We start from the raw sequence: 72,089 nt of genomic DNA on the forward strand, positions 1-72,089 counted from the left end.
CCGAACCATGTCTAACAAAGTTCGATTTCTCCTTTCAGATACCCCATTCAACTGTGGAGTATATGGAGGAGTCCACTGGGAGACTATACTATTTTTTTTAGATAAGCTAGAAACTCTCCATTCAAGTATTCACCACCTCGATCTGATCGAAGAGTTATAATACTATGTTTGGTTTGTTTCTCCACTTCATACTTATATTCTTTGAACTTTTCAAAGGCCTCAGACTTGTGTTTCATCAAATACACATATCTGAATCTAGATCGATCATCTATGAAAGCAATGAAGTATGAAAATCCACCCATGGCTTGCGTAGACATTGGTCCACATACATCTGTGTGTACCAATCCTAGCATATCTGCAGCCCTCTCTCCTGTCCACTAAATGGAGATTTGGTCATTTTACCCAATAGACAAGACTCGCATGTAGGATATGATTCAAAATCAAAGGGGTCAAGTTTTTTCCTTCTGCAATGTCCGCAGTCTATTTTCACTAATATGACCAAGTCCGCAGTGCCACAAGAAAGTGAGATTTTCATCATCCCTTTTTCTTTTATTAGTATGTTCAATTTAATTTCAAAACACTATATGAATCGGGTCTTTATTCATAAGTGTCTCCCACTAGTTTATCTAATTTTTTCAACCCCCTAAGTGAAAATTAAGCATTCATAATGCTAGTGGGAATAGGGATCCTACATTCCATCACACAACCTCGGCTGTAGCACGAAACGTCATGTGATGTTCAATAGGCAGACAACTCTTGTCAATTACATCTTATGTTATTCCCTAATAAAACTTTAGCCTCTTGAATAATTTAGTCACGGTTGTAGCACGACAAACTCAGTATTCTAAGTCAAGTCTAACCCAACATTTCGTACAATTGAATCAGTCTCCAACGGCCCACAGCTGTAGCACATAACGACCTTTAGATTCTAATTCAATGTACACATCTCTATGTAATAGACAAGTATTTCATTATTTTGAAATCAAAGCCCTCGGCTGTAGCACGAAACGACAATGATTTAAAAATAAGAACCACTTTCTACCATGTTAGAAGGCTATGACCGACACAAGCCCGTTGTGTCATTGGCCAATTACTACTTGAAATTATTTAATTTTAGAGGGATTATATTATGTTACAATCATAATCATATTATAAAGAGATTCTTCCTTTTAAATTAAATATTTCAAATCAATAATCGATAATCAGATGATTCCCAGATCGGGGGGAGCATTGTCAAGATGCGTCACTTAATACCCCTTTTTTACAGATAGAAATCTGTTTTTGACAGAATCATCATTTCTCTCAATATTGAAAATTCATATTTAATTACGTGTTTCATAAACACAAGAATCTCATGATTGTATTCATAATATTATTGTTAAGGCAATAAATGATTCCTATTCTAGATTTTCTAGAGCACGCCTTATATTGATTTAAGTTCACCTAAATCTATCATCGCATGGTAAACATAGGCATATATCTCATATATAAAATTAAATAAACAAGTAAATGTAAAGTGCAATAAAGTAAATGTGTTTGGTTATGGCCTCATCCTATGTGATCTTTATCAAGCTCATGATAAAGATCAAGGTCAATCTAATATGGTGATGGAAATAAATACAACTACTTTTTACATAAGTCTTCTTCTTTGTTTAGACTTCTTGTATGCCTCGTCTTCTTCTTTGTATCACCTCCATTGGATAGCTTTCTTGATTCTTCAATTACATTACATAGATTGAAAGTAAAACTAATTTAATGAACTTACAAGAATAACTCAAGTTACATTCGAGATTTATGATTACAAAGATTGAAGACATGCAAGTCGTATTTAAAACCAAAACCAAAACCAAAACCATTACACTAAGGTCGAAAGGCCATAACCATCCACCATGCTCATACAACACATAAAAGCATGTTAAAACACATAATCTGATCTTAACATATCATATTATCCATGGTCTAATCATAAAAAGAAAATATGACAAAAATCAGAAAAATTAGAATCAAATCAGAAAAACAAGAATCACTGTTTACGGGCAGTAAACGACGTCAAACGCCTTACAGACGAGTCGTTGATAGATTTAGCTATCAAATTTATTCAGACGCTTGTTTACCTATGGAATAGGGTATTCGTTTGCATAAATCGGACACCAGACCCAGATTTCAGCAAATCTGCAGCAGCTAATTCAGAATCCGTATCTAATATGATTCTCATAATTAGAACAAACATAAATCATGTATATATCAGTATATATACATATTACATAATCATCTTATGAATGATTATACAACTCACATGAATATCATATATTCAAAACCATACATATATAAGCATATTATATCAACATCAAATCATGGCGAATCACGTACATGCTCATATATCGAAAATAGTTAAACACATAAACGAATTAAAAACTTTTCGCAAGTAGCTCTGATGCCATTGAAGGGTTTTTAGCATATAATCGCAACGAAAACGTAAATTTAAATCTTAAAAAACCGAAATCTTCTGCAGGATCCATGCGAAAAATAATATTTAATTCGTAGATCAGTATTTTACCTTAAGAAGCTTTACGTTAATGGAAAGATGGAGGTCTTAAATGGCGATCCAAAAATGATGAACGGAGATATTTAGCAGCTGCTCCTCAAGTGTGAGGCAATCCACCGATATCCACCAAGAAAACGATGTAATGAAGGAGGAGGAGATGGAGAGAATTAGGGTTTTGTAAATCTTTTTGGTTGAGGCAAAAATAGGGTCTATAATAGTATATTTATACGCAAAATTTTCAGCTGAAATTTTTTCCATAAAATATTATTATTATTAACCATTTATTATTCTCACTAATAATTAAAACACCTTTTAATTATTAATCCTTTTTCTAAACACTTTAGAAATAATTCTCTCACTTGATTTAATTTCCAAAAATTAAATTATTAATTAATAATATTAAGAACTTTTTCTTAATTAATTTATAATCAATTAAATCTCATTTAATCAATTATTAAATTTGCCAATTAATTATTTATTTCATAAATAAATAATTATCAGCCATTATTAATTAATTTCTCCACCATTAAATCATTCTCTTTTATGGTGTGACCCTGTAGGTTCAATATTAAGCCGGTAGTAGAAATAAATAATAATAAAACTATTTTATCATTATTTATATAAATTCTCTAATTCATTAAATATGATTAATTAATTAATCATATTTATTCTACATCGTGAGGGATACTTCTCAACATATCGCGACTATCCGGATAATACGAATTCACTGCTTAGAATACCAAGAACCTATTCAGTGAGTAGTTACCGTACAATTAATTCCTTCTACCCTGCAATGTCACGATTAAATACAAGGCATGCAACTTGTGTCAAGCCTATCTTATTTAATCACTTGCTTTCCCATTCACTATGCTTAGTTCTATTTAATGTAAATTAGAAACTCCTTTCTAATTTCTTTCACCCTGGCCAGAGATTCCTGAACTAACATAAGTGGATCAGCATTGAACATTCTCTTCCTACACTAGAAGGGGTAGATCCTTTATTGATCATACACTAACTTCGTGTACAAATTCCTACACCCAGTAGAGCCCTTATTATTGTCCCTGGAGACTAAGAACTAAACCAAAGTATAGTTCAGTGTACACAAGATGACTATGATGACCTCAAGTCTAAGGATACTTGTACAACTATCACTATGTGAACATCTGCTGACACGTGAGTGAACTCCATCAGTTGTTCAGCTGTGTGAGTCATGTTCAGTGAATTTATTCTATAATAAGCACCTACATACTAACTATAGTGTCACCACACAAATGTCTATGAGAACAGACATCCTTCATAATGAAGCAAGCATAGTATGTACCGATCTTTTCGGATTACTAATTTTCTTCTGGTAAGCATTTTGTTCAGTACATGTTTCATTCTCAGCTAGAAGAAATAAGGGAGAGGTTTGAGTGACATCCTTGAACCTGAGGACAATCCTCAAGTTCCCATGTAAATTGAGGAAATTATTTCATGTCAGCTTGTCCTTCTTAAGGACTATTACATAGAAAAATTATTTGTGTTATTTGTCATTTGATATATACAATTTTAAAGTGCATAAAAATGACTTAGTCTACAGATGATCATTAAATTATGTTCAAGTGATTATTTATATATATATATTCATAATATATATCTCCCACTATTTTTATCAAATCAATAGCCCTAACTATTAATTCGGAAAGAATATCTTCTATATCCTTTCTAGTGAGCCAAGATCCATATTTCACCATGCGTTAGGTCAGCTTTGGCTTTTCTCCTAAAATATGATTATTTAGGTAGACAACATTTGTCAATTATATCAACTATATAACTTTTGGATAGCTTGGTGGAACAACATTTGTTCATATTTATCTAATAAATCTCGCCAAACTCTATGCCTCTAAGTTCACAATCCTATTATGGTAACTTAGTTAAGTCAAACCCAATAATCAAAAGTATCAATATACTTCAACACATCTCCCACGATAGATGGGAGTACTTCGCTTTGACGAACCCACTCCTTATCGAACTAGGGTTAACACATTAGACTTATTGGAAGGCATCCGATCAACTTAATATTAACTTTAGGGTTTTGTTAATTTTAAAACGATCATGATCCCATCATAAAGAGATTCTCAATTTTTCCTTGAATAAAATACTTCAAATCAATATTCGTCAATGGTTTGATTTCCAGGTAGTGAGGGTGTCACAACGGTCTCGCTTAAAACCAACAACCTTACAAGTTCAAAGAACTCGCTTTTGACAAAATCGCCCCATGTCAGAAATAAAGAAAATTTGTATTTTATTCCGTGTTTCATAAACACGAGAATCTCATAATCGTTTGTTATTTTAAAATCTTGAGTCGTTACAGATTTTATCTTGTTTAGCAAGCATGACATGAGTGTCGTATCTAATACATACATCCTTAATCTAATTAAGCATTCATTTTTATAAACTACTTTATACATACATTCATCATATGCGCATATATATGTAAAGTGTATTAAATAAACGTGGTTGGTTATGCCTTTATCCTATGTGATCTTCATCAAGCTAATGACAAAGATCTAGGTCAATTTAAGGTGAAAAATAAATACATTCTAACTATTATATGTCTTCTTTCTTGTATTGCTTCCTTGGATGGCCTCCATGTGGGATTACCACTGATCTTCAAATCTTCATGTCTTCATGTACATTACAAGAATAAAATACAAAAACTAATCTAATGAAGTTACAAGAAGAACTCGAGTTACATTCGAGATTTAAAAATTACAAGATTAAACGACATGCAAGCCGTATTTAAAAAACCAAAACCATTAACCTAAGGTCATAAGCCATAACCATTTACCATGCTCAATTAACAAAAAAGAACATGTTAAAATACATAATCTGATCTTAACTTATCATACCAATCATGATCTAATCGTAAAAACCAAATATTGGAAAAATCAGAAAATTCAAAATTAATTGAGCATCCAATTCGGAATCGTTACGTTCAGACGCTCGATTCCATATGAAATAGCGTATTCGTTAGCCAAAATCAGACACCAGACACAGATTTCAGCAAATCCGCTGCATCCGATTCAGAATCGTATCAAATACGATTCTTATAATAAGAACAAACACAAAATATGTATATATCAGTATATATACAAATTATATAATCATCATATGATTATACAACTCTCATGAATATCATATATTCAAAACATATATATACATACGTATATATAAACATAACAACATGTAAAACATACAAAATCGCATACATAACAGTCATGGAATATTGTATACATGTTATCATCATAAAACCAGTAAACACATAAATGAATAACACTTTTCACAAGTAGCTCTGATGTCATTGTTGGGTTTCGAGCATATAAACGCAACGGAAACAGTAATTAAAAATGTGAAAAATCAGAATTTTTGAAACCCACCGCAGGATCCATGTGAAATAGATATTTAATTTGTAGATTATATTGTTTATCTTAAGAAGCTTTACAAATTGGTTGACTAATGGAGATCCAAATCTTGTTCAATCACCACGCATCCCGCTCTCGTGATCTACGCTATATCGGTATCCACATGAATGTTTGAACGCAAGGATTGAATGTATACTAGCACAAACTCGTTTCTTCTTGCTCTCTCCATCTTCTCTCTTGGTGGTTAGGGTTTTAGTAAAAGTCTTGCATACAGAATCAACCACACAAAAGATATTATATAGAGAGTATAATAAGAATTATAACTCTTAACTAATTAGGAGTTATTATTAATTCGAAATTTCTATTTGTTTAATATTTAAATCACACTTAATTATTTAACAAATGAATTTCATAATTAATATTAGTAAATTCGAATATCAATATTTATCTAATTAATTAAGTCATACTTAATTAATATTATAAATAATTCAAATTACTTTAATATAATTTAAATCCAATTTAAATTAAATAATCCTTCAAGCATTTTTTGTGTGTGACCCTGTAGGTTATTATTACGTTGACAACGAATTTTAAATCTAATTTAAAATCGTAAACAATGAGCGACATCTAGTATAATAATTCAATCAGTGATCGACTTAACCTTTCGTGAATAATGTACAATGTAATATAATCCCTTTAACCAAATATTATAGATTAAACTAGAGGCATGTAATGTGTCATCCTTATCATAGTTTAATCCAAGTTTCCTTGATCAATGAGTAGACTATCATATCAAATCAACATTTGAGCGTGGCCATGCATTTCATAGTCTAGCTCACACAAGAGGCCAATAATATCACTCCCAAAATAGGAGGGTTAAATCCCATCTAGATCATTCATATTTCTCATACGATTCATAATATATCCAATGTCCACTTTTATCATTACCTGGTGCAAGGATAACTTTTAATGGAATCAATGTATATTAATTCTCGTATAGAAATATAATGATTTCAGGTCTAAGGACCATTACATCATTATCACTGTGAGAATTACTTATGACACAACAGACATGTAGAATCTCACATTGGGTCTGTCCAGCACTATGTACATATACATCTGCCTGTGTTTTTTACTTTAGTATCACTATACCTATGATCAATGAGATGTGATCATCAGTCAACAAACACACCAGTCTTAATGCATTATTATTGTCCTTTAATAATAATACTCGACTAGGGACCTTTATGAATATTGATACTATTTTCATAATCTCATTTCTAAGTCACGTACTTAGATATATAGAATTGCATATCATATGCAAGGACATTTATTAATCTAACATTTATATCGCAGTAAATTAAGAATTAATAAATTATATAGGGAATAATCGATAGAACATAAACATTTATAATCCTAATGTCTTAAACTAAAACATCATAGTGTTGTCTCTAGGGCATAAACACCAACACATTTCTCTTAGTTTTTGTTTTGACTTGTGGTCCTTTCTTGTTTTATTTCAGTTTCTTTCTAACTTTACTCATATCTTGAATGAATTCAAGAATGATATGGATGGAGAGGATGTCTTTCTTCTCACTGCGGATCTTGCTGCTATGACCAAAGAGAAGAAGAAATTTCAAGAGCAGTATGTGGAGGTTGAGTGTCGAGTTAGCGATCTATCAAATGTTAATTCAAGGATCAGTAAGCAGGTAGGTGATATAGATATTTCTACCGCGTTGGGTGACGGCTATTGTCATTGTTTGACCAGGCTACCAAACTCTGGTGTAAACGTCACCGGGCATTCTTTCGAAGAGTACATTGAGGACTTTGCACTAGCCAATGCTGTGCCTCGAGATCCACCAGCTTAAATCGACGCATGAAGACGGGGTATCCCTGTGAGCTTTGTACTATTTTTAAGTTGGATTCGTTATTTTTCTTCAGATTATAGCTTCTTCATCTTTTCGTACTTTGATTTTATGCTGGTGGATAATTTCCCTTGTCATTCTTTAAGGATTTTTATGCGACATGTCATCGTTGTTTTTTCTTTAAAAGTATTTATTCCTTTGGGTATTTGTAGTTGTTGTCTTTTTGATTATTTTTCCTGTTCTCCGTGAGGTTCAGGTTTTAAAGTTGGCAGTGATTGGATTTATGTCGCTTGATTTGTTTGAAAAGGAAAATGTTTTGATGAGTTTGTACCTTTTTCAATCTATTTGTGGCAGAATTTTAAAGTATCTACTCTATTTTCATTGGCGCTGCTTCGTTTTGTTTTGACTTTGTCTACAACGTTTGAGAAATATGTATATGTAATTGCTATTTCCGCAATTTATTGAGAAGTGTGTCGTATTGTGACGTAATTGTTATAGTAGCTCTACTAATTTTAATATCACCATGAGGTGAAGCTTTTCATGATAGCCAAGCTTTCATTTGAATAACTTAGTAGATTCTATGCATTATCAAATATATAAGATTGTTTGATAACATAAGGGAGTACTGCCGAATTACTAATTGTTGTTATTAAGGTAAGAAGGCGTTCTAAAGCTTATATATCCATAAATTAATGATCCCTCGATGGGGGTCTCATAACGACCCTCATTACATCAAGGGTTGACTTTTGACTTGGTAGACAGCGTTTCATAAGTTTCAAATATTACATACTAAGGGGAATCACTGATATAATTTCTTGAGATGAATTCCATTCCATGCTTTTTAACTAGTTGACCATCGAGGTGAGCTAGTTCATAGGTCCCTGCGCTGACCACCTTCGAGACTACGTATGGGCCTTCCCATGTTGGCTTGAACTTTCCCGTCACCGTTGGCTGTGATGCTGCAAAATCACGGAGTACCAGGTCATTGACATTAAGATTCTTGTCCTTGACTTTCATGTTGAAGTACTTGGCCGTTTTCTCCTATTGTGCAATCATTAAGAGCCGTGACTCCTCTTTTGTTTTTTCGAGTAGGTCATTGTGAAAGTGCAGGCCCTCGAGGGCTAGTGAAGGGTCGAAGACCTCAACACTTGGCGAGATTAAGCTTATTTTGACGGGTAGGACTACATCAACACCATATGCTAAATAGAACGGTATTTTGCCAGTTGCGGACCGGAGTGTCGTCCTATAGGACCATAGCATGTTCGGGAGTTCGTCGACCCAACAACGAGGGATTTTTTCATTCCTTTTCTTTAAGCCTTGTAGGATAGTTCTATTTGTCAGTTCTTTTATCCCACTGGCTTGTGGGCATGCGACCGAGGCTTTTTTAAATTGAGCCCCCGCAAATTGTGTGCCATTTTCGAAAACGAGAATTCTTGGGACTCCAAACCGGAACACGACGTGTTCCATGAAGAATTCAATCATTTCTTTCTCTCTGATTTTTCAAAGAGGCTTTGCTTCGACCTATTTGGTTGTATAATCCACAGCGACTACTACATATAGGCACTGATTTTTTATTTTTGGGAAGGGACCCACGATGTCTATCCCCCATTGATAGAAAGGCATGGAGTGAGTATCGAGTTGAGTTCAGTAGTGGGTCGATGGCTGACATTACCATGTAGCTAACATACTTGACATTTTTAGACATACTTCTCACAGTTTTTGCGGATCGTGGGTCAGTATAATCCTTTTCCGATGATTTTAAGAGCTAGATTCTTTTCTCCGAGGTGCTCACCGCAAATGCCGGTATGGACCTCAACCATCGCTTGATTAGCTTCGTTCGGGCTCAAATATCGAATAAGTGGTTCAAATAGCGCGCGTCGGAATAATGATGAGCCGATGACACAATAATTTCTTACCTTGAACATAAGTGAATGAGCTTCATTTTTCGCTTCAGGGAGTTTGTTTTCTAATATACATTCGAGGAATGGTGTTCTCCAATCAACGTTGTTTTGTATCTGATTTACTGATATTTCATCCATGGTCGGAGATGTCAAAACCTCAACATATATAGTTTCGAGGTTGAAAGGGAGGTTAGAGGATGCCAGTTTGGCTAAGGAATCGGCCCCTTGATTTTAAGTACAATCGATATTCGAGATTTTCCATGAAGGGAATGTTTTAAGCAAGTCTTGTGCCCGTGCGAGGTACAATACCATTCTGTCATTGTGTGTTTTGAACTCTCCGTTTATATGTTTGGCTTCCATTTGGGATCCCTGAATATGTCTATAATTTCTGCCTTGAGATCTGCTTCCAATTTCAAGCCTTCAATCAATGCCTCGTATTCGGCCAGGTAATTCATGGATGGGAACTCAAATTTGAGGGACTGTTGGATTTTAAAGGCTCCTCCTGAGTTAGTGGTGGAAGATCCATCAACAAAATGTAGCCATGGCCTTGATTGATCGTCGTTGGAGCTTGAGATTTTGGCTTTGAACTGACACTCTGCTAAGAAGTCTGAGAGAACTTGAGCTTTGATCGCTGTTTGAGGCTTATGCTCAATTAAAAACTGGCTTAACTCGATGGTCCAAGCGGCGAGTCTGCAATGAGGCCGAAGGAACATTTGGTTGGGTTTAATCGCATGTTGTGGCTTCTCGCATTCTCAAATATTTCCCGGAGGTCGGTGATATGGTCTGAGGAGACTTTTGACTTTTTGATCATGTCATCGACGTAGATTAGCATGTTTCTCCCGATCTGTGAAGTGAATATTTTATCCATCATTTGTTGGAATGTGGCACCAACGTTAATTAAACCAAAGGGCATGACTCGGTTTCCAAAGACTCATTTGTGCGTGATGACTGCAGTCTGTTTCCAGTCTTGGGAGTCCATCTTAATTTGGTTGTAACCTGAAAATGTATACATGAATGCCAAGAATTCATTTCCTGCTGTTGCGTCGATAAGCTGGTCGATGTTCGGGAGAGGATAAAAATCCTTGGGGCAGGCCCGATTTACATCCAAGTAATCTATACACATCCTCCACTTTCCATTACTTTTCTTGACCAAGACCATATTGGAAATCCATGTGGGAAATTATATCGGCTCAATGAACCATGCCTCGAGTAACCTGTCTATTTCTTGGTCGATGACTACCTTTTTTTCGACGGAGAATGTTCTGTGTTTCTGTCGCACCAGTATGATATCTTTACTGACGTGGAGTGAATGTAGAGCGACGAGCTCCGGGATCCCAGAAATGTCCTTGGAGTCCCAAGCGAAGATGTCGTAGAACTCTCTGATGAGGTTCGTGATGTCTTGTTTTAGTGGCTCGGGGAGATTCTTGCCAATTTTTGTAGTTTTTTCCAGGTTCTCGGTAAATACTTCGACATCCTCGGTTTCTTCGATTAGAGAACATGAATTGCTCGTGGGTGTGTCAATTAGCTCTCTAGGGTTGACATCGTGGACTCGGTTAACCTCCAGCTCGTCCTCCTTCTTGTTTTATGAAACTATGGTGAGATAACATTGTCTTTCTATTGCCTGATCACCTGTCATCTCTCCTACTCCAAAATCTGTAGGAAATTTCATTTTTAGGTGAGAAATTGAGGTGATTTCCTGTAGGGCGGAGATCGTGGTTCTACCCAGTATAACGTTGAAGCTGGATGAGACACTGATTACGTGGAACTTTACCATTTTCCAAATTTGGCATGGAGGTGAGCCAAAAAGTATGGGCATGTCGATGGTTCCTACCACGTGGACCTCGTTACCAATGAAACTATACAATGAGGTACGAGAATTTTCCAGCCTTCGATCATCGATGTCCATTCTTGCGAAAGCGTGGTGATATAGAACATCGACAGAACTTCCATTGTCAATCAGTATTTTCCTGACGGTGTTATTGCCTACCCGCGTGGTGATTACTAGGGCGTCTTGGTGACCCTAGAGGAGGCCAGGACGGTAGTCGTCGTCTGAGAAGGATATAACCGGGGAGGGATTTGCCCATGGTCATTTTACAACCGACTAGTTAATATTGAACACCTCTCTTGCATAGCTTTTGTGAGAGGTATTGGAGGTGCTACCCACCGCTACACCTCCAAAAATGACGTCGATAACCCGATCGTCGTCACCTCTATGATCTCGTCGATATACGTCTTCGTGTTGAACATAATGGACGAGTTTTCCTCGACGAATCTTACTTTCAAAGAGGTTGCCCGGCTAAAAACATTGATATATTGTATGACCCGTATCTTCAGGATAATCACAGTACCGCGAACTTGGAGGTCGACCGTGTTTTATTGGCCTCGGAGGTCGATACTCCGGTTCGGTCTTCAATACAGCTAGTATGGTTGCTTTATCAGCATTGAGCTTGGTGAATTCTTTTTCATTCTTGGAGTGGGGTTGCCAGTCTATTTCGCGCCTTTTGCGTGGTGGAATGTCATTCTCTCTTCGAATGTCACATTCGCTTTGTCTCGGAGGACGGCGATAATCTCGATGTCTATCATTTCTTGGCGATCGAGAGCTATTGCTTCGATGGCGTTCGTATTTGGTCGAATATCGTGAAGATTGAATACAACTAACCGCCTCTTATAGAATCATGCAATGTTCAATGATTTGGAATGCGGCTTGGAGAGTTTTTGGGCGTTTTTCAAAAATTTCCTCAAAAAGTAAGCCATGTCTGGACTTGTCGATTCTCGCTATCAGGAAGTTGACGACCATTTGCTCTATGAGATCTGGGATTTCTGTAATTTCCTCTCTGAATCGAGTTAAAAAATTTCGGAGGCTCTCGTTTGATCGTTGGTGCATGGTCATTAAACAGGCTATGACCTTTATGCCTTTGTAATTGGTGGAGAAGCGGGCTTGAAACTTATTTTTTTAAGGTATACCAAGAGTCGATGGAGTGGGGAGGTAAATTGTTGTACCAATGGAGTACCGTGCCTTGTAAACATGTGGAGAAAAATTGGCATCGAGCAATTTTGGAGTGTCTGAAGAATGCCATTCGACCGTCAAAAGTGTTCATAAATGTTAGGGGGTCGCTTGAATCATCGAAGTGGTCGAGGGAAGGAGTTTTCAGTGTTCTATCGTTGCGTGCCTTCTCAAGCACTAGGGAGAGAGGGCTTTCTGTTACAGTCTCGAACCACGATTTTTTGCGTATTATATTTCGCATTTGAGCTATTTCCTCTTACATCTTGGCAAATTCCTCGTGGGAGATAGTGTATGTGGATTTAGTTTTTTGTGAGGCGTCAGCGGACAATACCGTGCGCTGTCGGTGTTCGCGGGGTTGCGAATACGTCGACTCGGTGGACGGCTCATATTCATACTCTGCGTCGTCCTCATCATTATAAAATTGATCTCCCGAGGCACGATTTGCTATCGTTATTTGTTTGAGTTCTCATCGTAGGCGATGTATCTCACGTTGTCGCTCTAGTTTAGCTTGGAGAAGGCGAGTCTTCCTTTCTAGGTAGTCGAGTTCTTCATCGGAGTACGGCGGTTCCTCAAGCTCCTCCGCCTCCTGTGATTTTATGCGTTCAATTTTTTTCAGATGTAGGCGCATGTCGCTGGAGAGCACTTGTTTGCCTTTTGATGTTTGAACGCGACGACGTTGATCTGGGTTGTACTTGCGTTTTCTCACTGGTGGCTACGTGACAGCCGGGCCCAATGACTGACCGTGAGTAGCTTTTTCCGGCGGGGGAAATAAACATCTCGGTTGTAACGCCAGCTGCTTCGACGGTCCTTGATCGTCGTGAAGCTTTGGAACAGTGGGTATCTCAGCTGTGGCATCTGTTGGTAAGAATGGTTCATCTTCTTGCGGATCAATCTCTTCCACAATCATGGTTTGGTTGGATCTCAGGAATAAAGCTTCTTCTAGCGCCAAATAATGAACCCGAATATTTAATGAATGTATGAGAATAATATTTTAAGGAAGTATTTCTTTATTCAATTGACCAACCCTTACAAATGTGCTATAACTCCCCCTTTATAGGAAAGCTTTAAGAGGCTTTTTTTTACAATTCGACTTTTTGGGTCTTAGACTAAATATTATTCCCTCCGTCCCAACCAATTCTTTACGTTTGGTTTAGGTACGAAGTTTAAGAAATATGTATAAAGTAGTGAAAAAGAGAAAGAAAAATGGGTGAAGTGGTGGGACCCATTGTTTTTTAATGTATAAAAGGGAGATAGTGGAGTAAAAGTAGTGTGAAAAAGAAGAAAAAATGGGAAAATGGTGGGATTCGTTGACTATTTTTGGTAAGTTTTGAAATGTAAAGAATTGGATGAGACATGCCAAAAAGGAAACTGTAAAGAAATGGTTGGGACAGATGGAGTATCTATTTATTACAATACAGTCATCTTGGACCTTTTACTTTGAGTCCATGGTCCAACATCAATATTACTAACTTTTTTCTTTTGTTTGACTGTTTTGAGCGTGGTGATGAGTAGGGCTGTAATTTGGGCTGAGCGAGGCGTGTTTTGAGCTGGGCATAATTCCAGCCGAGATTAATCGAGTTGAGTCGAGCCGGCTCGTTTAGTTAAACGAGCTTAAACCTCTGCCCGAACTCGACTCGTTTATTTTCACGAATCGAGTCAAGCCGGGTCGTTTAGCTAAACGAGCCGGTTTTAACGAGTCGGGCGAGCCGGATCATTTAATTTTATACTTAAACGAGCCTAAACCTCTACCCGAACTCAGCTCGTTTAATTTCACGAGTCGAGCCGGCTCGAGTAATTAAACGAGTCGATGGAGTTTTAACAAGAAAATCAAGCTATAATAGATTCTATCTTTTTGGATGTTGAGACATTTACTCATCCTGTTCCAGCATATCAAATTCTGGCTGGACAGGGCAATGAGGAGGCTGAGAAAGCAGTGAACTTGGTGTACACTACTGCTTCAATGCATAGGGCAAATGACGCTATAACTGTCATGCCCTCCACATCTGGTAATAACTTTGAATTTGCTGAAGATTCATTTGGGGATGATGGTGAGGATGATGAGGATGAAGGCATGGAATTGAGGGAGATGCAGAATCTGTGCCCGAGCTCGTTCGAGACGGGCGAGCTCGCGAGCTGCCCGACCCGAATTACAGCCTAGTGATGAGATACTCTAATGGTTAAGGTTTATTCCTACGTCTCAATTTCTAAATTTGTTTTCCGCGTATTTTAAGATTTATTAAAACAGTTAATCATGTATAAGGTTCATAAATTCAGTTATTCAACAAAAAAAATCGACGAGAAAGTTATGCAAGTATTTGTTCCGCCTGATTCAAAGTTTGAACTCGTGATTGAGATTATTTGTAATTAATCTCAGGTAATGATTTCGAATTTTTCATTCTTTCTCACCCGCTAATCAATTTATTAGATTTCAAGGTTTATTTGAAAAAATGTGAAATCATTACTTAGATTTGGGTATTGACCATAATTGAAAAGAAAAATTGTGACCTAAATAATTTATGATATTTTTTTACAAAAAGTGAAGCATATCATTTTTATGAAATTAAAGTGATTATGGTTTTGAGAAGATTTTTTTGAATTTTCACGCGTTAAAATTGAAAGAATCTTGCAAATAAACTCTTCGCTTCTAATTATATACGTGCTTGATTGCCAACTTTTAACATGTCAGATGTTGATGCAGTAGTTATATTCTTGTTTTCTCCGTTAAAAAAATCTTTCTAACATTTCCAACATGGAGAGGAAATTCTACCAAGTAGTAAGCACTAGCGTGTGAACTTTGAATGTCCCTTTGCACCCTCGTTTGCCTTGCCTTTTAAAACTGCATAAACTTTGTATTTGTAGTTGAAGTTCAACTACCAAAGAGATGCCAATCTACTTGTCATGTTTTCAGGTGGGTGAGTCATGGCAGTACTAGTTAATACGACTCCTATTTTCTTGGGTTCAAGTTGTTCGTATCCTTGATTACACTTTTTATTCTCTACTAAGCTGAATTTACAACTTATAAGCTAATAAGTTGAATGTTTGTAATGATATATTTTTTCTTAACTTATTTTAAGTTTTCGATTTTTTATTAACTTTAATTTTAAAATACATATTTTTAAATATTTTTCTAATTTTAAATTCAAAAATTAAGATAATTGTATTTAAAAAAATATTTATTTTAATTCATTTCAGTTAAAAAAATCCGACTTTTAATTAAAATTATCTAAACACTTATATAACTTGTAAGTATTTATTTATTTATTTATCAAATTTTTAAGTCATTTATTTGTTTTAAGTTATAAGTTTACTTATTTTTAAATTTTCCAAACGGACATTAGTTGGGTTTCAATTCACGTCAATTAGACTGATTGATCATAAATGCAACGAATATCCTATTTTTATCCAAAAAAATCAATTATGATTATTACTGTATTTTCAAATTATAAATCTGATTGAACTTTTAGCTATTTTTTGTCACAACTTTCTCCCACCATTCTTAAGATTTTTATTGTTAGAAAAAAGAAAAACTTCAAATCAATGAAAAACGTGTATAAATTAACATTACAAATTTACAATGGAGACAGTAGCACTAGTTGGGCTGATCTGTAACCTAAAATCATTTTCATTTCAGACCAAGAGATATGTAACCTAAAAGCCCTGTATCAATGATGGATATGTGATGGACAAGCCCAATACTCACGTTCCAATAAGCACATGTGACACGTCCCCAAGGGTTTTGATTTTAATAAACTTTGTATATGCTAAATATTATATTTTTTAATGATTTATGATTTGAATTTATTTACATATAAAAATTAAATATTTTATATTCACCTGTGCCAGGTATTTAGTTTGCAAGGGAAAAAAGGGACTACACATAATTCATTTTGCAAAAATTAATGTGGCACAAACTGAACCTCTAGATACAAACTAAACTGAACCTATAGATACAGACTAATCAAGGTTTAACAAGGGTTTTTGGTCTTTAGGTCTGTTTTTGTGGCTTATGTGTACTTCTTGTTTCACAGTTTTGTAATGACAATTTTTCTTCAAATGTTTTACAATCAAACAGTTTGATGTTCACTACAAAACCCCCCATTTCATTTGGTATAAAAACAACATCTTTTGATCAATTCTCCTCTGACACTCACTTGGTTTCTGTAGTATCTTTAAGAGGTATGTTGAGAAACATTACAAGAAAAGTTGTATATTCATCTCCAAGATTTTCCAGTTCTTTTAAGGTTCAATTTTCTTCACTTAATTCTAGTACTAATTATGGTTTTCTTGGTTGTTCAAGTTCTGTTCTCTATGATAAAGTTTGTACCTTTAGGCCTTGTGAGATTGGTTCTTGCTCTATCAATGGTTTTTTAGAAATGGGGTTTTGTGGGTTGCCTAAAGATAGGTTTTTTTATAGAAATAATGTTGGTTCTTGGCCTAATAGTGGTTTATTTGAAATGGGGTTTTGTGGGTTGCCTAAAGATAGGATTTTTAGTAGAAATAATGTTGGGTTTAATGGGTTGTTTTCGAGAAGTTATGGTAGTGTAGCTGAGAATGTTGCGGTGTCATCGAGTGATTGTGAGGTGGAGGATAATGAGGTTGAGGAATTGTTGCAAGAATTGAAGAAAGAAGATAGGAGAGGTTATCAGAGGAGGTGGTGGGGACGGAGGAGGAGCGAAGGGGGTGTAAAGTATCAGAAGCTTAGGAAGAGACAGGTGAAGATTGAGACGGAGGCGTGGGTGCAGGCAGTTAGGGAGTATAGGAATTTATTGAAGGAGATGTGTGATCGGAGTTTAGCGCCTAATTTGCCTTATATGAAATCCTTGTTTCTTGGTTGGTTTGAGCCGTTAACTAATAAGATTAATGAAGATCAGGAAAAATGTAGAGCAGGGAAGAATAAAGCTTCGTATGCGCCTTACTTTGATCAGTTACCGGCTGATATGATGGCAGTTATAACAATGCATAAGTTGATGGGATTGTTGATGGCAGGAGGTGGACATGGCACAGCTAGGGTGGTACAAGCTGCCTGTGTGGTTGGGGAAGCCATTGAGCAAGAGGTAAAAACAATAGACAAATACCAAAACCAATTATCGTTTCTATTACAACTACTTTAATTGCTCTCTTGTTATTTCGTGAATCAGATTAGGATACACGACTTTTTGGAGAAGACAAAAAAGAAAAAATCAAAGAAAGATACAAAAAATGAAGAGGAGGCGTCTGATGGCACATCGAAGGAAGAAGGGAAACTAAAAAAAACTGTAACTAATTTGATAAAGAAACAGAAGCTACAAACAGTAAGGGCAATAATAAAGGGGGAAGATCCTATGAAACCTTGGAGGCCAGATGCCAAAGCTAAGGTTAGCATTTAATATGACCTGACAAATAAAAACTTATCTTGTATTTCCTAATACAATTCGTTTGACTTTATTAGGTCGGGAGTCGTCTAATTGAATTGCTTTTGCAAACTGCTTATATACAACCTCCGGCTGACCAGTTGGCTGATGGTCCACCTGATATTCGACCAGCATTTGTACACACATTTCAAAGTGTAACAGAATCAAAGTAACTTTTTCATCCTCCATCTTATTGATAAGTTTGTTCTCAATCTGATGAAACAATCTAAAACATCTTAGTTGGTTCTATTAAACAGGGAAACCAAAAGATATGGTGTCATTCAGTGTGACCCTGTTATTCGCAGTGGACTTGATAAAACTGTAAGAATTTATTGTCTTTGTTTCTTAGGAAATGCTATCTTAGTAATTTATTGTACAAGTTGTAGGTAGAACAACATATTAGTATTCAATTCTGGGACAAGATTGAATCAAGCATATATGTTGACCAAAATAATAGCTTCAATAATTCTTGAAGTCTTATGTTAGTTTTGGGAATCTGCATTTTTCTTAATGCTGGAAAATTTTCACTGCTCTTCCCATTTAAGTTCTTTGTTTTAGAAAAAAAAAATCCGTAATGTTTGTTCTTATCTATTTTTTTGTCTAACAGGTCAGACATATGGTGATCCCTTATATGCCGATGCTGGTGCCTCCAACCAAGTGGACAGGGTATATTAATTTGATATGATTTATTAATCCCGGTCTCTTAAAATTACTTGAGCTTGAATGTACTTGGTATATTAGATCCATGATTCATCTAAAATTCTTTTTCCCACATTATAGTTATAGCATGTTAAAATCAAGCATGTGATACAAGTAAACCATCTAATTTTAATTTTTAGATACCAATTTGAACCTTTAACGGGGACTCTTGGGAAATCTTGTGTATACCATATCTGCGAGACTTACCGAAGGCCTATAAATATCGGCTAATACTTCTTAACTGGCAGTTACGACAAAGGGGCATACCTGTTTTTACCATCGTATGTCATGCGCATTCGTGGAGCAAGACAACAGAGAGAAGCTCTTAAAAGGGCCCCCAAGAATCAGCTGGATTTTGTATTTGAGGTTGAAAAAGTCAATTGTTAGTAATGTGTTTTAGTAGGGAATAGCTAACTGTCATATCTGATGGTCCATCTTATTCTTTTATGTGGTGCTAGGCCCTTAATACACTTGGAAATACCAAATGGAGGGTGCACAAAACTGTTCTCAATGTTGTTGACAGGATATGGAATAGCGGAGGTCGTCTTGCTGATTTGGTTGATCGTGATGATGTGAGTTTTTTGTTCCACAATCACCTTTTGCATTCTCATTGCCCTTTTTATTTAATTCTTCTACTATTCAATGACTTTTCTTGTTGACTTTTATGCAAGTGTGCTAGGAGGTGAATGCCGTATCATTTATCATGTTATTGCTTCTTTGTACTTGATACCTTGCAGCTTCCTTTACCAGAGCAACCTGACACAGAAGACGAAGCAGTTCTTAAGCAATGGAAGTGGAAGATTAAGCGAGTGAACAAGGAAAACCGTGAAAGACATTCACAGAGATGTGATATAGAACTCAAGCTTTCTGTAAGAAGAGCTGCATCATTGAAGGTTATAATTCTATTAGTAGGATTTATGTTAAATGACCCAGACTGCATCTGTATGTATGTCTAGGTAGCACGCAAGCTAAAGGATGAAGAAGGCTTCTTTTACCCACACAACCTGGACTTTCGAGGTCGTGCATATCCCATACATCCGCACTTAAACCATCTTGGTTCTGATGTTTGTCGGGGTATTTTGGAGTTTGCAGAGGGCCGACCTCTTGGAAAGTCAGGCCTACACTGGCTGAAGATACACTTGGCAAATTTATATGCTGGTGGTGTGGACAAATTATGTCACGATGGTCGAATAGCATTTACTGAAAGTCATATTGATGATATTTTTGATTCTGCTGATAAACCACTAGAAGGAAGGCGATGGTGGTTACAAGCAGAAGATCCATTTCAGTGTTTGGCTGTGTGTATAAATCTTTCTGAAGCTCTGAGAAGCTCATCGCCTGAGACAATGATTTCACATATTCCTGTACACCAGGTACAACTTTGATGTGGAAATCTTTGCCAAACAAATCATAGTGAGGAACTAAATAGAATTGAACACACACACAAACTAACTCAACTCAAACACGCGTCGTGTGTGTTTGCACATTATAATATTGCAATAAAATAGTAAGTATGGTTTTTTCTGCTCATTCCTCGAAAGATTCTATAAATTTAACTTGACACATAGAATTTAACAAAGCTGTAGTTAGGCTATCTAAGGTTTCGTTATGCTACCCTTTAAAATAGCATGTTATATGTTTTCCTATCTTATTATATTGGTTGCGACTAATTTCCTGTGCTATATTTGATTCTGTGTGCTTTGGTTGTGTAGCATTGAAAGTGTGTGGAGATTGTTTGGACAATGGGATCATTTTGTTCTTGAATATAGTTGTATAGAATTCGTGATCAATTATAGTACTGAATATAGCCTCTCTCACCAAGTTAGTGAGCTTTAGGAAGAGAGGAAAAATCTCACTCACGGGACACTTCCATTTTACAACATGACCAGAGTCCAACACTTAATAATGAAAGAACAGACAGAAGTGAGATCCCACATAGGGCAGCAGTGGGGAATCTTGGACTCTGTTTTTTCTCACATTTTTGAAGTTTAACTCTGTCCTTCAAAAGTTTATTAAGAAATGCAGATAGTCTTATAGGCCAAGCATTATATTATAAAATGTAATTCTATGAGTTTCTCTTCACTAGTTTCAGGAGTTATGTTGTTACTTTACTTGTGCAGTCTTTCATATTGTTTTCCTGTGGTTATTTTTTCCAGGACGGCTCCTGCAATGGATTACAGCACTATGCGGCCCTTGGAAGAGACAAGGTATTGGCTTTTATCTTCGTTATGACTTTTGGATGGATTTTTCTTATGTCAAACGTTGATCTCTAGCCTAAGAAGCACTGACACTCCAAAAAGGCTGCCGTATGCGTGTCGGACACGGCTGACACGGCTACTCGGCACCGACACGGCTGAGTACGTGTCCGACACACCATGTGGCATGTCGACAGAAAAAGGCGACCGACACGGGTTCGACACATGGCCCACCGACTCGGCCCATATAAAAAAAGCTCAAAATCATCTTAAAAAAGCCCAAACCATCTTATATTAACCCTAATTTCACGTCTCTCTGTCTTTTATAACATCCCTCTTCATCTTTCATCCGATAAAATACAGAACCCTATATATATACAATCAAATATATACATACATCTATATATATATATAACACATATATCTCTATAGATCTCTCTTGTTGTTTGAAGGAAAGCTGTTCTTTTTACACAAGATGATCTTTTGAATATATTTGAATGAAAATGTAGAATAGATCTTGCAATAGTTTATCACAAATTAAGAAAGAAACTCTATTATTATTATGAATGAAGTTGTTCAATATTTGACATATACAAATCGTATATTTTTTATATTTTTATTACTTTTTTTTGCCATGTCCCGTATCCAGGACACTTTGATAATCGACGAATCCCCGTGTCCCGTGTCGCTATATCAGTGTCGGTGCTTCCTATTCTCTAGCCCATACATCAAATTCTTTTCCTTTCTTCAATTAAATGACATGAGGACCTAAAAATTCCTGGGAATGGCCAGGGTTTTTAAAATTAACTAGCATCATCAAAATTTAATTGGTTTTTGCTTTAGTTGTGTGTATACTTACTTACTGAAATTATTTGTTAGCTGGGAGCAGATGCTGTTAATTTGATTGCAGGTGGTGAACCAGCAGATGTTTACTCAGGTATAGCAGCCAGGTGAGCTCTTTTTCCCTTCATAGAACTTGCTTATATCATTATTCTCTTTCATCAAATAATGAATTGGGAGGAAATGAGTATATATATTTTTCTTTCAGCATCCTTTTTATTGTTGAGTTTGTTTTACTTGAATATTTCTTATACTGAAACATATGACAAAAATCTTAAAATGGTTTGACAGAGGCATGGATATTAAATCAAAACAATTCAATATAAACGAACTTACCAGTAGAGTTTAGACAACTGATTGCTGGATTCTTCTCTTCGATGTGTTAAAGAAAAAGCAATAGGAATGTGGCCTGTTTAGTATCTCTCAAAAGCTTCATAGATTACATAAATTTTACAAGAAGTTGGTCCTACATGCGTTAGGTCCATTTACGGGTCAAGGCCATAAAGGCCTTTCACAGTGGACTTACTGTTGTCAATATAGAATATTTCAGAAAGAAATATAATGTTTGAATCCATTTGATTGGATTATTGGAAACATGGCATGATGCCAACATAATAAATGATGTCAATTTTTTCTTCCTACTTTCTGTCACAACTAAAAATTATATTCCAAGGTGGTTTCATTGATTGTCAAGTTACAAGTTCTAGAATAAAATACCTAAATGTCAAAATTGTTGTGCATGTACTATGTTGATTTTCCTTTCAGTATAACAAAGAAACAATTGCAATTCGCAAGGTGCAACTGACATGCTAACTGAAGTGGTATTGAGTGCTATGTCTCAAAGTGATTTCATGGATATTGGATAGTCAAGTGACAAGTTCTTGAATAAAATACCTAAATTTCAAAATTGTTATGTATGTACTATATTGATTCTCCTTTCAATATAACAAAGAAACAATTGCAAGGTGTGACATACATGCTAACTTAATTATTATTAGCTAACAGTACATTTTTCTTTCTATCGCAGAGTTCTTAAAATAGTACTGGATGATGCGAAGAAAGATCCTGCAATCTTTCCCGAGGCACTGTGTGCAAGAAATCTAGTCAATCAGGTAGTTACCACATGTTATACTTACATAATCACAACATTACTCGTCTTCAGTTGGAAGAACCTATGTTTATTATGTGCTGTGAAAGTAAGATTTTGAAACCTTTCACGAGGTTACAAATCATACTGACTTAACCTGAACATTATTAGCTATTTAATCTATATTATGCATAAGGTTAAGTTGAATATATTTTGGGTACTATAGTAATTAGTGAGTGACTTATTTGGTGCAAATCATACTAACTTAATCTGAACATTATTAGCTATATCATCTTTAGTAGGCATACGGGTAAATTGAATATATTCTGGGGACTATAGTGAGTGACTTATTTTGTGTACACGTTTGTTCTCTCTCTCTCTCTCTATATATATATATATAGAGAGAGAGAGAGAGAGAGATTATATATATATATGTTGCAATTATCTTCAGGGAAAAGAGAACACAAATTATTTTTGGATGCCCCCCCCCCGGTACTAACAATGATAATAAAAAAATGGCACTAATCTCTTAGCCCGACTTGGGGCCTTCAAAACCATAATTGTGGTGTACCATGCTTATTTTGAACTTATTATTCTATTACTTTTGATTTAAATTATAAAACTAACGTGTTCAGTTATATTATCTATTAAATCTAGTAATTATATGTATAATGAACACTTTGTCGACTTGTCGACTAGTCTTCTGTCTTCACGAAGGTACTCGGGCGTCGAGGGTCGACTTGGCACCGTAATAACCTTGCTCCCCCCCCCGGCTCTATCAAAAAATGGCACCAATGATTGAACTCCTATACCACTTTCTTATCTTGCAAGCAATATAGGAGATACCCCACTAATTATTTGAGAACATTTCTTATAATAATTTTAGGGTTTCTATGTCCGAACATTCTTCCCCCAGTTGGGCCAGACCAGAACTAAAGGTTTGACTATATCATTATAGCTAGAATGGGCAAACCATGACCATTCTGAAATCCATATTGGTTTCTTCTAAATTAACAGTCTCCTATAAGGGTCAGGTTCTTGGTAAAAAAATTAAATGGGAACTACCAAGTTTGAACAGAATTCGCATGTTAAATCTTTGTATAATTGAGATGAACCCTACCTGAGGTTGGAGATGGTGATTCATGAAGGTTTAGGGAAATTATTATTTATTACATTAATAAAACGAACTTGACATAAATAAGAAGATTCAAGCCCTAGGTTGGGATCGATAAAACCTTTAGGGGAACTACTGCATTGATGAAGTATAATATATGATCCCGCTGAATTCTGTTGAACCTTTGTAGTTAGCATGTTCTATTTATGGTTTTTTACTTTTGAATTTCAAATTAAAGTTAGACCCTACTTTATTATGTGTAATATGTGAAAAAACATTAATTTATACCAGACTGCATGTATGTATCCTTCTGTTTTGTAGAGTAACAGGTCTACCTATACTTTTTTGGTCAAGTATACTCACATCCACCACAAAGCTTTTCACATTGCTTAGAATATTCATGCGGGTTACCTCTTAACTAATCGTCATCTCATTTAGGTTTTTGACCTGCCTTTACTTAATAGCATCTTATAACTGATTTAAGAATTTTGCAATTCATAGGTAGACAGGAAGTTGGTGAAACAGACTGTGATGACTTCCGTATATGGTGTTACTTATATTGGTGCTCGAGATCAGATTAAGAAAAGGTTGACAGAACGTGGTTCCATTGCAGATGAGGCAGAGCTCTTTCGTGCGGCTTGCTATGCTGCAAAAGTAAGAGCAGTTGCATGTACAATTAAAGTTGAAACATCATTTATATAACAGCTAATAAAAAAACACTTAATATCAGGTCCTGCTATATATTTTTGTATTTATAAATTCATAAGCTTCATGAACCTTGTCGACCCTTTTTGAGCATTGCATGATATTTAAATATCTTATTAGGAACCAAGCCACATGTCTTACTTACCTAACATCGGTAGGTGTTTGACTAGGAACTCAGGTGAAGTTATTGTTTTTCATTGTAGATTAAATGCAGCGACTAATGTTAAATGTACTTTATGTTTAATAATGATCACGGACATGGATATGTCCAGCGGGATAAATATATGACTATAATTGTATCAATATTGTGACCTAAACTGTGATAATAATGCATCAATGCCCATGCTCCATTCGTAATTTAGTTGTGAAGATTTATGTTTTATAGATGGACAAAGAAGATGTCTTATAACTGCTTAACTAGGTTACCTTGACTGCTCTGGGTGAGATGTTTGAGGCTGCGCGTGGTATCATGAGCTGGCTAGGAGATTGTGCAAAGGTTTGTCCCTCAGTTTTTTGGCCAACTTGTCCCACTAGCTTTGTTTTGTACAATATATATATTGATTTTTGTAGCTCTCTGAGCAAGGCACAAAGGCGGTGCCAAAATTGTAAAATAGATTTTCAAAGGCTTTGACGATATAAGAAAGATCTTTACTTCATTCTAACGTTTCCCCTGGCCTATATAAAAAAATAGGGTCACTAACAATATTTTGCTAATTGAGGCACTAATACAGCTAGGGTCAATACTTCAATTTTTTTTAATTAGAGGTACCCCATTAGAAGTTTATATAGGAAAGTAGAACTTCTAGAGAATGAAGGGACAATGGTGAATGGTGAGGCCAATCACGCCACATTAGATACATATGAAAATGACCACAGGGAAAGCTACATGTAGTGGCTTCTATCATGAGCTAATCCTCACTAGTCGTCAGTAGTATCAGCTTATTGTAAAATAGATTTTCAAAGGCTTTGACGATATAAGAAAGATCTTTACTTCATTCCAACATTTCCCCTGGCCTATATAAAAAAATAGGGTCACTAACAATATTTTGCTAATTGAGGCACTAATACAGCTAGGGTCAACACTTCAATTTTTTTTAATTAGAGGTACCCCATTAGAAGTTTATATAGGAAAGTAGAACTTCTAGAGAATGAAGGGACAATGGTGAATGGTGAGGCCAATCACGCCACATTAGATACATATGAGAATGACCACAGGGAAAGCTACGTGTAGTGGCTTCTATCATGAGCTAATCCTCACTAGTCGTCAGTAGTATCAGCTTATGTGATTAGAAATCAGATATTCTTATGCAACATATTACCGGAGAAATTGACTTGGAACAAAATTGTGTCTTGTAATCTTTGTCTGGCCATCAGAAAAGGAATATTTTGGCAAGATGGTGTTGTGGACGGGGAGTCTGCTAATGTGTCTGTAGAAGCATCTCTTTTGTTGATTAGGTAATGGACTTTTTAAGTTTTTGGCTCAGCATTAAAAGTTAAAACCACTTGATGCACATGTCCTATTTTCCAAGACAGCCCCCAGAGAGAATAAACCCAATTCCTCCAATTCTTTGCATGCACTTGACTAGGGTTAATATTTGCTAATTTCCTGATTATTTATATTTTGTTTTTCAATACATACTTGTTTGTCTTTGCTACTGTAAATATTCTCATAAACTAATTAACTAGAAAGCTTTATCAGATAATTGCCTCTGAAAATCAACCAGTGCGATGGATAACTCCGCTGGGCCTCCCAGTTGTGCAGCCTTACCGGAAATTTGGAAGACATCATGTAAGTCTTGCTAAAAACATTTGATGCAGTTTTCTATCAGTGATATAATTTTTATGCTGTAGCGTTGCATACGAAGCTTTGTCATGACCATAATCTTGTTTATGCCATTTCTCTGTCTTTGTTATTACAGGTTAAGACCTCGCTTCAGGTTTTGACATTGCAGCGTGAAACGGAAAAGGTAGATATCTAACTAAGATTGATTTGTACAATTTTATTGGCAACATGTTCTTCCCTTGAATTAACCTATCATTTAGTTATGTAATGTATTCAAGATCTAAGCTTCATAGACCAAAAATCTAAATTTTTGATGGTATGTGACCTCCCCAGGTCATGGTTAAACGACAAAGAACGGCTTTCCCTCCAAATTTTGTTCACTCCCTCGATGGTTCTCATATGATGATGACAGCTGTGGCATGCAAGAATGCTGGACTTAATTTTGCAGGTTCAAGTTTTTCTTTATCCCGACTCAACCTTAAAAGGGCGGTACATATCATATATTATGTTGTATTGTTATTTAACTACATGGTCACAGGTGTTCATGATTCATATTGGACACATGCATGTGATGTGGATGAAATGAACAGAATACTAAGAGAGAAGTTCGTCGAACTCTACGAAAGACCAATACTGGAAAACGTATGCTATCTTTTCCGTGTCTTCCTAAACTTATAGCTTGCACATCAAAATTTTTCTTTTCTCATTTAGGGTGTGTAAAGAGGATATAATCTACAGACTACATGTCAGTTTTGGTCTAGCATTATTATGTGTACAGAAAATTTATATATACAGGGTGAATAATAATATTGAAGTTGATGACTTTCATATTAACCAATATGAAATCAGCCTAGTAGCTGTAGTTCAAAGATTAAGAATTTATATGCTTGTATGCATGTCATGATGTCCACAGCTCTGGAGCGAGTTTTATGGTTCTATCGATATGATTGTGTTTGTCGTTAGTGGTTCAAATTTCTTGTTCTCGTACAGTTATTGGAGGGCTTTCAGAAGTCTTTCCCTGCATTGTGCTTCCCTCCCCTTCCCCAACGTGGAGACTTTGAACTAAAAGATGTCCTCGAATCTCTCTATTTCTTTAACTAATACATCAGCCGGGGACTCATTATTCAACTGATTATCTTCCGAACTTGTTGACAATGGATTCTGAGAGGCCGAAGCTTTTACCAAGATATTCATTGCAGAGGCTTGTTGGAGTTGCACATTAGCGAAAGGGAAGTTCCACTATCTGATATCCCCCAACGCCCCACCAGAGGCTCCTCTCCCTCAACTGGCTGGAGACATTTATAGTGCATCAGTATTATTGCCATTTTGTAAAGTCGTTCCAGTTATACGTATCAATCATAGGATAGTCTGTATAAAGTGTATCAACAACAAAGATTCTTTGCTATGTATATATCCAAAGCAAATTTAGTTCAGTACGTTTAGTCTGTGTATTATTTATACTCTCTAATTCATGGTCATATCTATTTCTTCTCCATCTTTTTTAATTGTTTTTCGGCTCATCTTTTATTATACATGATTTTTGAATGATTAATATTTACAACTGCATTGATATTTTTCGAGGTGTTTCACAAGATATGCCATTAAAAATTTGATGTCAAGTTATAGTTACTTTTCTGCTTTGCTATGTTAGAGCAAAACTCTGTATTTAACTAAATATGGCTTATATTTCCAGTGCTTATAGGGCAACCGGGACTAAATGGAACGGAATGAATTTTGCTGAAAAGAAAAGAAGAACCAGGCAGTCGAACTAAAACGGCATGTTTGTGCTTTCATAACTAGATTGAAGGAACTATAGTTCTGCATTTGTATCTGAAACAAAAATCCACAAAAGTTGTTAAAATCTACGGTGGTAGTGTCGAGTCTGAAATTGAGTCGTGCGTTCAGGAGCACCAATTTAGTAGACATCAAGTCTGAAATTGAGTCTTGCGTTCAGGAGCACTAATTCGGTTGACATTGAACATATTGATCGTTTAATGCAACCTGTCCATCATCTAACCAACTGAGCTGATAAAAGCATCATCTCTGGTCTAAAACTCAACAAACTATGTGGAGAAATCAGAACAGATCGATATACCAGAATTTTTAAAAGAAAAAAAAAACAGACAATAGAAAATCCAACATTTATAGTAGTATCAAAACATTTAAGATACAAACATAAACTTGATGAGATTTACAGTCCTATCAAGAAGAGCACAAGGGTTTTCAATCTTGAACCCATGGCAGCTTTCTTGTTATTTCTATTGCCTGTTTTGACAGTGATATATACTATCATACAACAAATTACTATATCAAGTATCAAAAGAAATAAATGTATCCCAGGCATAAACTTATATACAATTTTCAATAAGCAAGCGTGACTTCAGACAGTGAACATAAGCTCTTTCTACTAAAAACTCGACTCAACTGACATTTAAAAAACCGAGCTCTTGATTACACCAAACAATCCTGTCGAAGCTGCCATCAGACGATCAAGAGGAGATTATTCTCGTGGTGATTCATTTCTCTTAAGCAATGCATAAGCATCGCTATATATAGCCACCAGGTTAGAGAAGACAGCAAGGACAATCATGAAAATACCCAAGATCTTGTCCTTCTTCGTAGCTATTTTATGACGATCCCTGAAATAACAAAAACATGCAATTACTATCTATTATTTGGTGATCAATTATAGACATATAAGTTATTTCTTTTACCAATGGGTTATACTTTTAACCATCTGAGATATACAAGTCGTATAAGTAAACATCTACGTTACTCGCACTCGGCAACATTCTGAAAAATATGCATGTTTTGCCTAAAATAAGTGTCTAAGTACGAGTGTGTCTGACACTCGTACTTGAAGGTAAAATGAAGAGCCCCATAACATAGGTTAACATAACCTGTGTGGCGTGTGTATTAGAAAAATACAAACTAAATGCATGGAGTAACTGCAAATAAGGCTACTTACGCAAGAGTAACTGCAGCAGGAAAGATGAATCCTACACAAACTGCAGCAGTGGCCCCAGTGAACTGGAATGCGTCCCATATGCTAGGTATGAAATTTGCACCGAGGAAAATTAGAGCGATGAGACCAAAGCTGATCGATGCAAATCTCAAATTGTCCGAAACCAAAGGTCTGGCAGATGGGAAGAAGAGCCCGTCTAAATTTAATCTTAGCGGGAAGAAAACAATGGGAAAGACAAGCATCAAATGTGCAGCATAACTAACACGAACTGCATCATTAAGCAAGTAGCTGTATGGAACTCCCAGATTTTTGTCGAAGTTGGCAAGCACATCATCAAGAGTTTCATCGCCAAATAAGAGAAACCCAAAGAGGCTTGTCATTACATACACGGATGAGCAGAGAACAAGTGAGGTACGAACAACTCCTTTTATTTTTGTTCGGTCTTCAAGTTCATTTTCTATCGTGTGAACTGCAAAATTGGATTATTCCAAATAAAAAAGATACAATTAATCTTTAGCACTTTCATAAAAAACTAAGCTAAATTATCTCGGCATGAGGTCGAGCTGCTCAAGATTGTCTGATGCCCTGTCCATGCTTTCATTAACAGACTTGAGAATGTTGGGTAAAACTTACTACACAGAAAAACAACTTGACAGCTAATGTTGATCAAATGGATAGTGTTTGCATACATCCAGTGATTTAATAACTAAATCACAACGATCCCTGGAAACATGCATCAGTTTAGAAGGCAAAACTATCTCCAGAATAATGTTGCTTTTATTAGACGAGATCAGCCCACTTGGGAGCTAAACTGCCCATTACGGGCGACTAAGGACCAACTACCCTATCTCCTTCTCGGGTAATCAGAATGAACTTAACATACATACTGCCCCTGAACGGATCAGAGGCATGAACAATTACAAGGAACAAAGAATTGGATAGACATTTGTTATATATAATTAGCTTGCTCACCATTGTAGTGACAGATGTATGCAGTGACAAGAACGGGGACTACAGTGAATAGTTTAAACATGGATGTGAAATCATTAACTTCAGGTAGCAATCTGGGCACCATAATGCTTCCACTAATCAACTTGAAAATTGTGATTCCTGCTGTAACAACAAGGAAGACAACTGCCAGCGCCACTGATAATGCGGATGTATATCTCAATGAATCTGCAAGTTCAAAAAATCGTATATAATTATCAGATCAACAGTCTCAGTTGATCAAGTTACTAATGGGGTTAAATTTTGAGTTGGCTAAAATATGATCTGATGTGCCCAAAAACAGCTAGGATCAATTCAAGAAGCACACATTCCTACTCATTTCTCCATAACGGAAAACTCACCTATTCGCTTTAAACAAGCCAATGGAACAAAAACCACAAGGGTTGTAATAAGGAGAACCATAGTACGAACATTCCACCACTGCTCTCCAAACCATCCTTCGAGAACACCAGCATGGTGAACTCCATCAGCAGTTGTTCCAGAAAGGACATCACCTTAAGATAGTGATTACAAAATAATAAAAATCAGGCAAATTTTATCCACAACTACTAAAGCAAGACAATTCTACTTCGAAGAAAATACTCATTTCACATTGTTATGCAATTACCTATAATAATCATGTACACAACAAGTACACCAACGTTGTTAACCAAAATACATACTTGCAGTAGCATCCTCCCATACTTTCCAAATGCATCATTCATAAGACCTCCATAAGAAGACGACTTCCCGACCTTACTAAACCTTATTAACATTTCAATAGAAGCCTCCGTCAAGAATGCCATAAAGATAATCACAAGAATTCCAGGAACAAGACCCAAAACTTTCATGGTAGCAGGCAATGACATAATTCCAGCACCAACAACAGTGGTGGACAAATTAAAAACAGCTCCCGTGAACGAAGCCCCATTAAACTCGTCGAAACCAGCCTCTTCCTCATGCTTGGTAGGTAACAGAGGCTCCTGCGGATCACTAATCGAATGCTTGTTCTTCCTTGATCTATTCTCTTGTGTCACTATTGTCATTTTCTTCTAAACAACGTCTTTTTTAGTAAAAATCAAATCTTTACAAACTTTATGTGAGCAGCTTGAACCCCTTGACTTCAATCCAAGAAAATCTACGCACAAAAAAAAACTAAAATTCAGCTTCTTTTTAATCTGTCTTGAATAAAATGAAAATAAAAATTGAATCTTTATTAAAAAAAAAAATCAAAGAAACTTCAAGAATCTATGTGGCCTAATCATACCAAAGCTATGCAATCCACATAAGCAGGAACTCAACAAACATCATCATGTACAATAACTTGCAACATTACATACATACATGTAATCATGTATACATACAATAAATGATCAAGAAATGAAAAGGGGTATTAACAAGAACATATAAAAATCAAATTTTTGGGTGAAAATAATAATTAAAAAAGATCATACCTGAAAATTGTGAGAATTGAAGACCCAAAAGATAGAAGATGATAATTTTTGTGGGTCAAATATCAATGGGGGTTCAGCTGCAACAAAACAACAAGAAAGTGATAGCTTGACGCAATAGAATTGTGTGTTTTTAATAATTGTATGTATGCAGTTGTTTTGACAGGAGGGAATGTAAAATGGTAGAGTTAAATATATGTTGTAAAATTGTGGGAATTAGAGGTTTTGAAAAAGGGTTGTTTGTGTTCTTCAAGAATTCAATAAATTTGCAAAATATCGAAAATTTCGGATGGAATGTGATAACTAGAGGGAGTCGTGAAATGTCATAAGATTTGTCTAGTAGAAGTTGTTTATAAATTTTGATTTGTATAAAATTAGATAAATCGGTTATTTTGAAAATAAATTTAAATAAATTTATTAGGTTTGTGTATACAAATTCGACGCAATTAAAAATTATCACTTGAGCTTGGTGACATAGTCAAGTGAACATTTATTTCATGTCATATATTCTTGATAATACCGAGATTAGTTATAACAAAGGGTTTGAGCTTATTTATTAGTAAAAAATAAAGAGAATTACATTTTGCATTTTAGTTTTGACCCAAAATTAATATTGTACATCTATTTTCAGAAATTGCAGTTTACATCTCTTTTCTTTGAAATCTGGTACAAAAAACACCCTGTTTGCCTGATTTCCTTTATTGGACAAGGGCAAAATAAAAATTACAGCTTGAAAAATTAATTAACATATTTTTTATATGTTTTAAATTGTGTTAAAAATTGAATTTAAAAATATTTTTTATTTTTCAATTTTCGAGTCATACTAGTAATTTCAAATTCAGTTTTTATTATATAGTGTTAATTCCAAAAATCTATAATCCACTAAAATTAATTTTTACAATATAAATTTAAACATTAATTTTAAATCTATATTAAATTTTAATATTAAATCAGTATTCAGTTGCATCAGTTTTTTAATTATGTGACATTATTATTTGAGTGTGTATTGAAGGGGAAGAATTCATTGTCATAGATATTTTTAGCTTTTTTTGAATTATAACTACAAAATTGATTTACATTTTATATTAAAAGTCTTATTTTACCCCTCATTATTTTAGTTATAAGGGGTGCAACATTTTACATACGAACTGAAAATTAAGGGTTGCAAACCGCAATTTCTGAAAATAGGTATACAATATTAAATTTGGGTTAAAGTTAAGGAATGTAAAATGCAATTCTGTCTAAAAAAATATTATTATACTTTGATTATGTATGAGTTGAAAACTGCAATTAAAAAGAATATGAATATTTTACTTTTAGATAATTTTCTATTTTTATTACTAGAATTCTATGCATCAGAGAACCCCGTGTCTTGTTTATGGGGTTTCTTTGGATATAATATAATAGTTGGAGTAAAAATATTAATTTAAATTGTTACTAAAATAGTGCTCACAACTTCGTTTATACTGAATCTAGTGCAAATAATAATTGGACACAGGAAGTCTGGAACAAATTGATGGGTACATTTTTTGGCTTAAGCTGAGGTGAGGGCACATGCATAGAGCCCTAGTATAGTCTATTAGAATAAAGATGCCAAAAACATGACAGAATCTCCAACTGTGTGTGTATCATTTAAATCTACAAAACCCACATGCTCATCTATTCTGCATGTTCCAAATTTCCACATGGAAATATATCAGCCTCTCTCTCGGCTCTTATTTCTCCCCATCTCAAAAATAATCACTTTAGAAAAATTAACAAATGCACTCCATTTCGTCAAAGATATTCTTCCATATGTACAACGACAGTTCATCAGGTGACTCCAACTGCTTCACCTTTACATCCAATTTCGCACCTATCATCTTATAAACCCCAAAATTAACCTGCAAAGGCTACAATCAAAAGGGGCTAATACTTACACACCATATTTTCCCAAACATGTTCAAATATACTGCAAACTGGGAGATACATTCACTAAAATTTCATGCTAATTAACTTACAAGATAACAAGTTACACGAAAACAAGGATACGGGAAGTTTATTATTTTTCAGTTTTTTTTATCATACATCATCTATTCCCAACCTGTCCATCACACATGTTGTAGGTAAATGTCAAAATATTACTAATTCATTCTTATTTAAAAATATGTATAAGTTGGCTTCATACACAACTAACTCAACTTTCAGGGGATATTATACCCTCAAGAAATGTAACATTCGATGGAACACAAAAAAAAATGCCAGCTATGTAATCACCTTCAAATTAAGTGCTGAAGCTACCAAGATCCGAGTCCACAGTATAATCATATCCAATGGTCAGAAATACAGAAGCCAGGAATTTCAACAAAAAGATTAGGTACCTGAAAAGGAATGCATTTGATCGAAAACAATTTTAAAGTAAGTCAATAGATACAAAACATAGACACTAACGATTTAATCTCAAGATTTCTAATCTCAGCTCTGTGTCTTCATAGAAAGACAGTACTTCAATATCATCTTGTGATTTAACTTTGTATAATCTTCTACAACACTTCAAATAAATACATCAGCAAACACCTGTTAAATTTTAGCTTACATATACAAATATCGAGAATTCAACAGATAAGATTTGCACATCCACAAAATCTGAAACGTGTCTTTTAGTGTTACTGCAAATTATCTTTACTAATGGCGCTTATCGTAGAATCATATCTTTTTAGGAAAAATTAGAAGAGCCAAAACAGGAAGGAGGAATACACAGAAGATGTGCAGTAGGAAGATATTAATATGCTCTACTCTCACTGAAGCAAGTAAACTTACAATTATGTACACATGAGCATTACAATTGCAATAGGCAAGGTTCTTACATGTTTCAATTTTGTCGGGCTGTTAGCAATTATCCAGAGTGACATAACCTTTCCCTGCACGACTACATAAGGTTTATTCCCCAGAATTATCTGAAAGTTTACTGCTCGTGAGTTCTTAAACTCGGTGTGCTAAAAATGACTATTAAATTGGGGGGGGTTTAAAGTTTGTAAAGATTCATGAACATGCCCACATATATGTCCATTGTCCAACCTAAACTTAACTCGAAAATTAGATAAATTAAAATTATTGAAATGAAATATGACGTGACACAACCTGTTTGAACAATATTTTCATCCGAAATGACAGCAATATCCAAAATAACTTGTTTGTACATTGATAATGCAATCTAGACATTAGATAGTGTAAGTTATTTTATATGCTAAAAGAAGTTAAAATATTCTACAATAAAAATATAACATACCGATTTAAGTTTTGATCGACTATCGAAACAATTTCAAGCTGCATCCGAAATTGACACTAAACTAAAATTTTAAATCCGAGCCCTGTATGGTCGGGTTAAGGAGCAAGCAAGGTAACGTCATCTGCCCTTTCAGTCAAAGTATACTACATGCAGGCAGGGGCGGATCTAGGAACTTTCGTTCAGGGGGACACTGAACAAATTTTGAGAAAATACATTTATATTTTTGAATTTTATGGGGGCATTTTCTTATATTTTAAAAATTTGAATGATGAAAAAACGTAAAATTTAATTTTTCGGGGGACACGTGTCCCCCGGTGCCCCTTACTAGATCCTCCCCTGCATGCAGGCTATTGTTCTACTTGTATCCACATCTTGGATAAGTGAAATTATATCAGGATCATATCCAAGCAATGTCATATCATCTGTTAATAAATCCAACTTCTCATATATCGCTTTGCACATGGGATGAGCTTTGTCTCCGATAAGAAACATATGCAGCTCCGACTGCAATTCAATCCAGCTACAACCGGGCTCCTTTTTCAGTCCAGTATGCCGCATAATTTTCCTCATTGTGGAGACCTCGTTCCACATTCCTGCATCGGCGTATATATTTGAAAGTAGAATATAAGCAGAAGAGTCTCGGGGGTCCAGTTTTAGGAGAGAAGTTGCTGCTTTTTCTGCCATCTCTACATTCCCTTGCAACTTGCAGATACTTAGCAGTGTTCTCCAAATGACATCATCAGCCTCAAAAGGCATCTCATTGATAAGCTTTAGGGCATCATTAACCTGGCCTGACCTCCCTAATATATCAATCATACATGAGTAATGTTCCAGTTGAGGATCTAACTTATAATCACTTGACATAGAGTAGAAGTACTTCAACCCTCTTTTGACAAGTCCCATATGAGCACAAGCTCGAAGGACTGCAACAAAAGTTGCATGATTTGGTTTCACATTCTTCAATCGCATAGCCTCAAAAATCTGAAGAGCCTCTTCTGCAAGACCATGTTGTGCATATCCACTAATCATCGCATTCCATGTCACAAAGTCACGTTTTGATGCTCTCTCGAACATTAATCTTGAGTCTCGCATGTATCCGCATTTTGCATACATGTCAACAAGAGTGCTGCATATGAACACATCTACCTGCATTTCTTGCTTGATAACTTGAGCATGGACTTGCCTACCAAGTTGAATGGTTGCCAGATTAGCACAAGTATCGAGAACTGTTGCATATGTGAAGTTATCAGGTGTCACTCCAGTTTCTAATAGATGAGCAAAGAATTTCTGAGCTTCTTCGCTTTGTTCAACCAATGAATATCCAGAGATTATTGCATTCCAAGCCATAATTGACTTTTCCTCCATTCTGACGTGGAGCTTCCCTGCTTCTTCCACCTTTTCACACTTGCAGTACATATCAACAAGAGCACTGCCAACAAAGGAGTCCAATCCCATTCCGGATTTCATTATTTTTCCATGGATTTCCATACCATAGTTCAGTAATTGCCTACCTGCACAGGCTTTCAAAACACTACCATAAGTGAATTCATCTGGTTCAATATTGGAACGCAGCATGGAAACAAAGAAAGATAGAGTTGATTCTTCATCTCCGTTCTGCTCATGAGCTGCAATTATAGCATTCCAAGAAACAGGGTCCCTTCTTTCCATTTCATCAAACACACAGAATGATTGAGTCAAAGCTCCAACTTTTCCATACATATCCAACATGGCATTAGCAACACAAACATTAGACCATAAAGTACTCTTGATTGCTAATGCATGAAGTTGCATTCCCTCAAAATATCCTTTAACCGCTGCACAAGCACTAAATGCAGCAGATAAGGTTATTTCATCATACCAAAGACCCGATTTCACTAGACGACGAAATAATTGTAATGCTTCAGAACCCTCATTAGCTCGAGCATAACCAACAATAATGGCATTATAGGATTGCAGATTATGATTTGGCAACCTATCAAAGAGCTTTCTAGCATTAGACAATTCACCACACTTCGAGTACATATCAAGAGTGGCAGTTCCTACAATGATGTCGGACCAAAAATTCGTCTTAATTGTATGACCGTGCATTTGAGAACCAAAACTTAGTGAAGCTACATCTGCACATGATCGAAAAACGCTAGCATATATGGACTGACTCACTCCAAGCCCTTCAATTTGCATTTCTTTAAACAAATTCAACCCCAGAAGAACCTCCCTATTCTGAACACAACCAGCAATCAGCGCACTCCAACAAACCCAATTCCTCTCAGGCATTTCACTAAAAACCTTCATCGACTCCTTCAATCTCTTATACTTTGCATACATATCCAACAACGCACTTCCAGTAACCACATCAGATTGAAACCCCATTCGAACAACAACCCCATGAATCTGAACCCCCAAAAAACAATCTTCCAAACCCAAACAAGCTTTCAACACAACCGCAAGAGTAGTCGGATCAATACCCAAACCCCCTCTCTGCATTTCCAAAAAAACCCCAACCGCCTTCCCAAACCAACCATTCTGCAAGTACCCCGAAACCAACGAATTCCACGAAACCACATCTCTCTCCGGCATTGCCTCAAACAACAACCGAGCCTTCCCCATATCCCCAACCGAAGCAAACGCAGAAACCAGAGCATTCCAAGACACCACATCTCTCACAGACATTTCATCAAACACCTTACACGCATACTTCAAATCACCACATTTCACATAAAACTGAATCAAACAGTTGGTTACAAACACAGTGGGTCGAAACCCAGTCACAATCATACGCCCGTGAGCTTGTTTGCCAGGATTTAGCTCTCTTTGTTTCGAATAATCTTGAAACATATGAGAGAATGTAGGAAACTTGGGGTTGGTTGAAGTGTTGTAATTGCATGCATGCGTTACATTGTATAAATAAGAACAGCATTGTCTGAATTGAAAGAGTGTTCTTGAAGAGCAGAGATGATTTAATTTGGACATCTACTGTCATGCTTTGCCGCCTCTGTCAAGGTTTATATACATGTTACGTTATATGGCAATGGTTTTCTAAAATTTACTTCGTTTAATTTATTTTTTTTAAAATTAATATTTTTTTTATAATTTTTTAATATACATATATTGTTATTTTTGATATTATTTTGATATTATTTTTGATAGTTTGTTTGATATTGTTGAAACAATATGCAGATATTGAGAAATTTACGAATATTTGATTGAATTATATTTTTGGTGATGTAGATAATATAGTTAATATAGTTGAATATCTTATTGTATTCTATATACGGTTGTAGTATTTTGGTGTTTGAATAGAAGCACTAGTGTGTCATTGCTTAGAGGGTATGGAGAATGCTAATACAGTTTTACTAAACAGAATGGCGATCTGGGTACAGGTGTATGACTTGCCGTCAGGAATGTTATTGGAGCGGGTACTTCAAAGCATTGGAAATCACATTGGTATATTTGTGAAAGTAGATTCAGCTAATACGAATGGAGGTTGGAAACAATATGTGAGGATCCGTGTGGCGTTAGATATTGAGCAACCTCTTAAGAGAAGGATGAAATTGAAGCGTGACAATGGGGTTTGGAACTGGATAAATTTTAAATATGAGCGGTTGGGCACTTTCTGCTTTGTTTATGGTCTTCTTGGTCACTCAGATAGAGATTGTGGAGTGGTCTATGCTAACCCAACAAAAATAATTGAAATAGCGTACAGAACTTAAGGGTTACGCGCGCCTAATAGGGTTACTAGAATGCAAAGCATGGGAGGTAAGTGGCTTCGAAATGGAGGTGCTACTGGTCAGAGTGGAGGGTTTACCGGTGAAAGAAAAGATACAACCGTCGTTCAGGGTGGAGAAACAGTCACATCTAATTTCATGGAAACAGATGGAATGATAATATTCGCATTACCGCGCGATATTTAGGGGATATGAGGATACAGGATGACAAGATTACTGCTGAGAAGTCGGGACTGGCAGATGGTATAGGAAGGAATTTTGAAAAAGAAGTGATTGTGATAGATACAAAACGAAAACGGATAGAAGTGGAGAACAATTAGGAGATGAATAAGGGAAGTAATTTAGTTGGATCAAGCATAATATTGGATGGGCCAAAAAACGGATTAGAGGCGGGTTCTGGATACCAGGTCCGCCTAGAGAAATGAGTCTCTTATCTTGGAATTGTCGTGGGCTGGGTAAACCACGGACAATTCAATTTCTCAAGGAGATTACCCAACAACAAAAGCCCAACATTATTTTTTTGTCAGAAACCCTAGTTAAAGGAAATAAAATAAAAAAGTTATGTAGGAGTATTAATTTTGCGGATTATGTAGTTGTGGATGTGCAAGGTCATAGTGGAGGTCTCGCTCTTTTATGGAAAAATAAGGAAGGTTGTAAAATAATCAAGGCGGAAAGGAATTTCATAGATTTTGAAGTGGAGAATGAGCAAGTAGGGAGGTGGAGATATACTGGTTTCTATGGTTTCCCGGAGAGACACAGACGCCATGAATCGTGGGAGATGCTGAAGGTTTTATCTATGGAGTCTAGATTACCTTGGTGTGTGATTGGTGACTTTAATGATATGATGCACGAAGACGAGAAAATGGGTGGGAGAAGGCAGGCGCATAATTTGTTAGTTGGATTTACGGAGACGTTGAATGAATGTGGGTTATATGATCTAGGTTTTGTAGGGGAAAATACACGTGGGAGAGATCGAGGGGACAACAAAATTGGATTCAAGAAAGGTTGGACAGAGGGGTGGCAACACAGAGTTGGAGGGATTTATTTCCCAAAGCAGAGGTACAAGTTATTGACGTAACCACATTAGATCATTTACCGCTGTTTCTTAATCTCAATAAGCAGGTATACATGCCTAAAGGAAAACATTTTCGGTTTGAGAACGTATGGATTCAGGAGCAGCAGTGCAGAAATATAGTAAAGAATGAATGGGCGATGGCTGGGAGTGAAAGAGATGTGTCCTAAGTCCAATCATGTATGATGATTTAGGAATAACTTTTATGTAATCTGTTTTGATTTCATTGATATTAATAAAAGACTTGTTTTGTTTTTATTGCGGGCTCTATCTATTTAAATGTTTAAATAAGATATACCACAGTTTAGAGTAAAGCTTTTTATGGATTGTGATGAGATCATAATAATGAGACCTAAAAGATGATAACTCTAAACTTAAATAGTTCCTGGTCGTAGGATTACTAACTGGTAATTAATAATCCGCAAAGATCGGTACATACGATGCTTGCTTCATTATGAAGGATGTCTGTTCTCATAGACATTTGTGTGGTGACACTATAGCTAGTATGTATGTGCTTATTATAGAATAAGTTCACTGAACATGACTCACACAGCTAAACAACTGATGGAGTTCACTCACGTGTCAGCAGTTGTTCACATAGTGATAGTTGTACAAGTATCCTTAGACTTGAGGTCATCGTAGTCATCTTGTGTACACTGAACTATGCTTTGGTTTAGTTCTTAGTCTCAAGGGACAATTATAAGGGCTCTACTGGGTATAGGAATTTGTACACGAAGATAGTGTATGATCAATAAAGGATCTACCCCTTCCAGTGTAGGAAGAGAATGTTCAATGCTGATCCACTTTTGTTAGTTCAGGAATCTCTGGCCAGAGTGAATGAAATTAGAAAGGAGTTTCTAATTTACATTAAATAGAACTAAGCATAGTGAATGGGAAAGCAAGTGATTAAATAAAATAGTCTTGACACAAGTTCCATACCTTGTATTTAATCGTGACATTGCAGGGTAGAAGGAATTAATTGTACAGTAACTACTCACTGAATAGGTTCTTGGTATTCTAAGCAGTGAATTCGTATTATCCGGATAGTCGCGATATGCTGAGAAGTATCCCTCACGATGTAGAATAAATATGATTAATTAATTAATCATATTTAATGAATTAGAGAATTTATATAAATAATGATAAAATAGTTTTATTATTATTTATTTCTACTACCGGCTTAATATTGAACCTACAGGGTCACACCATAAAAGAGAATGATTTAATGGTGGAGAAATTAATTAATAATGGCTGATAATTATTTATTTATGAAATAAATAATTAATTGGCAAATTTAATAATTGATTAAATGAGATTTAATTGATTATAAATTAATTAAGAAAAAGTTCTTAATATTATTAATTAAGAATTTAATTTTTGGAAATTAAATCAAGTGAGAGAATTATTTCTAAAGTATTTAGAAAAAGGATTAATAATTAAAAGGTGTTTTAATTATTAGTGAGAATAATAAAGGGTTAATAATAATAATATTTTATGGGAAATTTTCAGCTGAAAATTTTGCCTATAAATATACCATTATAAACCCTATTTTTGCCTCAACCCAAAGATTTACAAAAGCCTAATTCTCTCCACCTCCTCCTCCTTCATTACATCGTTTTCTTGGTGGATACCGGTGGAGTGCTTCACACTTGAGGAGTAGCTGCTAGGGATCTCCGCTCGTCGTTCTTGGATTGCTATTAAAGACCTCCATCTTTCCATTAACGTAAAGCTTCTTAAGGTAAACATACTGAACTACGAATTAAATATTATTTTTCGCATGGATCCTGCGGAGGGTTTCGGTTTCTTAAGATTTAAATTTACGTTTTTGTTGCGTTTATGTGCTAAAAACCCTTCAATGGCATCAGAGCTACTTGCGAAAAGTTTTTAATTCGTTTATGTGGTTAACTATTTTCGATATATGAGCATGTACGTGATTCGTCATGATTTGATGTTGATATAATATGCTTATATATGTATGGTTTTGAATATATGATATTCATGTGAGTTGTATAATCATAAGATGATTATGTAATCTGTATATATACTGATATATACATGATTTATGTTTGTTCTAATTATGAGAATCATATTAGATACGGACTCTGAATTGGCTGGTGCAGATTTGCTGAAATCTGGGTCTGGTGTCCGATTTACGCAAACGAATACCCTATTCCATAAGTAAACGAGCGTCTGAACAAAACTGATAGCTTAAGCTATCAACGACTCATCTGTAAGGCGTTTGACGTCATTTACTGCCCGTAAACAGTGATTCTTGTTTTTTTGATTTGATTCTGATTTTTCTGATTTTTGTCATATTTTCTTTTTATGATTAGATCATGGATAATGTGATATGTTAAGATCATATTATTTGTTTTAACATGCTTTTATGTGTTGTATGAGCATGGTGGATGGTTATGGCCTTTCGACCTTAGTGTAATGGTTTTAATTTTGGTTTTAAATACAACTTGCATGTCGTCAATCTTTGTAATCATAAATCTCGAATGTAACTCGAGTTATTCTTGTAAGTTCATTATATTAGTTTTACTTTCAATCATGTAATGTAATTGAAGACTCAAGAAGGCTATCCAATGGAGGTGATACAAAGAAGAAGACGAGGCATACAAGAAGTCTAAACAAAGAATAAGACTTATGTAATAAGTAGTTGTATTTATTTCCATCACCATATTAGATTGACCTTGATCTTTATCATGAGCTTGATAAAGATCACATAGGATGGAGCCATAACCAAACATATTTACTTTATTTCAATTTACATTTACTTGTTTATTTAATTTTATATATGAGATATATGCCTATATTTACCATGTGATGATAGATTTAGGTGAACTTAAATCAATATAAGGCGTGCTCTAGAAAATCTAGAATAGGAATCGTTTCTTGCCTTAACAATAAATATTATGAATACGATCATGAGATTCTTGTGTTTATTAAACACGTAATTGAATATGAATTTTCAATATTGAGAGAAAGGATGATTCTGTCAACAACAGATTTCTATCTGTAAGAAAGGGTTATTAAGTGACGCCTCTTGACAATGTTCCACCCGATCTGAGAATCATCTAATTATCGATTATTGATTTGAAATATTTAATTTAAAAGGAAGAATCTCTTTATAATATGATTATGATTGTAACGTAATATAATCCCTCTAAAATTAAATAATATCAAGTAGTAATTGGCCAATGACACAACGGGCTTGTGTCGGTCATAGCCTTCCAACATGGTAGAAAGTGGTTCTTATTTTAATCATTGTCGTTTCGTGCTACAGCCGAGGGCTTTGATTTCGAAATAAGAAATACTTGTCTATTACATAAAGATGTGTACATTGAATTAGAATCTAAAGGTCGGTACGTGCTACAGCCGTGGGCCGTTGGAGACTGATTCAATTGTACGAAATGTTGGGTTAGACTTGACTTAAAATATTGAGTTTGTCATGCCACAACCATGACTCAATTATTCAAGAGGCTAAACTTATATTAGGGAATAACATAAGATGTAATTGACAAGAGTTGTCTGCCTATTGAACATCACATGACATTTCGTGCCACAGCCGAGGTTGTGTGATGGAATGTAGGATCCATATTCCCACTAGCATTATGAATGCTTAATTTTCACTTAGGGGGTTGAAAAAATTAGATAAACTAGTGGGAGACACTTATGAATAAAGATCCGATTCATATAGTGTTTTGAAATGAAATTGAATATTTGCTAAGTGTGGTTATGTGTTTATCATTTACAGATTTACTATATTCGTCATGTGTTCTGCACTATCACTCCGGAGCATACTAGATGCTCACAAGTTGACTGATCCTAATTTAGTTGTTTGTTTTCACTGTAACAAGTTGAGGCACTGGAAGAGGAACTGCAAGGTTTACCTTACAGAATTGAAGAAGAAGAAGAAGGGTAGTAAGATTACCGCTTCTGATTCAGGCATGTTCATGATCGAAGTTAATATGTCACAAGGTCAAATTTCTACTTGGGTATTAGATACCGCCTGTGGTTCTCATATTTTCAATTCGTTACAAGGACTAAAGGGAAGTAGGACTCTTAAAAAAGATGAGGTGATTCTACGTATGGGAAATGGAGCAAGGGTTGCGGCCATATCTGTAGGATCATTTAGTTTACATATGTCTACGGGCAAGACTATTATTTTGAATAATTGTTATTACGTTCCCTCTATTGTGAGGAATATTGTTTTTATTCATATGTTGGATTTGGATGGTTTTTCATTTATTATTAAGAATAATGAATGTTCTATCCTTAGAGATAATGTTCTTTATGGACGTGGCATTTTAAATAATGGTCTGAATATGTGTGACGTAGAGCATGATTTACTTCAGATTGAACAAAATAATAAAAGAAAACGAGATGATGAAAATCTGACCTATTTATGGCACTGTAGGCTAGGTCATATTAGTGAAAATATATTGTGGACATTGCGTAAGGAAGGGTTACTTGACCCCTTTGATTTTGAATCATATCCTACATGCGAGTCTTGTCTATTGGGTAAAATGACCAAATCTCCATTTAGTGGACATAGAGAGAGGGCTGCAGATTTGCTAGGATTGGTACACACAGATGTATGTGGATCAATGTCTACGCAAGCCATGGGTGGATTTTCGTACTTCATTACTTTCATAGATGATAGATCTAGATTCGGATATGTGTATTTGATGAAACACAAGTCTGAAGCCTTTGAAAAGTTCAAAGAATATAAACATGAAGTAGAGAAACAAACCAAACACAGTATTATAACTCTTCGATCAGATCAAGGTGGTGAATACTTGAATGGAGAGTTTCTAGATTATCTCAAAGAAAATGGTATAGTCTCCCAGTGGACTCCTCCATATACTCCACAGTTAAATGGGGTATCTGAAAGGAGAAATCGAACTTTGTTAGACATGGTTCGGTCCATGATGAGCTATGCGAATCTTCCAGTATTCCTATGGGGTTATGCATTGGAAACCTCGGCATATTTACTGAATAAGGTGCCTTCCAAATCTGTTCCTCAAACACCATATGAGATATGGAAAGAAAGGAAACCGAGTCTTAAACACGTTAAGATTTGGGGATGTCCAACTTATGTCAAGAAAGTTGACCCAGATAAGCTGGAATCTTGATCCGTAAAATGTAATTTTGTGGGATATCCTAAAGAGACTTTGGGGTATTACTTTTACACCGATCATCGGATGTTTGTCTCCAGACATGCTACCTTCTTGGAAAAGGAGTTTATCCTTGAAGGAAACAGTGGGAGCAAAATTGAACTTGATGAAGTTCAAGAAGCACAAACTATTACGGATCAAGTGGAAACACCTGTTCAGACTAAACAACCTTCTGTGGAACAGCCCATTCGTAGGACAGGGAGAGTGTCTCGCCAACCTGAGAGGTATTATGGCCTTGTCATTGAGAATGACAATGAGTTGTCAATCATTGATGATGATGACCCTGTGACCTATAATGAGGCTATGAGTAGTGTTGACTCAGAGAAATGGCATAGTGCCATGAAATCCAAAATGGAATCTATGTATACGGTATACAAAAGATAGATTATAGCAGATGGCCAGGTGGAGACCTTTAAGGCCAGGCTTTTGGGAAAAGGATTCAAACAAAGGCAATGGATTGACTTTGATGAAACCTTTTACCTGTAGCCCTGTTAAAATTAGTTCGGATTTTGCTTGCGATTGCTGCTTACTACGACTATGAGATCTGGAAAATAGCCAGATGGTTTTCTTTCCAAGAGAAATGAAAACCTAGTGTGTAAGCTGCTGCGAACCATATGTGGTTTAAAGCAAGCTTCTCGAAAGACGGAACATTCGTTTTGATGAGACAATCAAAGAGTTTGATTTTATCAAAAACGTAGATGAACCATGCGTCTACAAAAGGGTTAGTGGCAGCGCGATAACATTTCTTGTATTGTATTGAAATAGAGTTGACACACATAACAACATAGCAGACCCACTCACAAAGCTATTTTCTGAAAGTCACTTTGATCGTCATAACGACAAGATGGGTATTAGATACCAGAGTGATTGGCTTTAGTACAAGTGGGAGATTGAAGGGAATATGTCCTAAGTCCAATCATGTATTAGGATTTAGGAATAACTTTTATGTAATCTGTTTTGATTTCATTGATATTAATAAAGACTTGTTTTGTTTTTATTACGGGCTTTATCTATTTAAGTGTTTAAATAAGATATACCATAGTTTAGAGTAAAGCTTTTTATGGATTATGATGAGATCATAATAGTGAGACCTAAAAAGATGATAACTCTAAACTTAAATAGTTCCTGGTCATAGGATTACTAACTGGTAATTAATAATCCGCAAAGATCGGTACATACTATGCTTGCTTCATTATGAAGGATGTCTGTTCTCATAGACATTTGTGTGGTGACACTATAGCTAGTATGTAGGTGCTTATTATAGAATAAGTTCACTGAACATGACTCGCACAGCTGAACAACTGATGGAGTTCACTCACGTGTCAGCAGTTGTTCATATAGTGATAGTTGTACAAGTATCCTTAGACTTGAGGTCATTATAGTCATCTTGTGTACACTGAACTATGCTTTGATTTAGTTCTTAGTCTCTAGGGACAATTATTAGGGCTCTTATGGGTATAGGAATTTGTACACGAAGATAGTGTATGATCAATAAAGGATCTACCCCTTCCAGTGAAGGAAGCGAATGTTCAAGGCTGATCCACTTATGCTAGTTCAGGAATCTCTGGCCAGAGTGAATGAAATTAGAAAGGAGTTTCTAATTTGCATAGAACTACGCATAGTAAATGGTAAGCAAGTGATTGAATTAGATAGGCTTGACACGAGATCCATGCCTTGTATTTAATCGGGACATTGTAGGGTAGAAGGAGTTTATTGTACGGTAACTATTCACTGAATAGGTTCTTGGTATTCTAAGCAGTGAATTCATATTATCCGGATAGTCGCGATAAGCTGAGAAGTATCCCTCACGATGTATAATAAATGTGATTAATTAATTAATCATATTTAATAAATTAGAGAATTTATATAAATAATGATAAAATAGTTTTATTATTATTTATTTCTACTACCAGCTTAATATTGAACCTACAGGGTCACACCATAAAAAGAGAATGATTTAAGGGTGGAGGAATTAATTAATAATGGCTAAATAATTATTTATTTGTGAAATAAATAATTAATTGGCAAATTTAATAATTGATTAAATGAGATTTAATTGATTATAAATTAATTAAGAAAAGTTCTTAATATTATTAATTAAAGGATTTAATTTTTGGAAATTAAATCAAGAGAGGGAATTATTTCTAAAGTGTTTAGAAAAAGGATTAATGATTAAAAGGTGTTTTAATTATTAATGAGAATAATAAATGGGATAATAATAATAATATTTATGGGAAAATTTCAGCTGAAAATTTTGCCTATAAATACACTATTATAGACCCTAATTTTATTTCAACCCACACAAAACCCAAAAAGTTTGGAAAACCCAATTCTCTCCACCTCCTTCCTCCTCCTTAACATCGTTTTCTTGGTGGATACCGGTGGAGTGCTTCACACTTGAGGAGCAACTGCTAAGGATCTCTGATCGTTGTCTCCGAATTATTTTAAAAGGTTAGATTCGATCCCTCGAATTTTTATTCACGATTTATATGCTTTTATTTGGATTTTATATGTGTAAAAGTGTTTTGCCATGCCCCCGCTGCGTTTAAAATCCACCAATACCGATGCTACAATCAGTCAAAGTATGGCTATCAAAGAACTTCACCATGAAGGACTTGGGAGAAGCATCCTACATTCTCGGTATGAAGATCTATAGAGATAGATCTAGAAGAACGATAGGTCTTACCCAGGGTACATACATCCAGAAAGTGCTTAAAAGGTTTAGCATGAAAAACTCCAAAAGAGGTCTCATACCGATGAGCCATGGAGTGTCCCTTTCCGAAAAAATATCTCCTAAGATACCTGAGGAAAGAGAGCGTATGAGTAAGATTCCTTATGCTTCAGCAATAGGATCTATCATGTACACGATGTTGTGTACAAGGCCTGATGTTGCTTATTCAATTAGTGTGACGAGCAGATATCAGTCCAATCCAGGTGAAGACCACTGGAAAGCAGTGAAAAACATCCTTAAGTACTTGTGAAGGACTCAGGACATTTTTCTTGTTTTTGGTGGTGAATCTGAGTTGAAAATAGAGGGTTATACTGACTCTAGTTTTCAATCAGAAAGTGATAGCAAATCCATGTCAGGGTACGTGTTTACTCTGAATGGTGGTGCGATTAGTTGGAAGAGTTCCAAACAGTCTACAGCGGCTGATTACTATGCATTGATGGCAAATGCTGATAAAGAAAGTGCTGAGAGCAGTTCTGAAGCTGCTGAAACAAAGGTACCTCAGACTACTTATGCTATTCATACTGATGATATTAATGAGTTGAGAAGATATCTTAAAACCATGTTTGTTAGTTATAGAGATCAAACTTTAACATGTGAAAGATTAACTTCTGAAAATCTTGCATTTAAGAAAAGAAATGATTTCTTAGAAAAAGAGTTAGTCATGTTCCATCAAACTCAGAAGGATAGAGATGATGCTTTTTATGTTAGGAATGAAGTGCTAAAATTAAATGAATCTCTAAAAACTGAGTTAAAAAAGGAAAGAGAGATTATCAGGACTTGGACTAACTCTGGCAAAACAACTCAAAATTTGCTAAGTAGTGGAAACTGGAAAGAGGGCTTAGGTTATGGAGAAGATAAGAAAGATAAAGGAACTGAAGAAATTAAGTCTGTTGATAAGCAAAAGCCAAAGTTAAAACCTGTTAAGTTTGTAACTGTAAAGTATGAAAATGAAAAATCAGAAGTTACAAAGAAATTAACTTCTGATAAACTAAAACAGGAAAAGACAGCTGAAGTGAACATAGGCTCAATGACAAAGAAGCAGCTTAAGCATAAGCTGGAAGATGTCAAGAATGCAAACAAGGTAAAATCACCTAGGAAAAATAGGAATGGAAAGGAAGGTGTGAATAAAAGCAATAATTATAAACCTGTTCCTGATGCTTCTAGGAAAACATGTCATAACTGTGGAAGTTCTAACCATCTGGCTTCTTTTTGCAGGAAGAATAAGAATATTAACTCCTTACCTTCAAAGTCAGGAGTTAAGAGTCAGTCTGTTAGATACAAACCATAAAATCCTTATTTTCATTGTGGTAGTTTATGGCATTCCATTTATACTTGTAAGGAATATCATAGCTTGTACTATGATTATTATCAAATAAAACCTTCTTTGAAGAAAGTTTCCATTGTTCCTTCTAGTGTAAATTCTGATTCAAAGTCTGATAGTGTAAGTTCTGATAAGAAAATTGTTAACATAAACTCTGATGCTAAATCCGCTGCAAATGTTAATAAACTAAATAAGGCCAAAGGATCCAAGCAAGTCTGGGTCCTTAAAATTAATAATTAGTGGTCTTTGTGATTGCAGGGCAACAGGAAAAATATTCTAGTTCTGGACAGTGGATGTTCAGGACATATGACTGGAAATAAGGCCCTGCTATCAGACTTTGTGGAGAAAGCTGGCCCAAGTGTTTCTTATGGAGATGGCAACATTGGAAAAACATTGGGATATGGCAATATCAATCTTGGAAGTGTCATAATTAAAGAAGTAGCTCTAGTCTCAGGACTTAAACACAACCTACTGAGTATAAGTCAAATCTGTGACAGAGGTTCATGTTGATTTCTTTGAAGAACACTGTGAAATTGTGAGTAAATCTAAAGGCAAAGTTGTTCTGAAAGGATACAGGCGTGGTAACATTTATGAAGCTAAGCTTTCAACAAGTACTGATGGTTCTGCAATCTGTCTGATGAGTAGAACATCAATTGAAGAAAGCTGGAATTGGCATAAGAAACTCTCTCATTTAAATTTCAACAATATAAATGAACTGGTCAAGAAAGATCTTGTAAGAGGATTGCCAAACACAGTATTTGCTCCTGATGATCTTTGTGATTCATGTCAGAAAGCCAAACAAAGAAAATCTTCATTCAAGAGCAAGACTGAATCATCAATTCTTGAGCCTTATCATCTACTACATGTTGATCTATTTGGTCCAGTAAATGTCATGTCTATTGCAAAGAAGAAGTATGCGTTGGTCATAGTGGATGAGTTCACCAAATACACATGGGTGTATTACTTGCATACAAAAAGTGAAACTGCATCAACTTTGATTGATCATATCAAACATCTGGATAAAATGGTCAAAGACTCTGTGAAAGTTTTAAGGAGTGATAATGGCACTGAGTTCAAGAATTTGATAATGGAAGAGTTCTGCAAAAGCCATGGAATAAAGCAGGAATTTTCTGCTCCTGGAACTCCACAGCAAAATGGAGTTGTTGAAAGGAAGAATAGAACTCTCATTGAAGCTGCACGTACAATGCTTGAAGAAGCAAAGCTTCCAACCTATTTCTGGGCTGAAGCTGTGCAGACTGCTTGTTTTACTCAAAATGCAACACTCATTAACAAGCATGGAAAAACACCATATGAGATGGTGAAGAAAAAGAAGCCAAATCTGAAATATTTTCATGTATTTGGATGTAAGTGTTTTGTTCTCAAGACTCATCCTGAACAGCTATCAAAGTTTGATCTAAAAGCTGATGAAGGAATCTTTGTTGGATATCCACTTTCCACAAAAGCCTTTAGAGTCTATAATTTGAGAACAAAAGTGGTCATGGAATCTATCAATGTCTCTTTTGATGACAAAAAGATTACTGGTCTTGAAGATTTCATTGACCATGATCAGCTGAGATTTGAAAATGAAGACTCAAATTCTGATACAGAAAATCCTGATAGTCTAAGTCCTGATACTGTAAACTCTGATGGATTAAACTCTGATGTTATTGAAACTGTGGAGACTAAGTCAAAGGAAGATGCACCTATGCAGGGGGAGCATACTCAAGATCCTACCACGTCTCAAGAAACATCAGAACATGCATCTCGCTCTTCAAGTTCTGATTCGTCAAGTTCTGATAAGCCAAGTTCTGATAGTGCTGAAAATCTAAATACTGAAGAATCCAACTCAGAGAGCATAGTTTCAGGGGGAGCATCAGAAAATGAAAATGAAAATAGCATGGATCATGGGGGAGCATCCAGTTCTAGAGAAAACCTTCCATCTGCAAGGAAGTGGACAAAATCACATACACCAGATTTGATAATTGGAAATCCTGATGCAGGTGTCAGAACTAGAACAGGTACTTCAAATGAATGTCTTTACAATTCTTTTCTCTCTCAGACTGAGCCAAAGAAAGTGGAAGAAGCTCTTCAAGATGCTGATTGGGTTCAAGCAATGCAGGAAGAGTTGAATGAATTTGAAAGAAACAAAGTCTGGACCCTAGTGCCAAGACCAAAGAATAGATCTGTTTTTGGTACAAAGTGGGTATTCAGAAACAAAACTGACAGTGATGGCATAATTACAAGGAATAAGGCAAGGCTGGTTGCAAAAGGATATTCTCAACAGGAGAGAATTGATTATGATGAAACATTTGCACCAGTTGCTAGGTTAGAAGCCATAAGGATATTCTTGGCTTATGCTGCTCACAAAAAGTTTACTGTCTTTCAAATGGATGTGAAAAGTGCTTTTCTCAATGGAGAATTGGAAAAGAGGTATATGTTGAACAACCTCCAGGTTTTGTAGATACCAAACATCCAGATTATGTCTACAGGCTTGATAAAGTACTTTATGGACTTAAGCAAGCTCCTAGAGCATGGTATGAGACTTTAGCTCAGTTTTTTCTGGAAAATGGATTCAACAGAGGGACAATAGACAAAACACTGTTCTACCTCAACCATGGAAAGGACTTACTTCTGGTCCAGATTTATGTTGATAATATCATTTTTGGATCTACAAATGACAAACTTTGCAAAAAGTTTGCCAAACTAATGCAGTCAAGATATCAGATGAGTATGATGGGGGAACTTAGCTATTTTCTGGGCCTTCAAGTCAAGCAGAATGAGGAAGGCACTTTTATTTGTCAAACCAAGTACACCAGAAACTTGCTGAAGAAATTTGGAATGCAAGATTGTTCCAGTGCATCCACTCCAATGGCCACTGCGACAAAACTGGATAAGGATACCGGTAAATCAGTAGATATTACTGACTACAGAGGTATGATTGGCTCTCTACTCTATCTAACTGCTAGTAGACCTGATATCATGTATGCTACCTGTCTTTGTACAAGATTTCAAGCAGATCCAAGAGAACCTCACTTAACAGCTGTAAAAAGAATCTTTAAGTATCTTAAAAGAACAGTTGCTCTGGGATTATGGTATCCTAGAGAATCAGATTTTAAACTAATAGGTTACTCAGATGCAGATTTTGCAGGTTACAAAATTGACAGGAAAAGCACAAGTGGAAGCTGCCAATTTCTTGGAGGCAGATTGGTTTCTTGGTACAGCAAGAAACAAAAGTCTATTTCCACATCAACTGCAGAAGCAGAGTATATTGCTGCAGAAAGCTGTTGTGCACAGATTCTTTGGATGAAGAATCAGTTACTGGATTATGGGTTAACATATTTCAAAATCCCTATTTACTGTGATAATCAAAGTGCTATTGCTATGACAGGTAATCCAGTTCAACACTCTATGACAAAGCACATCAGCATCAGGTACCACTTCATCAGGGAACATGTGGATGAAGGTACAGTGGAATTGCATTTTGTTCCCACAGATCAACAACTAGCAGATATCTTCACAAAACCACTGTGTGAAGCTACTTTTACAAGATTGGTAAATGAACTTGGAATGATTTCAGGTTCTTTCTCTAAATCTGCTTAGTCTTGTTATGTGTTATCAGACTTTATGCTCAGTATTTACAGAATTAATCTCATTGTGTATTCTGTGCTTAATTGATAAATGTCTTTAAGTACTGACTGTTGTCTGATATATGTTTCTAAACTCTGATAAGTGATATGTCTGTTCAAGTACCTATTCAATCCTATGAGGATAACTGTGCTAGATACTGACCTAGTAGTCTTCAATAAACAAATGATTCCATGTAAGAAGTAATTATTTCAGTGGAAACCCTATGACACTAGCAAATTCTGATAATTGAGCTTAGTTAAGTTTACTTTGTATATCTTATTACTAAGTCACAAATTAGAATAATGCTACTCATCTGTTAAGTTCTGATACTAGTAAAACTGTTGAATGTACTAAGTGCTGATAAACCTCACTTATCAAAAGAAAAAGCAAAAAGATCAAAAAATAAAATCAGGTACTCCTTTGAGATCTAGAGTAAAAATGTGGAAGGGACGACCCAAGTGCATTGCTGATATTAAGTAGATATGCATTAGAAAAGCAAAATATTTTCTTGGTGACTTTTCACACTCTATGATTACTGGAGAAATACTCTGATAATAGCATAAATTCTGATAAACAGTCGTGACTCACTTACACTGAGAAGCCACTGTAAAATAGAATTTCAAAAGATGCATAAAATTAGCACAAAAAAGTTGAGGTGGACTCAAGCATGAATTCATTCATCAGTAGGTTTCAGGACAATGACAACTCTTTAGCATAATTTTAGTTATGCCTTATTTCTAAGATGTACTGAAGTAAATCAGACTTTATTCTTTGTCTGTTATTTAGCTTAATGCACACACTAATCACTCCATCTGAATGATGAAAATTTCTGTGGTGGTCTATGTTATTTTAGATAAACAGTCATTGTGTCATTATTGCACAAATTCTGAGGACAAGTTCTAGTTACACGTTCTGATGATTAAGTTCTGAAGTCTATAACTCAGAACTTGTATGAGGATTTACTAAGATGGGCATTCCTTTTTTTTCGAGTCAAGAAATTATGTTTAGATGACTGTTAAGTTCTGGTATAGGTCTAAGTTCTGATTTCTCAGTCTAATCCTTTACTTGGCTTATATGTGAATAAAATTTGATAACGGTCTCAGTTCGAACTAGAATATGTTGAAGTGGAAGATTAATAATCACTATAATTAGGATTACTGGTATTCGTACTTGAACAGTCCATTGTTTCTTGTTTCTTGTGCGTTTTAAACCATGATTCCTCTTTCCAATGAATGTTATTCTTTTTCAAAGTCTAGGGAGACGAGGTAGAATTAATTTTATCTGTCAGCATTCAATTTCTTTGCGTCTCCTGGCATTCTCTTGCCTATATAAGCAACCACTTCACATCAGCCTTCCCATCACACTTTTATCACAAACTCACTCTCGTTTTTCACTTATCATCACAAATGGCTGAATTTGGCTGGTTCTACAATTATGGTGATGAGACTGTTCATGTCTTTTTGAATGGAATTCCAACTCCATACCCTATCACCAACATTCCTCACAATCTCTGGATTCAATTTCCAGAGGTTATCAAACGTGATTTGGTGGCCGTTCGAAGAGAACTTCATCTTCATCGTCTCCGCCAGCAAGAGCGAATCATCCGACTCGCCATTCTGTTTGTCGAGAGTAGGAAGAAGAAGATGACTTAATCTCGTCTTCTTCCGGTTTTTCTTCATCATCAGCTTTGTCAGGCTTCTTAGCTAGGACTAAGGCTGTTGATGTTAGGTTTAGAAGCTTAGGGAAAATCTTGTATAAGTATTGATGTAATTTCCATTTCATAAATGTATTGTCTTGATATATTAATGAAAGTTTTTTTTTACTTCAAGATTTTGTCTCAGAGTTATTTTATCTTGTGTTGATAAATCCTGATTGATATTCTGATGACCATATAAATTTTGTTTTATATTAAGTTCTGATTCATTTTCAGCACTTACTTATCTAATTTATCTTGGTCATTTTCATGTGATGTATTTTCAGAATATTCATGATGCAGTGAAAAATAATTCAATCAGTGCTAACGGTTTAAATTTTGAATTAAAACTGTTTCTCTTGATAAATGGAACGGTTTTTTTTCCTTGAAATTAGGCAAATGGGTAAGTAATGATTCCTGTTTTCTCGAGCCCAGTAATTGTCCGTTATTACTGCATGTCTGACAGGTGTCCAACGGTAACATTTTTGTTCAGAGTATAAGTACAACAGAGAGAAGATTTCTTTAATCTTTTATTTTCTTCATATTTTATCTCTCTCCTTACTTTTACTCTCTTTCTCTTTATTTCTCACGTTGGTTTTTCCTACAGACATTATCTCAAACACCTAACAGGCATACTTGAATCTCATTTTTTTTTCACATGGCACCAAAGGATTTAATCATTGATGGAGCTAAGTTTGTCCCCAACAACTATGCTGCAGTTCTTGATCACACTGAAGCTCCATCTGAATTGCACTTTGTGCAAGATCTTCTTGCACATAGTGAGGTTGGGTATGCATTAACACAGCCTGAATTCTTTTCAAGCCAACAAGTTCTGAGGTTTTGGAGGACTGGACTTTTTGATGATGGTGGTCAACGTGGAACTCCCAGTATTATCTTCCAAGTGGGCGATTCATCCTTTGTAGTCACTCCTGGTACAGTACGCAGGGCTTTACATCTTCCAGAAGATTGTACTTTCTCAATTCCAGAGGACTCAGCCCTTCGGGAGTTAATGGCTGAATTGGGATATGAAAAGAGTCTGACGAAACTTGGACAGTTGAAACGGGCTAATATCAGAAGAGAATGGAGTTTCTTCTTTGATTGCATCACCAAAGCTTTTGGGAACAAATGTTCAAATTTTGATGCTATCCCAATTCTGAGTCAGCACATAGGGTATGCTATTATTCATCAAACTCATTTTGATTTTGCAACTGGAATAATTGGTTTTATTGGGGATAGGATGACAGAGGATCGAGATGTTGTTTATTTTGCTAGATTCTGTCAACTTATTTACACTTACTGTACTGATGGACCTCATTTAGTCAGCACTCAAACCCCACCTTTTAAGGTTGCAAAACGATACTTTAATGACCTGGTAAATGCTGATACTAAGAAAAAAGTGGTTAGACCATTACAGATTCCTAAGTCTGTAAAACAGATCCTGGTAAATGCTGATCCTGATACTTATAGATCTGTTTACTCTGATGTCCAACCAACTCCAAACACCCAAAATCCATCAACCTCAGTACCTACCTCTCATTCTACTCAACCTACCCTCAGAACATATCTCAAATCCTATCTCTCCACTTCACAGACTGCTCAACCTTCATCTTCAGCACCTACTGTGAAGCCTTCATCTTCCAAGCCAAAGAGGACAAAGAATGTTCCTCAAACATCTCAAAAGAGAAGGAGGATTGCATTGAGCGATGAATCTGATTCTGAGGAACCGGTTCCTGCTAGAGAACCTGTTGTATCTGAAGCTGAGAAAGAGATTTCTCAGAAGGATTCTGAAATTGGGGGTTCTAGGCTTCTCAAGAGGCTTAGACGAATGACAGTTCCTGAAACTCCCAAGGAATCCAAATCAACAAGTACAAGAAACAGAGGGCACAAAGGCCAGTTTCAGATGATGAAGAGGAAGTAGCTAAGGAAGGGGATCAGAAATCTCTGATCTTACAAGACAAGGAATTTGCTCCAGTCACTTCTTCTCCATCAACTCCATCTCAGGATGCTGTATCTGACAAGGCTAACTCACCATCTGTGTCTCTTGTTGATCCAGGCACAAGTGCTGATATTGATGTTCAACACTTGGTTGTGTCTGAAGTATTTCTCTTAGAAGCTCCAACAGCAAATAATCCTTCCACAACACCTGTTACTGATGTTGTTCAAACTCCAGAGTTATCAACAACACCTTCTCTGCATCAAGATGCTGATGATCAGACTTTAGGTGAGCATCAGGAAATGGTTGTTGATCAGAACTTAGTATCAGATCAGCAATTAGAGGATGCTGAAGCCTCCATTGCTACTCACACTGTTGTCTTATCAGAAGATACTGATTCTTTAAGTTCTGATGCTGCAAATGCTGGAGATACTGGTGATGCTGCTCCAACTGTAGATGCTGATGAAGCAGGTCCTTCAGGACATACTCCTCAACAGACTCTTCCTAAGTCTGAACTGGTAAAGAAGTTTGTTACCGGGGCTGCACCAGTACCTTGGAGTGAAACTCCTGCAGGTCAGGAGTGGACTAAGGAATGGAACTCAGTTTCATGTGTTCCAACTGCAATACATCTTGCTGAGCACTTGACTAAAGCTGATGAAATGTTAAATTCTGATGATTTAAAACCCCAGCTTAGAGTCACTGCATTGAGTATTAAACATCTACAAGGTCTTCATTCAACTACTCATGCAGAGCTACACAAGATTCAGGAGAACTTTATCAAACAAGAACAAGTTTGGAAAATTGATAAGAAAAAGTTCTTTCAACCTACCATTGACAGGATTGCTTATATTGAGAAAACTCAAGAGAAACAACAAGCTCAGATTGATGACATTCTGACAAATCAAGCTTCTCAGCAATCGCAACTTACTGAAATCCAATCCTTAGTGAAATTACTTATCTCTCTTTTACTACCCGCTGATGCCAAAAAGGGGGAGAAGGTAATTAAGTCCAAATGCAACACTAACAAGACACTGCAAGGAAAGGATGATGGAAATGATGATCAAGGATACTCTGGAATGGGTAGCGGTCATAGTCAAGGTAGAAGGTTTACATCAAGACAAGCTAGTCACAGGACAAGTTCTGATACTGGGAAAAGAATAAGTTCTGCTGCTGGTAAAAGGATAAGTTCTGATGAACTTCTAGATCTTGATGAGGAAATGTTAAGACAGTTATTTCTTCAAGAAAATCCAGGAATGGACTTGGAAAGTTTAAAGGAAGAAGAAGCTAGACTTAAATCAGAGAAAGTCACATCTAAATCTGAAGCTTCTGGTAAAAATTCACTTCCAAAACTCAAAGGCATTGTGATCAAAGAAAGGACACATACTGAAGCAACGTTGGCTAGATCAAAACCACAGATAGATCCAAGATCCAAGGGTAAAGAAAAGGTTGGTGAACCTATCAAGGTTTATGTACCTCCTGAGGAAGAAGAAATTACTGATGAAAAGGATGATCTTGCTCTGACTTCAAGAAAAGTTCTTAAAACAACCTCTGACATGGCTCAAGTTGTTCAGAGTCAAGAAATTGTAAGTTCTGATATTCAGAAGAAGCAAGTAACCTCTGACAGAGCTCAAGTTAACTTGATATCAGAAAATAGATCAAAGACACTCTTACCAGGATTCACTAAAGCAAAACAGACTCAATCTTTGAAGACTACTGCAAGTGGTTTTGAAGCAAGAGTAGTTACTGGAAAGGAAGCTAGAGATAAAACTGGATTGGGAAGTGCTGATGAAAGAAGAGTACACAACACTACCAATGATCCAACTTCCTTGAGTGAACCAGGCATTGGAGCAACTCCTGAGAGATTGAATCAACTGGAATCTGTACAGATGGTTTACCATACCTACTTGAAAGAATACATCATGTTGTATTTCATGACAGATGGTAGGGTTTATCATATAAGACAAAATGTCATTCCATTGAAGTATTTTGAAGAATTGGAGCATGTACTTTTCTTACTTCAAGTGGATGACAGAATAACAGAGACTGCTGCAAACTACTTAAAAGAACAGATTCAGAGACAGAAAAGGCTTTATTCTGTTAAGTCTGACAGCATATATGTTCCAAAGTACAGAGATCACAATGGTGATATTGTTGATATGAAGCTTAATACTGCACATATCAGAACATATCTTGGTATTAAGGGACTTGAATTCAATCTGGAGTCTGACAAAGCTTATGTCATAAGACTAGATCAGGAGTTGAGAAAAGCAAAGATCAATGATCTCAGAGCTGCAATCTTTCAAACTGGTGAAGATACTGCAGAGCTTAAAGATGTCAAAAGGAGAATGATTGATGAACTAAGATATGCTGAGAAATGTTTGTTGAAGAACTATCTCAGAACAACTCCTGACATCAGAGAGATCAGAAAATGATGAAGCCAAGTTGAAGATCTACAACTGCTTAAATACTGATATTTATACAGACTGAAGTTGTTATCAGAAGTTGAAATTGGTAAAAGCTTTAAGGACTGTAAGTTGTAGTTATCTAGTCTAATTCTCATACATTTGTACTTAATGTTTTTGACATCATCAAATATCTGTTAAACTTGTATATTATGTTAATTTACAAGTTGGGGGAGATTGTTAGATATATTTGATAATGTCATGGCTAATATGTTTTATGTTTAGCTTTCAGATCTTACTTGAACAGGATAAATCAGTACTTAACTGTTGATCAGTACTTATACTGGAAGTCAGGACTTAAGGATATCAGTACTTATGTTATCAGGAGATAATCATCAGAAGATAGATATCAGAACTTAAGTGCTGAAGGACAATCAGATAAGGACAGTAGCTGATTAAAGGAAAGAAGATCAAGATAAACATAAGAAGAGATATGCATGAAGAAGGAATTCTGTAAAGAATGGAATACTTGGAAGAAAAGATATCTGATTGATATATTTTAGGAAGCAGAATTATATTCCATATCAATTAGCGATTATCTTGTAACTGTGTAGTATATAAACACAGATATAGGGTTTACACTAAAAGTGTTATCATTATTTAGAGAAGATTATTCATTGTAACCCTAGTAGCTCTCGTGATATTTGTTCATCACTGAGAGGTAACAGTTCCATACTGTAACAGAGTTTATTGTTTCAATAAAGTTTGTTTTCTGTTACTTAAGTTCTTAAAGTTCGATTTGAGTGTACTATACACTGTATTCACCCCCTCTACAGTGTGTGTGTGACCTAACAACCTCCATCTTTCCATTAACGTAAAGCTTCTTAAGGTAAACATACTGAACTACGAATTAAATATTATTTTTTGCATGGATCCTGCGGAGGGTTTCGGTTTTTTAAGATTTAAATTTACGTTTTTGTTGCGTTTATGTGCTAAAAACCCTTCAGGGAGTACTGGTATTGTGGAGAAAATTCGGATATGTGGTCTGAAGCTTCAAGAATGGGGAGGAGGTAAAAATAAAGAGTTTAAGCAGCAGCTGCAATACTGTCGTAACCTGATGAAGAAATTAAGGTCGAGAAGAGATGTCGTTGGCTTACAACAATACAATGAAGTTCGAGGTGAGTACTTAAAATTATTGGAGCGCCAGGAGATATATTGGAAACAGTGATCTAAACAACATTGGTTAAAAGAGGGTGATAAAAATACTAGTTTTTTTCATAGATTTGCATCGGGTAGAAGGAGAAATAACAGGATCGATCGCATTAAGGATGCAAATAGAATCTGGCAGGAGACACCAACAGCTGTTTAAAATGTTATCCAAACTTATTTTACAGAGTTATTTTCTACATCTGCAAATTCTGGACAACTGTCGGAGCATGAGAAGGTAGGGCGGGTGACTGAGAGGGATAATGAGGAATTGATGCATGAAGTGACAAATGTTGAGGTTAAGGAGGCTGTGTTCTCAATGCATCCTGATAAGGCATGTGGATTAGATGGCCTTAACCCGGCTTTTTTCCAGGTATTCTGGAGTATTGTTGAACATGATGTGGTTAAATTTTGTCGTTATTTCTTGCATACATGTCATCTACCGATGGGGATAAATGAGACAATGGTTTGTTTGATACCTACGATAAAAGAGCCAAAGTCAATGGAGGACCTTCGACCTATATCACTATATAATGTATTGGTGAAGATATTATCTTAAGTGATGGCGAATCGGCTAAAATAATGCTTGGGATCGATTATTTCTGATCGTCAAAGTGCATTTGTTGAGGGTCGTTTATTAACTGATAATGCCCTTATAGCTTTTGAAATTAATCATTACATGAAGAGAAAAACACAAGGGAAGGAAGGTGTTGCAGGGTTAAAAATTGATATTTCTAAGGCATATGATCACCTAGAGTGGGTATTTATATGGAGTATGATGGTCAAGTTTGGTTTTTCAGAGGTATGGATTGAAAGGTTGATGAACTTTATTACGTCAGTATCATATAAGTTCATGCATATTGGAGAGGAGTTTGGTTATGTTATGCCTCAAAGGGGACTTAGGCAGGGGGTCCAATTTCTCCGTATGTTTACATTATGTGTGCTGAGGGATTGAATGCAATAATCAGGAGAAATGAGGAGGTGGGGTTGATTCATGGGTGTAGAATTACAAGAGGGGCGCCAACTATATCTCATCTCTTGTTCGCGAATGATTGTTGTAACGCCCCCAAATCCGGGGTCAAGGGATTTGGTCGTCACTATAAAACTTCAATCCAAATTAACCTGTTTAATTAATAAACAAATGCCAGCGGAAGATTCCACAATAGAAGTTTGCAGCTACCCGGAGTCTCATCCAGCTCAGCACAACCATCTCAAACGAATGCGCCTATCTTAACTTACTCGTTGGTACTATATCCAATAGTCCAACAGGAACTCGATATGAGCTCAAGCGTCCTCACATAGCTATACCCACTACTACACACTCTCGTTTCTAGTTTACTATAACCTCAGCTCTGATACCAACCTGTAACGCCCTCAAATCCCGGGTCAGAGGATTTGGTCATCACTATAAAACCTCAATCCAAATTAATCTGTTAAATCAATAAACAAATGCCAGCGGAAGATATTTATCATCTATGACCCCAAACTAATCCAAGATCTTTTCAGGTTACAGTTCTAGAAATAAGAGATCCAAATTCCACAGATAAAGTTTTCACTTTCTTTTAAAACTCTTTTCAATAATTCTCAATCTCAAAACTTAACCCGCTAGTATAACTTCGAAAAGAAGTATACTAGGCCCAACTATAAAATACACAACTAAAATATAATATAATATAAACAACTTTATATAATAGAACTTACACTAGTCCACAAACCCTGGACCAACCACCTTCCAAAAGCTTCTTCTTTGCTTCCTCGAATTACGCGGCTAAACAGCGCTAGTTAATCCTCACTAGAGGTTAAATTTGAAAACAGGAAAGTATGAGCGAAATAAATGCTCAACAAGATCATTATAGTAAATATAGGGTCGTTTTGATATAAAACCGACATCTGCAATAGCGCAGAACATTTTAAAATCATAATTGCTGAAACAGAAAAATTTAGTTGAGGAATCCCAGAATTGATTCCTTAATTGTATTCAAACCATTTTGATATTTTTGAGCGAAATGCTACAGCAATACTTTGAATCTTGACGAGAATAAAACTCGTAAAATAGTGTTTACGGAAATATCGTAAACCACAATAACATGAAACAATGATTATGGATTGAATCATAAACTTTACTCAAAACCGAACTCTTGAAATTAATACTTATTTTGCTGTCATATCAAATTAGATATCAATATGAACTTTGATGCTCACAACATTCCATACTGAAGTCAACATCAATCATCTATATTAATACCACCTTTGATATTTAACAACAATGTAAGTATCAGTATAAATCAGAATCTGAATCAAAACTGCATTTTACCATTATTCCAAAACAGAAACAGTTGATAAATCATTTATTCTTATGAATATCAAAAATGATATGATAGTTTAGATTGGAATCATCCTCCGACGGACGTACTATCACATGCTGATCAGCCCGTGTGATAGCACAAGGTCATGATTCGTAGAATTGTGACCCCAAAAACACGAGTACTCAAACAAAAGGCAATATACATGCCTGTGGCAAAAATTGTGTCATAATGTTCCATATGGCACTTAGAAATAGCCCTCCGCTGGACCGTCCGTCCCGGTCACTTATGCAATTATAATCCAATCTTAAAACCTTTTATTGAAATGGGGTCATAATAATCGACACCCAAAATAATTTTATTCCCCCAATTCTTGGGTAGGAATATTCGCAACCAAATCACTTTTTTCAAAATTCCACAACATTTATAAATCCGATAATTGGACAAGTAAAATCACTTGACTATTCTGAACATTGAATATCAGATGAGTATTTGCATAAACAGAATTATTTAATTCAGCGATATATAAAACATTTATCTATTACGAACTGAATAGGGAAAGTAATACTTGCATGATAAGATTCAAAATAAATTTCACTTGAACAATAAGTGATGATAGGGATACTTGCCTTTGGGTTTTAGCAGTTAGTCACACTCGCAATGACGCATATATTCTGACATTCTGTCTTAAAATATCATCGTCTTCCTTTTCAACACTTCACTGATATGCTGCTCCTGCGATTGCTAGAAGCTAGATATCCAATGCCATTCTATCTCATTCTTCATCCAACACCCTGTCTTGATCACTCGAACGATCCACATCTATAATTAAAAGATATAGCTTTAATCGCCTAAACGATAATCACTTGACGAACTACGCATCAAAAGCCTATAGTCTACCCATACGATAGCCCACACATAAATATAACAGACAAACATAGGACCCGTGTATTTAATTAGTTAATTAAAATCAGAAACAAACAATTAAATCTAATTATTAAACCAATTAAAATTAATTAATAAGTAATTATTTAATTAGTCAATTAATTTAAATATTAATTGATTAATTAATTAATATGGATCAAGGGTCCTGTGTTTGTATGTTATATTTATGTGTGGGCTATCGTATGGGTAGACGATAGGCTTTTGACGCGTAGTTCGCCGAGTGATTATCGTTTAGGCGATTAAAGCTATATCTTTTAATTATAGATGCGGATCGTTCGAGTGATCAGGACAGGGTGTTGGATGAAGAATGAGATGGAATGGCATTGGATATCTGGATTCTAGCAATCACAGGAGCGGCATATCGGTGAAGTGTTGGAAAGAAAGACGGTGATATTTTAAGACAGAATGTCAGAATAGATGCGTCATTGCGAGTGTGACTAACTGCTAAAACCCAAAGGCAAGTATCCCTATCATCACTTATTGTTCAAGTGATATTTATTTTAAATCTTATCATGCAAGTATTGCTTTCCCTATTCAGTTCGTAATAGATAAATGTTTTACATATCGCTGAATTAAATAATTCTATTTATGCAAATACTCATCTGATATTCTATGTTCAGAATAGTCAAGTGATTTTACTTGTCCAATTATCGGATTTATAAATGTTTTGGAATTTTAAAAAAAGTGATTTGGTTGCGAATATTCCTACCCAAGAATTGGGGGAATAAAATTATTTCGGGTATCAATTATTATGACCCCATTTCAATAAAAGGTTTTAAGATTGGATCATAATTGCGTAAGTGATCGGGACGGACGGTCCAGCGGAGGGCTATTTCTAAGTGCCATATGGAACATTATGACACAATTTTTGCCACAGGCAAGTATATTTCCTTTTGTTTGAGTACTCGTGTTTTTGGGGTCACGTTTCTACGAATCATGACCTTGTGCTATCACACGGGCTGATCAGCATGTGATAGTACGTCCGTCGGAGGATGATCCCAATCTAAACTATCATATCATTTTTGATATTTATAAGAATAAATGATTTATCAACTGTTTTTGTTTTGGAATAATGGTAAAATGCAGTTTTGATTCAGATCCTGATTTATACTAATACTTACATTGTTGTTAAATATCAAAGGTGGTATTAGTATAGATGATTGATGTAGACTTTAATATGGAATATTGTGAGCATCAAAGTTTGTATTGATATCTAATTTGATATGATAGCAAAATAAGTATTAATTTCAAGAGTTTGGTTTTGAGTAAAGTTTATGATTCAATCCATAATCATTGTTTCATGTTATTGTGGTTTACGATATTTTCGTAAACACTGTTTTACGATTTTTATTCTCGTCAAGATTCAAAGTATTGTTGAAGCATTTTGCTCAAAAATATCAAAATAGTTTGAATACAATTAAGGAATCAATTCTGGGATTCCTCGACTAAATTTTTCTGTTTCAGCAATTATGATTTTAAAATGTTCTGCGCTATTGCAGATGTCGGTTTTATCTCAAAACGACCCTATATTTATTATAATGATCTTGCTGAGCATTTCTTTCGCTCATACTTGCCTGTTTTCAAATTTAACCTCCAGTGAGTTTTAAATGAAAGTGAAAACTTTATTTGTGGAGTTTGGATCTCTTGTTTCTAGAACTGTAACCTGAAAAGATATGGATTAGTTTGGGGTCATAGATGATAAATATCTTCCGCTGGCATTTGTTTATTGATTTAACAGGTTAATTTGGATTGAGGTTTTATAGTGACGACCAAATCCTCTGACCCGGGATTTGGGGGTGTTACAATTGTTATCTGTTTTTTCGAGCAAATGAAGGTGAAGTAGGTGCAATGAAGAATGTTTTACAGAGGTATGCTGCTGTATCTGGCCAGATCATCAATTTTAATAAATCCATGATTACTTTTTCGGCTAATACAAAGCAGGAAAGTCGAGTGCTGGTGCGAGATATTCTGGATGTGCAGGAGAGTAATACTCCTGGGAAATACTTAGGGATGCCTATGGTGGTGGGGAAAAATAAGCATTCAACTTTCAGCTTTTTGGTTGACAGAGTAGCTCAAAAATTACAAGCATGGAGTTCTCAGAATGTTTTGAAAGCAGGGAAGATTGTTTTATTGAAATCAGCAGCTCAATCTATCCCTAACTTCTGGATGAGCTTGTTACGGATACCTGGGGAAATCTGTGATAAAATAGAGAAGTGTATTAATGCATATTGGTGGAGGAGTGGGGGGGGAATAAAGGGATTAATTGGATGTCATGGGCGAGGCTGTGTGAGTGTAAAGAGTTTGGCGGATTGGGTTTTCGAAAGCTTTCAGAATTTAATTTGGCTATGTTGGCCAAGCAAGCATGGAGGTTAATCAATAATGTTAACCCACTGGTCACGACAATTATGAAAGCTAAATACTATGCTCATACAGATTTTTTAAGTGCAGGAGTGGGGGTGAATCCGTCTTATATGTGGCGTAGTATTTTAGCATCCCAGGAAGCAGTTCGTAATGGCTGTCGTAGAAAGATTGGGAATGGTAAGGAAACTAGGATATGGGGGTGTCCATGGTTGCCCTGCAAGAATAATGGTCTACTGACAAGTCCAATGAATAGGGAGCTTGAAAATAGTTTGGTGGAGGGGTTAATGGTTGAAGATCACAGTTTGTGGGATAGGGACATTGTTAATGACTTGTGTAACGAAGGGGATAGAGATTTGATTTTACAAGTTCCATTGTCTAGTGGCCACAAGCTAGACTCGTGGTACTGGTTGTTGGACAGTAAAGGAGAGTTCACAGTAAAAAGTTGTTATAGACGTTTAAGGGGTGAGAGTACTGGGTCTGATAATGGATTCTGGAAAAAAATACGGGGCTTGCAGTTGTCGGGAAAAATTTAAATTTTTTTGTGGAGAGCATGTCATAATGTTCTTCCTACAGCTGCAGAGTTGGTCCGTAAACAAGTTGACATGAGTATTATGTGCCTGTTATGTCATATGCAGGAGGAAGATGCTTGTCATGTGTTGTTTAAATGTCAATTTGCTAGGGACATCTGGATGGAAGTAGGCATTTCTCAGTTTCTAAATGTGGAAGACGGGAGCAGGGTGAAGGAGGTATTGCAAGTGGAATTCATGGCGAGTACTAAACAAAGATGCGTCCAGATTGGTTTGTTTTGTTGGGGTCTTTGGACAAGAAGAAACACGTGGGTATGGGAGAAGAAGCATATGTCTGTATTAGGGCTTTGAGCTCTGGTCATAAGTGTATTGCAGGAATGGCAGAACAGTCAGGAGAAGGTTGGTCAAGGGGGGTGAATGGAATAAAGCATCAGTGTCGACGCTGGTGTAAGCCACCTGAGGGATGGATTAAGATTAATATGGATGTTGCTTGTCAGAATAGAACAGGTGAGATGGGGATTGCATGTGTTATCCGATATGAGAATGGAGTATTCTTACGAGTTAGATGTAACAGATTTCGGGGTACAAGGCAGGCGCGAGAGGCAGAAGCATTAAGTTTACAAGAGGCATTAAGTTGGGTCAAGCAGTGGAGGAATTTTAAGTGCATTTTTGAGCTAGACTCAAAATTGGTGGTGGGCGCAATCTATGGGGGTGGTGGGAATTCTAATTTCCATACTATTATAGATAATTATGTCATGTTATTGAAACACTTTGTGGAAGTGTTAGTAATGTTTGAGTATCGATCTGCGAATTTTATAGCTCATCTGTTAGCACGAGCTGCGTTTTCTATGTCAGGTCCAACGGAGTGGTTTCATAATGCTCCTGAACTTATCCATTATAATCTTCTTTCTAATGCTATTTGAATGAAAGCAAGTGCTTTTTTTCAAAAAAAAAAGAATAATGTAATCCTTTTATATTTATGATTGGTTGAACCTCTAATCATATTCTATCTATAATGTTTAATTACTTTAATAAAAATAATTATCGAGTTTTGTTTGATTTATTTCGGCTATATCTTGAGTTTTATTAATTATATTTTGAGGATTTTACAGTTGATGCAAAGGTCACGATGTAATGTTTAATTTAATGATGGTTTAAAAATTTTGTCCAAAAAATATTATCCAACATTTGAAGATTTTTTTTTTTTACGAATTTTGCATTATTTTATTCAGTTTAGGATACCAACTTCATTTTGGTTTAAATCATTAAAAGGGTATGATATTTTATTTAATTTGGAATATCTACTTATCGTTAGTTATAGAATATTCTTTTATTTTAATTCAAAAATTATGATCAATTTGTTTAAAGATTTGACGGTTCATATTAAATTGATAGTACATGCCAAAATTTGGATAAGACTAAAATGCAGAAAGTGTACGGTGTACCTGTATTATCCTGAAAATGCAAATCGTGTACCTCTATTCCTTAAAATTGCAGAATGTGTATCTCTAGTTCATGAACTTCTGCAGAATGTGTATGACCGTCAACTTTGCCGTTAGTCCCGTTAGTAAATAAAGCAAATGGAGAAGGGTGTTGTGGTAATTGCAGTAGAAACAACATTATTGTATTAGATATGCATTGGTAGGAGCTCATTCGGCGCCAATCTTCCACTTTACTCTTCTTTATTCCCTTCTAATCTTTCTTATGTCTTAATTTTGAAGCTTATTTCTCTACTTCTACTAATTTTTCCATGACATGGTCTGTGCGGCCGCTTGCTGAAAATGATGTATACTCCCCAAAGGAAGCACCCGATTACAGTAATGAGTTTCTTGCTTTATCTTGTTTCTTAATTTTTATGTGTTCAATTATGGACTAGTCTTAATTATGTGATAAAGCTTTTATACTTGTAAAATGTCACATTATATGTAATTTTGCCTTATAAGATTGTTACAAACATGTTTGCAAAGGTGTTATAAAAAATATTGATTTTGTGTTCATAAGAAGATTAGGGTTTGAAGAACATATCAAATATGTTTTCTTACTATGTGTTTCTGCCACCTTTTCATATTTATGCAGATTCTCCTGATAAATTTTCCATAAAAATGTACACTAGGGTCATTTTGAACTAAATCCTAGAAATTATGTTTGTGGACAAATAAGATATGACAACTGTGATGTGGATGAGATGAACTTCTTAGAGATGGGTAATATGTTAACTGAATGTGGTGAATCTACATTTATCTGTGAGGTATTTTACAAGGTTCCAAATGGTGATTTAGAGAGCAATTTGAACTCTTTATCAAGTGATGCTCATGTCTTGCAAATGTGTGATGTTCTGCCTTGCAGTAGAATCATACATGTATATGCTCTTAGTGAAGCATACATACCATCACAGGTGCATTTGGACGACCTAATTTATTGAAATGATCCTGGACATATTGCATATGAGAAAGATGAATTGCAACAATTATTTGAACTTGAGGGTATATATGAAGACTTTAGTGACCATGAATATATTATAGAGCCTGAATATGTGGCCAATAATGACCCTAACCTTGGAAATGAATCAGTGGATGATCATAGTGATGATCATAGTGATAGAAATAGCTTTCATGGTGACAGCTCAAACATGGACTCAATGGATGAAAATGTAACAGTTTTGAAAAATGATGAGTTCAAAAAAGACAAGTGTGATGATGAAAATGATAGGCATTATGGTCTGTGTGCATTTGATGTATCTACAATAACCGATTTCATGGATCAAGATGAACAAGACTTAGGTGATGTATCTGACTTCAGTGAGTATGCTTGTAGTGAAGAGGAGAGAATGGCTGGAAAAAACACCGATGAAGAGGAAATGAAATATCCTATTTTTAATGAGGAAACATATATGAGAGATCTACAGTTTGAGTTAGGATTGTTGTTCACTAGTGCCACTTCATTTAGGGCAGCAGTGAGAAAGTATGCCATTGTGTACAGAAGAGCAATAAAGTTGGTGAGAAATTTTGGAGTGAGAGTTAGATTTGTATGTCTGGGAAGTGGATGTAAGTGGAAAATCTATGCCACTAAAATGCAGAGCACTTCTGCATATCAGGTGAAAACTTATTTGAAGAAGCATACTTGTGCACCTACCTTTGAACAAAAACAAATTACTATAGGGGGTTAGCTAAGCATTATGAGGATGACCTTGGGATGAATCCCACTTGGACAATCTCGGTATTTTAGAAGAAGATTATTAATGATTGGCATTGTAATGTTAGCATCTATATGATAGGGAGGGCTAAGAGGTTGACATTGCGGAATATTAAGGGTGATAATGTTCAACAATATGGTAAATTGTGGGATTATGTGAATGAAGTGAAAAAAGTAATGTCTGAATCCACAATTGATGTTGTATTGGAAGAAGAATAGATTGGAGGAAACAAGATTTAAAAGTATATATGTTGTTTTAGGACCAATCAAGAAAGGATTTAAAATAGGCCACAGACCTATAATTGGGTTAGATTGTTGCTATCTAAATGGATCTTATGGAGGTCAATTATTGACAGCAGTTGGGCGTGACTCTAATGATGGCATGTACCCTGTTTTTTGGGCTATTGTTTAGGCATAAAATACAGACAACTATAATTGGTTCATAAATCTATTGGTAACTGATGTTGGTGTGGTCAATTCTGCATCCTGGACCTTCATTTCTGATAGGCAAAAGGTAACTTAACCAGCTTATCATTTCATAGTATCTTAATTGACATTATAATTGTTGCCTAGTAAAGTTAAAGTTAATGGTTCCTGTAGCTGTGACTTATCCAGTCATATCCTGAGAGTTGTCAGGATCTGATGCATATCCTGAGAGTCGTCAAATTCGATGCATATCTTGACTGCATCAGATAATTTCTAACAATAACTTACCTTTATCTGCATTTCAGGGTTTCATCAATGCAGTGACAGAAGTGGTGCCAAACTCTGAACACAAATTTTATGTTAGGCACCTTTATAGGAACATGATGAAAGATCATAAATGAATCATTTTGAGAAAGCTTTTATGGCTTGCAGCAAGGGCTACAACAGAGTACATGTTCACCAAACATATGGATGAGTTAAAAAAGGTTAACAGTTTTTTTTCATCATATCTATGTCCTAACTAACTACATAATTTAATTAACTTTATTATGCCACTTTCAAAAAAGTGCTACAACTGGTTGATGGAAAAACCTAAATCACAATGGACTAGAATTGCATTTCGAATATTTTCTCTATCAGATATTTTTGTGAATAATCATCGTGAGGTTTTGAACAACAATATCAGACAATATAAGGATATTCCCATCATTGGTCTTTTACAAGGTCTGAATAAGAGTGCTATGGTTAGAATACAGACCAGGAGATACAAGATGCTAAAAACTTATTCTTTGGACCCTATTTGTGCTGGTGCCATGAGGAAAGTCAACAAGTAAGTGCTGATTATTCTATACTTATGTAATAATATAGTCATAATATTTTAATATTATTTAATGTTTTCTTATATCAATGAGCTTCATTGGAGGGAGTATGGTGCAATGGTCAGGCAAGGGCACATATTTGGAAACTGTGACAGATTGTGGCCATGAAATGGTGGTAGACATGGAAAACCACACTTGTGCATTCAGAAAATACCAACTAACTGGACTTCCATGTTACCATGCATGTTCATGTATAAAATGGAGGAACTTGAAAATTTCAGAGCACATTCATAAGACATATACTAAGGCCATGTTTATGTCATGCTACACACACACACACACACTTGAACCTATCAATTATGAGCAATACCGGGATAAAGTCACTGGAAATCCAAATATTCTACCTCCTCTAGTAAAGATAGCTCCAGGTAGACCTAAGAAAAAAAGGGACTGTAGAAATGATCCTAAACAAGATAAATCTAATGGTACAAAGCTTGTGAGAAAGAATATCACTGTAAAATGTAGTTATTGTGGACAAGAAAAGCATAATGCAAGGAGCTGTCCAAAAAAGGTGCTTATTTTTTAACTACCATTTTAATTACTTGTTTGATATTTTTATACTAATTTGTATAGCTAATTATGTGCAAGTATAAGTTAATTTGTATATCACATTTTATTTGCAGAAACTAGATATGTTCAATGGTAGTGCTACTCCAACTACTACTACAAAGTCAAAAGCTACAAGTCTACACCCATTAAGAAGCCTGCAATTTTGAAACAGTCTAAGGGTGTAGTTGCAGGGAGGGAAGAGAGGCCAATACAACTAAATTCTGCAAATTTAAAGAAAAGGGCCAAGATGGGAGTTATTAATGTTAGTGAAAATCATGGTGGGATCTTCACAAGCTACTCTCAACCTACATTTATTATATCAAACACCCCTCTTAGAATACAACCAAACAGGTTCAGCACTCCAGTGAATTGCACCACTAACTTGAAAAAATTGGAAGCAGCTGTTAGGGCAAGAAAGGAAAAATCAAGCATCAAGCCTCCATGGAAGATTTAAGCAATTATATATGTTACTGATTTTTGGCAGCCTATGCATTATTCGCATCCATTAAATGGATGATATTTATGTTAATTTTATAACAATTTTCATAATTGTTAAGTTTGTTACATGCTTTTTATAATTAACATAGACTGGTATTAATGTAATAGGCTAGTTTATAGGCCAATGACAGGTAGTCCTTCTGTTGACTGAATTTCAACTGCTTGTATTGGGAATTGACAGTTATTTTACCAAGTTTTTGACTGCATCAAGTCTTAATGAAAGTGGTTGATAGCCCTATTGGTTGCTCTAAACCTTGGGACTGTACTCATTTAAGTTTTTCTTCCTATAAATTTCACTACTTTCTGCAATCAGC

The 72,089-nt window shown here is 35.6% G+C and overlaps 4 protein-coding genes and 1 long non-coding RNA gene across 15 annotated transcripts; 2 read left to right on the forward strand and 3 right to left on the reverse strand.

The window, feature by feature from the left end:
- Positions 1 to 8,603: 8,603 nt before the first annotated feature.
- LOC141659979 (uncharacterized) lies at positions 8,604 to 9,296 on the reverse strand. Its single transcript, XM_074466930.1, has 2 exons — positions 8,955 to 9,296; positions 8,604 to 8,855 (listed from the first exon to the last, which is right to left on the reverse strand). The coding sequence occupies exons 1-2, from the start codon at positions 9,294 to 9,296 to the stop codon at positions 8,604 to 8,606; spliced, it is 594 nt and encodes a 197-aa protein (XP_074323031.1).
- A 7,323-nt stretch (positions 9,297 to 16,619) lies between these two features.
- LOC141723840 (DNA-directed RNA polymerase 2, chloroplastic/mitochondrial-like) lies at positions 16,620 to 27,974 on the forward strand. Of its 5 annotated transcripts, XM_074525756.1 has the most exons (20): positions 16,622 to 16,895; positions 17,017 to 17,773; positions 17,858 to 18,073; positions 18,148 to 18,278; positions 18,367 to 18,430; positions 18,717 to 18,775; positions 19,057 to 19,174; positions 19,267 to 19,380; positions 19,546 to 19,677; positions 19,765 to 20,181; positions 20,965 to 21,015; positions 21,883 to 21,953; positions 22,871 to 22,955; positions 24,546 to 24,698; positions 25,171 to 25,245; positions 26,449 to 26,538; positions 26,669 to 26,716; positions 26,866 to 26,980; positions 27,071 to 27,174; positions 27,523 to 27,974. In XM_074525756.1, exons 2-20 carry the CDS (start codon positions 17,093 to 17,095, stop codon positions 27,631 to 27,633), a joined length of 2,835 nt encoding a protein of 944 aa, XP_074381857.1. In that variant the 5' UTR covers positions 16,622 to 16,895; positions 17,017 to 17,092; the 3' UTR covers positions 27,634 to 27,974. The 5 variants fall into 5 exon arrangements, 4 of the variants coding, with proteins under 4 accessions (XP_074381858.1, XP_074381856.1, XP_074381857.1 ...); XM_074525754.1 differs by having other exon boundaries at positions 16,622 to 17,773; XM_074525755.1 differs by lacking the exon at positions 25,171 to 25,245 and having other exon boundaries at positions 16,621 to 17,773.
- Positions 27,975 to 28,658: 684 nt separating this feature from the next.
- LOC141723841 (amino acid transporter AVT6A-like) lies at positions 28,659 to 32,095 on the reverse strand. Of its 2 annotated transcripts, none has more exons than XM_074525758.1 (6): positions 31,939 to 32,095; positions 31,113 to 31,622; positions 30,847 to 30,999; positions 30,470 to 30,673; positions 29,501 to 29,966; positions 28,659 to 29,171 (listed from the first exon to the last, which is right to left on the reverse strand). In XM_074525758.1, the coding sequence occupies exons 2-6, from the start codon at positions 31,528 to 31,530 to the stop codon at positions 29,033 to 29,035; spliced, it is 1,380 nt and encodes a 459-aa protein (XP_074381859.1). In that variant the 5' UTR covers positions 31,531 to 31,622; positions 31,939 to 32,095; the 3' UTR covers positions 28,659 to 29,032. The 2 variants fall into 2 exon arrangements, with proteins under 2 accessions (XP_074381859.1, XP_074381860.1); XM_074525759.1 differs by lacking the exon at positions 31,939 to 32,095 and adding an exon at positions 31,752 to 31,884.
- A 1,286-nt stretch (positions 32,096 to 33,381) lies between these two features.
- Positions 33,382 to 38,208, reverse strand: LOC141723843 (pentatricopeptide repeat-containing protein At3g02330, mitochondrial). 5 transcript variants are annotated; one of them, XM_074525764.1, is made up of 4 exons: positions 35,204 to 38,208; positions 34,782 to 34,835; positions 34,192 to 34,295; positions 33,382 to 33,827 (listed from the first exon to the last, which is right to left on the reverse strand). In XM_074525764.1, the coding sequence occupies exon 1, from the start codon at positions 38,171 to 38,173 to the stop codon at positions 35,528 to 35,530; it is 2,646 nt and encodes an 881-aa protein (XP_074381865.1). In that variant the 5' UTR covers positions 38,174 to 38,208; the 3' UTR covers positions 33,382 to 33,827; positions 34,192 to 34,295; positions 34,782 to 34,835; positions 35,204 to 35,527. The 5 variants fall into 5 exon arrangements, with proteins under 5 accessions (XP_074381865.1, XP_074381863.1, XP_074381866.1 ...); XM_074525762.1 differs by having other exon boundaries at positions 34,782 to 34,871; XM_074525765.1 differs by lacking the exon at positions 34,782 to 34,835.
- Positions 38,209 to 69,815: 31,607 nt separating this feature from the next.
- Positions 69,816 to 71,943, forward strand: LOC141661956 (uncharacterized). Of its 2 annotated transcripts, XR_012550178.1 has the most exons (4): positions 69,816 to 69,938; positions 70,156 to 70,335; positions 70,574 to 71,239; positions 71,352 to 71,943. It is a non-coding gene; the product is annotated as an uncharacterized LOC141661956 (long non-coding RNA). The 2 variants fall into 2 exon arrangements; XR_012550177.1 differs by having other exon boundaries at positions 70,156 to 71,239.
- Positions 71,944 to 72,089: the final 146 nt, after the last annotated feature.

Source organism: Apium graveolens, chromosome 5 (assembly GCF_009905375.1).
Source record: "Apium graveolens cultivar Ventura chromosome 5, ASM990537v1, whole genome shotgun sequence".
NCBI classification, from domain to species: Eukaryota; Viridiplantae; Streptophyta; class Magnoliopsida; order Apiales; family Apiaceae; genus Apium; species Apium graveolens.

Excerpts from the sequence above, each read along its gene's own strand:
- LOC141659979 (XM_074466930.1), bottom strand. The coding sequence starts at position 9,296 with ATGATTGAATTCTTCATGGAACACGTCGTGTTCCGGTTTGGAGTCCCA. Across the intron at positions 8,856-8,954 it reads TAATCTCGCCAAGTGTTGAG|GAGAAAACGGCCAAGTACTT; the intron begins GTCTTCGACCCT and ends ATTGCACAATAG.
- LOC141723840 (XM_074525754.1), top strand. The coding sequence starts at position 16,796 with ATGTTCACTACAAAACCCCCCATTTCATTTGGTATAAAAACAACATCT. Across the intron at positions 18,431-18,716 it reads GCAGTGGACTTGATAAAACT|GTCAGACATATGGTGATCCC; the intron begins GTAAGAATTTAT and ends TTTGTCTAACAG. Across the intron at positions 26,539-26,668 it reads GGAAATTTGGAAGACATCAT|GTTAAGACCTCGCTTCAGGT; the intron begins GTAAGTCTTGCT and ends TTGTTATTACAG.
- LOC141723843 (XM_074525765.1), bottom strand. The coding sequence starts at position 38,173 with ATGTCCAAATTAAATCATCTCTGCTCTTCAAGAACACTCTTTCAATTC.
- LOC141723841 (XM_074525758.1), bottom strand. The coding sequence starts at position 31,530 with ATGACAATAGTGACACAAGAGAATAGATCAAGGAAGAACAAGCATTCG. Across the intron at positions 29,967-30,469 it reads ATACATCTGTCACTACAATG|TTCACACGATAGAAAATGAA; the intron begins GTGAGCAAGCTA and ends CCAATTTTGCAG. Across the intron at positions 29,172-29,500 it reads CCTGCTGCAGTTACTCTTGC|GGATCGTCATAAAATAGCTA; the intron begins GTAAGTAGCCTT and ends TTGTTATTTCAG.